We start from the raw sequence: 72,089 nt of genomic DNA on the forward strand, positions 1-72,089 counted from the left end.
GAGAAGAGAGGATGGAGTTGCTTCCTTAAAGTCCCAGTGCTCTTGGCAGTCTGTTTGGTCCCAATAGTTTCCTGCAGGTGGCGTGTATAAATTGACATGACATAGCAGATGGCCTGGGAGTCTGTAGGACTTAGGTGGATGTGGTTAGTTTTCTCCTAGAAAATGGCTAGTTTCAAGTCCTCTCCTGTTAGTTTCGCCTAGAAACAGGCACTCAGGATTCCAGACATCTGGCAAATTCAACAACCCTGCCTTAACAAAAACTGAGTATTATGAGGAAGGTATGATGCTAAATCCAACCTTTACGAATAGAGATAGGGTTGGAGGGGAGAGACGCAGGTGTGGCCTTAGAGTCCCATATGGGGCGGGGCGGGAGTAGGCAGACTGACGGAGGGCCTGGCCGCTCCAGTCTCTAGATGCTGCAGAGTGCTTGCGCTGAGGGTCGAGAAGCAGTGAGATGTCCCAGGAACAGGGATTCTGCAGCGATGTGCATCCCAGGCCATAGGCGGTTAGAAAACCTTCACAACAGTTATTACCACCTTTTCTTAGGTGGTCAAGCCCTACCCACCTGAGGTCAGGTTCCCAGGTAGGCTGGCACGAGCAAGGTATAACTGCGGCCCTTTCCTGGCTCCAGTCTCCAGGGCAGAGAAATCAGGAGCCAGGCAAAACCTGGTTAACATTTTGTGACCAGAGTGAGCAAAACTAATCCCAAAGTTCCACTTTTCCTCCCATTCCTCCACTTGACCTTAACTTCCCTACTTTGGCAGAGCCCTGGGTAAAAGGTCCAGTTATATTTCTTCCCCATGGATGTACCTCCTATGACCATTTATAATTCACTCTCAATCAAGTCAAGAGGCAGATGTCTATATAATGTGTAATCTTTTCTGGAGATGTACTCAGGGGTGATCCAACCTTGATGGAGATTCCCAATCACAAATCTGACTCACTGTTATACTCAATCATCTGTTTTATTTTAAAACATGTCTACACTGCATTGAGCACAACACAGATGTGACCAGGAAATCCATAGCCCTGTCCCAGCAGGTGATGGGTCCAGTGTATGACTTGGGGTTGACTATTATTTTTCACAGTGAGAAAAAAAAAGAGAATAAGAAAGAGGAAATTAACATTATTCCCAACTCCTGTTCAGAAATCTGAGTGATGAAATGGAAGGGTATTTAAGAGATTCATAAAGCATTTCCAAAGCCCATTTTCTCTATCAGTTGATGTTCAAATATTGAACCTGGGATATTGGACTAGCTGGACTTGCGTGACACAAGGGCATACCGTTTAAAATTACATCCACCCATTACTGCAAAAGGTAGGGGAACAGGCCAGGCTTTCTGACTGATGGTCTACTTTTTCCTGTTTTATGAACCTGATGAATTCAGAGGCTATCAGAAATGTATAACCACAGCTGTGACACAGCTCAGCGTAAAACCTTTTTGTGTAGGGGAGTGGCCTATGGGAAATGTCCTGAGCTGCATGGTGCCAATACAGAATTGTCAATCATGACCCCACTGAAATATGTGGGATCTCGTGAAAATCAGAAACAGCTTCCATTTTAAGATAAAGTCTCTAAATCCAGTTGCTTTTTAAAAATTAGCATTCCCATTTCTTTCCTCTGAAGCAGAAAGTAAATGCTAGGAAGCTGACAGGTTTTGTTTGTCACAAGCACACGCAGGGTTTGGGGACCACTGCGGCTCTCAGTTCCTGGAACACCGGAGCCTCTGGCATCACTGGGCCTCCACAGCCTTTTTTGCACCCAGGGCTGAGGTCCTCATATTCCAGAACAAAGACGCCAATATGGAGGACTTGGGTGATGGGGAAGTGAGAAGGCCACCCGTCAGGTCTGGATCTCTATCATCTGAGGAAAATGGAAGCAAAAAATTTATACTTGTATACAAACAAACCTTTGACTCATCAAGTCATCGATGGAGAAGACAGCAGAGTACACCGAGACCCTTGGTGTGAGAAACAAAATGCCTTCCCCAAAGTAAGACTTCTATTTATGATCTAAAATAGATGTCTTTGAAATGCTTTATCTGGACCAGTGAAAGCCAGTTGCTAATTACATATTATACAAGTATAAATTTTCTACTTCACTATCCATACCAAATCAGGCTCTAAAAACGGACCCCACTGGACTGGAATGTGTATGTTTAACAGATCAGAAACTGCAAAGGACTTATGCCACTAACCGACATAGCTCTACTCCCAAGGATGCCATTGGTATAAATATTTTCAGATTCTTTTGCATTTTAACAATAACAGAGGAGAGTCAAAACAAAGGCTAATTACAAAGACAAAAACAAAGACAATTACAGCTTCTGACATTCACTGAATGATTGTGTTGGCCATAAAGTTTGTTCAGATTTTTCTGTAAGATCTTACGGTAAAAACCTTAACAAACTTTTTGGCCAACCCAATCTATTGTCTGTTTAGTTACAAATCAGGTTTAACACAGCTTTGCTCCATTTTCTATGCATTTTGCCTTTCAAATCACACGCAAAATTTATATTATAACATTATTTTTTTTTTTTTCAAAAGACAAAGGCTTATAGGAGCACGTCTTATGAATACTCTTTCCTTAGGTTAGTTTTAGCGAGTGGAGGGATCACCGTGGATTTTGAGTGTGGTGGTGAAGCAATTCCACGGGTCATCTTCTCCATGTGCTCAGGGACGAGGCGGCGGGCGGGTCGGGGGGATGTCGGAAACTCTTTTTTAAAATGTATTGCAGGACAGCACGATTCTTCAGCACTTTAGGGCCTGTGAAGACAAAGAGAAAGGTGACTGTCACTTCATCTACTGGCATTGTGACTACTAACCTGGTGAGTCACTGTTCTGATGGTCCTTTTTCTACATCTTCCAGTTCTGGGTCCTGGAGCTCTTTTCTCCCTGCTCATCCCTCCTCCAGGCCTGATTCTCAGGATAAAATTCAGGCCTGACCTAGGGTCAGGTTCCCGGGCATTTCCAGACCCATAAATCTGCAACTGTATTTCGGCTTGTGTCCCGTGACCACCCCCTCCCCCAGTCATATAACATTCATCCTCTCCCCATTTAATCATATATTATCTCCCCAACAGAAATAAGAAAATGTTTTCCTCTGGCTATGAATTTGAAATGCTCTGAATTCCTAGGAAATTTTAATGGAGAAATAACTCCTTTCCTTGGGTGCATGAATGCCTGCGGGTCAGGAGTGGAGGGAGGGGCCCCAGCACCAGTGGAACTCCTCATTGGAATAGGGTCCTTGCTCTGCCACTAATGTTCTTCTGAGAACCACCTACCTCTGATGACTGGTAGTAGGGTGATTGGGTGTCATTAAAACTTGGTTTGGGTTTTCCTTCAAGTTCACTGAGTCGGAAAATTAAGAGGTCAAATTGGGTCAGATTGAATGGAAATCAATCAATGGCTGAAGAGCCATCTGGGGTGCTCTCTTGGAAACCTACAAGAGGACGCTTCAGATGCAGTGCTTAGGGAGGTTGGTGGCTTCTGCACATGATCTTTATTTAGAGTGTGTATTAGCTCAAAGGTTGGAAACCACTCGCTTCATTTACCTATCACAAGAGCCTAAGGTTTATACTTACGAGTATCGTCCCGACATTTTCCGAACAATCACAGAGATGATTCCACCAATGACTGCGATGCCTAGTAAGACCCCAACAATGATTCCAACCAGGGTCCCCACTGAAAAGCCACCTGAATGAGACAGAAAAAAAAAAAGCATAGTCCCCAGATGAACAATACAGCAGCAATAAGCAATGTCATAGGCCCACTGTAGATAACAAATGATGCTCTATGTTTGTCCTCTATCTATCTAGTAGGAGGTGACTTAGAAGGGGAGAAAAGCTGGGGTTAATCTAATCACAGAAAGATTTCTGGATCTCAAGATATATCAAGCAGCATATCACTCTGACTAAGTGGCTTCACTGTTAATTAATGGGTAGCTTTTGTGTACACATGGCTATTAAATTAGCCCCTATTTCCATTCTTAGGAACCATAAACTGTGATATGACACCATTCTCCACAGCTGTTGTGAAGACTCACTTGTGATTTGCTTATTTTCAAATACAGGCAATTCCCTTTTCTCTCTTAAGAGATTTGAAACATTTTCAAAAGGTTTTCTGCTCCCAGTTGATTACAATCCAGGAAAGAATGTTAATTCATCACAAAGATTAAAGTTCAAAGAAACCTTCTTAAAAACTCCTGTAAGAAAGTTTTGATAACAAAATCAACCCACCTTTCTGAGTGCTTTTTGGTTTTTCTCCATCTGTTTTCCCTATAAAGAGAGAGTTGCAATGATATAGAATTATTAGGAGTTAGTAACTATAATTTAACAATTGGCAGAAGATGGATTTACTCTAAGTGGAAGGTAGTAAAACACAAGCAAAGAGGATAATTTCTTAAGTAAATTGGATCAGGGGACTTTTAAGCAGGCTCTGATGTGATCCTGTCTTTAAAACTATTATTTATTGAATTTATGAATGCTTCTTCACACCTATGAGTCCATAGTTTTTTGGTAAATGTTACTTTTTTCACCACCCACTGTAGAGAGCAGAATCAAGGTAACTCGCCCAGAGAGATCTTAAATAAATGGCCAAAGATTTCAGAAGTTAGGGTAACAAAAGAATCCAAGGCTGTTGATTTTTGGTACAAAGTCAAGATCATGAAAAACTCACCCATTGGGAGGAGGTTTATTTTGAAGAAACATCATTTTGAGAGCAAAATGTTTTGGAAGTTGTGGTCAAGACTGTGATATCACCCATCTTGTGATATCAATTTCCTTTTCTTTCATAGAAAATCCAGATCTTACAGGGCACTTAAGCTTAATGAGACTATACCCTTTGTATTTTCAGTTCATTCAGTTTAGTTGCTGTCATGTCTAACTCTTTGTGACCCCATGGACTGCAGCACACCAGACTTCCCTGTCCATCACCAACTCCCGGAGCTTGCGCAAACTTGTGTCCATTGAGTTGGTGATGCCATCCAACCATCTCATCCTCTGTTGTCCCTTTCTCCTCCTAGCTTCAATCTCTCCCCGCATCAGGGTCTTTTCTAATAAGTCACTTTTTCCCATCAGGTGGTCAAAGTATTGGGGTTTCAGCTTCAGCATCAGTCCTTCCACTGAGTATTCAGGACTGATTTCCTTTAGGATTGACAGGTTTGATCTCCTTTTAGTCCGAGGGACTCTCAAGAGTCTTCTCTGACACCACAGCTCAAAAGCATCAATTCTTCAGTGCTCAGCTTTCTTTATACTCCAATTCTCACATCCATACATGACTACTGGAAAAACCATAGCTATGACTAGACAGACTTTTGTTGGCAAAGTAATATCTCTGCTTTTTAGTATGCTATTTAGGTTGGTCATAGCTTTTCTTCCAAGGAGCAAGTATCTTTTAATTTCATGGCTGCAGTCATCATTTGCAGTGATTTGGGAGCCCCCCAAAAATAGAGTCGGAGAAGGCGATGGCACCCCACTCCAGGACTCTTGCCAGGAAAATCCCATGGGCCGAGGAGCCTGGTGGGCTGCAGTCCATGGGGTCGAGAAGAGTCGGACACGACTAAGCGATTTCACTTTCACTTTTCACTTTCATGCATTGGAGAAGGAAATGGCAGCCCACTCCAGTGTTCTTGCCTGGAAAATCCCACGGACGGGAGAACCTGGTGGGCTGCTGTCTCTGGGGTCGCACAGAGTCGGACACAACTGAAGTGACTTAGCAGCAGCAGCAGCAGCAAAAATAAACTCTCTCATTATTTCCGTTTGTTTCCCCATCTATTTGCCATGAAATGATGGGACCAGATGCCATGATCTTAGTCTTCTGAATGTTGAGTTTTAAGCCAACTTTTTCACCCTCTTCTTTCACTTTCATCAAGAGGCTGTTTAGTTCTTTTCTACTTTCTGCCATAAGGGTGGTGTCATCTGCATATGTGAGGTTATTGGTATTTCTCCCGGCAGTCTTGATTCCAGCTTGTGCTTCATCCAGCCTGGCATTTCTCATGAGGTACTTTGCATATAACTTTAATAAGCAGGGTGACAATATACAGCCTTGATGTACTCCTTTCCCTATTTGGAACCAGTCTGTTGTTTCATGTCCAGTTCTAACTGTTGCTTCTTGACCTGCATACAGATTTTCAGGTGGTAGGTAGGGTGGTCTGGTATTCCCATCTCTAAGAGTTTTCCGCAGTTTGTTGTAATCCACACAGTCAAAGGCTTTGGCGTAGTCAATAAAGCAGAAGTAGATGTTTTTCTGGAATTCCCTTTGTATTTATGGCGCTATTATTATAGGATTTCTATCTGCAGCTAACTCTAATTTAGTGGTTCAAATGTGAATATTCTTATTTACCTAGCATGTGGATATAAGTTGCTTAACTATGAATACCTCTCTGGAAGTAAGAAATAACAATTTTTTCTTTAGATAATTTTTACACAATTCTATTAAAAAATAAAAGGCCTTTTGTTTCTCCCATCAACTTCTTGGTATACTGAGCCCTTCACTCTTCTGGGTGGTAGTTGTTTATGAAGAAAAAGTCGCGAGGCCTTAATTTAATGAGACAACAGAGAGATGTGATTTAATCAGGCTCAGCCCTAGAATCTTAGCTCACGATTTGAAAAATATCAGATATCCAATACTCTCCTAATCAAAAGTGGAACCAGCCAACCATCAACTATAAGACGGTTACTTTTTCTAATGGTTGATTTGGAAAGAAAAGAAGTTATCCACTCTGTATCAGGTCCATCTTCCAAAAAAAAAAAAAAGACATCCTTTCAAGATGGCCCCAGAGCTGTCATTGTTCAATAGCTAAGTTGTGTCTGATTCTTTAAGACCCCATGGACTGCGGCCTGCCAGTCTCCTCTGTCCTCCACTATCTCCAGGAATTTGCTCAAACTAATGTCCACTGAGTCAAGTGATGCCATCCAATCATCTCATCCTCTGTCGTCCCCTTCTCCTCCTGCCCTCAATCTTTCCTAGCATCATGGTCTGTACCAAAGAGTCAACTGTTTGCATCAGGTGGTCAAAATACTGAAGCTTCAGCAATAGTCCTTCCAATGAATATTCAGGGTTGATATCCTTTAGGATTGACTAGTTTGATCTCTGTGCAGTCCAAGGGACTCTCAAAGTCTTCTCTAACACCACAGTTTGAAAGCATCAGTTCTTCAGTTCTCAGCCCTCTTTGTGGTCCAACTCTCACATCCATACATGACTACTGGAAAGACCATAACTTTCACTACATGGATGTTTTTTAGCAAAGTGATGTCTCTGCTCTTTAATGTAATGTCTAGGTTTGTTATAGCTTTCCTTCCAAGTAGCAAGTGTCTTTTAACTTCATGGCCCCAGAGTACAGGTCCTTGAACCCATCTCTTCCTGCATGAGCTGACCCCATGGCTCTAGAACATTTACATGGAACTCAAGCTAATCATGCCAACTCACATAAAAAAACAGCTGGGAGACTTCTGGGTTTGAGGCCTGCCCAGAAGAAAGGTGTCATCCTATCAACTCCCTAAATGTTATACCTGGCTGACAACTACCAGTAGAGACGGGTCAAACATTTGCTTTTCATGTCTTAACATGGTGGCTCATGACACAACATACTGGGCTCATAACATAACATTACCACCATCATGACACCATTTTCCAGAAAATATATTACTAAAATAAAGTTTGTGGATGACTCATCACTAAATTAAAGTTTACTAGCCTTATACTCCCCAAGCCTCTTCCCAATTACACCGACTGTGATCACTTGAATGTATCATGCACATGAATATCATCAAACTTGGGCATTTGATGGTAAAGGCATTTGCAGTCCTAATAAAATTACCTCTTAAAAAGTCAAGTGTTTATAATTACATTTTAACTCACATGTGAAAATTTCTTGGAACATTGATGCATGAAGTAGGAATGTGCCATAAGTCACAGTATTTGTGACAGGGTGGGGAAGAGGACAGACAAGAAAGTAATCATGAATATTTTCCAGGAAATTGAGACATTTTCTTTTTAAGGAATAGGAGAAATATTCTGGTATGATATTAAAAAAAACACTCAACTTGGAATGCTCCATTTTCGGCTTGCCATGAATAAGCTGTCAGCTCTTATTACAAATGATCAATGCTTCTCCAAAATTTTGAAATGTTTCCAATGATTAATTATATTGATTCTTTCCTTGTTTAACCCTATTTAGTTTGCTCTGGTGTTTAATGCCAACCATTTCTTTAGTATCTTAGAGTAACCCATAGGCATCATTTTCTAAGCATATGATGAAACTTTTCTATCTTTGTAGTAGAATACGCATAATATAAACATTACTATCTTCACCAGTTTAAAGTATACTCTGATGGTATCATGTACATTCACCTGGTGTGCAACCATCAGCCCCATCCATCTCCATAACTCTTCACCTTGCAAAACTGATACTCTCTACCCATCTCCATTCCCTCCCCTCCCCAACCCCTGGCAACCACCATTCTGCTTTCTTTGATTTTGACTACTCTATGTACCTCATCTAAGTGGAATCACAGAGTATTTGTCTTTTGGTGACTGGTTTATTCCATTTAGTCCTCAAGGTTCATCCATGTTATAGCATGTGTGAGAATTTTCTTCCTATTAAAGGCTAAATAATATTCCATTGCATGTATATGACACATTTTGTTTACCCAATCATCTTTTCATGGACAGTTGGGTTGCTTCCATATTTCAACTATGGTGTATAATGCTGCTGTGACCATAGGTATACAAATACAAAGCATTTAAAAAATCTGCAAAAGTGCTTTAGAGTTTTAAAAAACAGATTGGTGATTGGGAATTGTATATCCAACAATAAGGAATAACTTTCTGGGTGTTCAGCTGTGCAACTGGCTTTAGGAATCATGGGTTCAGGAGAGGTCCTTATGTTTACTTTCATTTAAAGATGAAAACACCTAACTAGGTACCTATGATAGGAAATTGCTCAGGTTAGCAAAGCATTCATTGCAGTTACTAGAAGATTAGTCCCTTTTCTCTTCCACCCTTATCTACTACAAAATAAGTCATATTTAAAAAATAGCCCAAACACCTGAATTTCTTTCAAGAAAGCTCTGGAAATAGGAAGCTCTTCTTCTTACTAGGTTGTAATGGCAATCGTCTTTCCTCACAACCATTAGTGATGGTCTAAACCTCATAATAGTGATGTAGACTCAAAGCTGTCCTTCAGGATTTCTCCCCAAGGCGCGCCTCCATTCACATTGCTGCATATACCAGCTGTAAAGTATAACCCCAAAGCCTGGTAAGACAGGCTTAGAATAGATTCTTGCATCATGTGTACAGATATGAACTCAAGGTACAGTAAGATGGTAAATGTTAGCAATGTTATTGCTGTTCAGTCACTAAGTTGTGTCCAACTCTTTGTGACCCCATGGACTCCAGCACACCAGGCTCCTTGGTCTTCCACTATCTCCTGGAGTTTGCTCAAATTCATGTCCACTGAGTTGGTGATCCTATCGAACCATATCATCCTCTCCTGCTCCCTTCTCCTTTTGCCTTCAATCTTTCCCAGCATCAGGGTCTCTTCCAATGAGTTAGCTCCCTGCATCAGATATTGGGAACTTCAGCTTCAGCATCAATCTTTCCAATGAATACTCAGGTTTTATTTAGTGTTGAGTGGCATGATCTCCTTGCAGTCCAAGGGAGTCTTCTCAAGGACCTCCGTTCAAAAGCATCAATTCTTTGGCATTCAGCCTTCTTTATGGTCTAACTCTCATATCCATGCATGACTACTGGAAAACCCATAGCTTTGACTATACAGGCTTTTGTTTAATATGCTATCTAGGTTTGGCATAACTTTCTTTCCAAGGAGCAAGTGTCTTTTAATTTCACTGCAGTCACCATTCATAGTGATTTTGGAGCCTAAGAAAACAAAATCTGTTATTGCTTCCACTTTTCCCCCTTCTATTTGCCAGGAACTGATAGGACTGGATACCATGATCATAGTTTTTTGAATGTCGAGTTTCAATGTTAGGACAGAATCTACTAAGATATACATAGGTTGGCTAACTGTTACCCTCTTGGGTGTCAACACAAAGTTTTTTTGTGTAGCATTATATCAGCTTAGGGTCAGCAATATGACACTAGTAGCTATCTCACTTACTTTTGTGGGGGCATTATCACTAGGTGTCATTTGAAGTAGAGAGCAGAATTCAACAACCCAATAAATATGAACTCTGAACCTACCACACAAAGCTTGGTTCAAAATTCGTGCTTACATTTCAACACGTGCCATATTGATGATTATATTTGCCCCTGGATTTTGGGGAATGCATTGATGGTGCAAAAGAAGATCAACCCATACTGGGGTGACTGTTTTTCTTACCCTGGGAGTGACTAGTCGCTGGTACATGGGTGTGGACTGTGCTCTTGGCAGGTGTGCTCTTGGCAGGTGTGCTCTTGGCTGTTGTGCTTTCGGCAGTTGGTAGATCTTCTCTGCGACCGTGTGTTACATTCTCTGTTCCTGTTGGCATCTATTGGAGATGTAAAAGGCAAAACAGAAATAAGACTTAATACTGTAAAATATATACTTTATCTTATGTCAGAAATGGACTTGAAGTAGCATAAATATATAAGCTATATGATGACATAAATTTAAAGTGGAAACAAGATAACAAGCACAAGAAACAAGAGTGGAGACAGGAATAAAATCATGTCTACTCCAGAAATAAATCCCAAATGTTGAGCATGCTGACTTCCTGAGGTGTAACTTTTTAGAAAATACTGGGTCACCAGGCATTAATTCTTTTCCTCCCTTGAACTTGAAGGGTACTTTTTTTCCCTGTAACGTTTATTCAGCACATATTATGTTGTATTATTTTTAATGCCCTTTCTCCCCCAGAGCTTACCATTTGCTATGCCCTCTAAATACCTCTGCATTAACACCACAAAAAACCCTAAGAAGTAAGTTCTATTTTTTTTTTTAGTTATTTTTGGCTGCTTTGGGTCTTTCTTGCTGGGTGTGGGCTTCTCTAGTTGTGACTCGAGGGCTCCAGAGTGTGCAAGCTCAGTAGTTGCAGCACATGGGCTTAGCTGCCCCACAGCATGTGGGATCTTAGTTCCACAACCAGGGATTGAACCCATATCCCTGCACTGGAAAGCAGATTCTTAACCATTGGACCACCAGGGAAGTTTCAAGTAGTAAATTCTATTATTAGCCCTATAATATGAACAAGGCTTAGAGAGATGAGATAATATGCCCAAGCTCACATAGTCAACAAGCAACAGAATAAGAATTGGAAATGGTTCTGTTCAACTCCAAAGTTCATGTCAATATAGCATTCAACAAGCTAATGAGTACAGGCAAAAAAACAAACAAACATAGATCAGTGGAATTATATCAAGCTTAAAAACTTTGTGCATCAAAGGACACAATCAACAGAATGAAAAGGTGACCTATGGAATGGGAGAAAATACTCACAAATCATATTATCTGATAAAAGTATACAGAACTCCTATAAATCAATAACAAAAAAATCTAATAACTTGATTTTAAAAATGGGAAAAAAGACTTGAGTAAATCAATCTCCAAATAAAGTACAGAACTGTCAACAAACATGCAAAAGATACTCAATCGCACTAATTATCAGAGAAAAACAAATCAAAAGCACAATGAGATTATCACCTCATACCAGGTAGGATGGCTACTATCAAAAGAACAGAAAATAAATTGGAACTATTGTGCACTGTTGATGGGGTTGCAGAATGGTTGCAACGCTAGGGAAAAACAGAATGGATGTCCTCAGAAAAATCGAAAATAGAACTAGCATATGATCCAGCAATGCTACTTCTGAGTATAAACCCAAAAGAATTAAAAGCAGGGTTTGGAAGCTATTTGCACGTCCATGTTCATAGCAGCATTATTCACAATAGCCAAGAGCTGGAAGCAATCCAAATGCATGAAGAAAATGTAATATTTACTTACATACAGTGGAATATTATTCAACCTCCAAAGGGAAAATATTCTTACACATGCTACAACATGGATTAACACTGGGGGCATTATGCTCAAGTATACTGAAATAAGCCAGTCTCAAAATATCCTTGCATGTGATCACATGCCTATGAAGCAACTTCCTCTCTTCCTGCTACACTCACCGGAGTTGCCAAGGATTCTTTACTGGCAGCTGGGGTTGTCATGTAATCTTCCACACCCAGGGTCGTCTGCTCATTTTTCACACCTGTAGTCACATCATCTTCTGGCCGGACCGTGCTGGCTGAAAAGGGGAGACTGAGTCAGACCTCCAGGTGAAATCATATGGGCAGGCCTAACTGGTCAGCTACAATCAGATTTTATTTTTTCATTTCTTTTGGGTATTTTTTCCTTTTTAGGGAGTTTTCATTCTGGCTTAACACAAACCATTCTACATATATAGAACAACCTGGTCATCTCCATTGTAAAATAAAGGAAGATGGGACTCCAAAAAGGTGAAGCAGCCAGACCCTCCCTGGTTCCCACTGAGGCGTGCTGGACAGTGGGGTGTGTGTGTGTGTGTGTGTGTTTACACCTTGACTTTTCTTTCAATAATGAACCTGATTCTTTCTGGTGCCATTTCATATTAAGAATTAATGCATTTAGGTTAATAGAATTTCATATAGACCCAGAAAAATTCTCAATTAGAGTCTGGAAAGTTTTCTGAACATATTGATTAGTAGGCTCTCTGTTATAAAGAGTGAAGTAAGTTGGAAAGAGGAAAATAAATATCATATATTAATGCATATACATGGAATCCAGAAAAACGGTACTAATGAACCTATTTGTAGGGCAACAGTAAAGACACAGACATAGAGAACAAACTTGTGGACGCGGTGAAGGAAGGAGAGGATGGGGCGAATTGAAGAGAGTAGCATTAACATATATACATTGCCATGCAACTGTCAAACTGTTGGTCACTCAGTGTCCAACTCTGACACGCCACCGACTAGCCTGTCAGGCTCCTCTGTCCGTGGAATTCTCCAAGCAATACTGGAGTGGGTTGCCATTCCCTTCTCCAGGGGATCTTCCCAACCCGGGGCTCAAACCCAGGTCTCCTGCATTGCAGGCACGGTCTTTACCATTCTGAATCACCCGGGAAGCCCCATCCATTACCATATGTATTAATAAAATAGATACCCAGTGGAAATTTGCCGTATGCCTCAGGGAGCTCAACCCAGTGCTCTGTGATAACCCAGAGAGGTAGGATGGGGTGGTAGTTGAAGGTTCAAGTGCAAAGGGACATATGTATACCTATGGCTGATTGATTTTGATGTGTGGCAGAAACCAACACAACATTGTAAAGCAATTATCCTCCAATTAAAAATAAATACATTAAAAAAAAGAAGTAAAATAAAGCTAGATAGTAAACTTAAAAAAAAAAAAAGTTGATTAGCAGGCTCTATCCCAAACCTACTAAATCAGAATGTCCAAAAGCAGGTGTTCCTTCTTGTTAAAACCGACCTCGTGCTCCATTTGATTTTGAGACTGCTGTCTGCTTGAATGATTAAGCCCACTGGCTCTAACTACAGACCTTATACAGATAGACATAGAGTTCAAACTCTTCTTTTACAGTTGGGATCATCATCTACAAGGGAGGATCAGTAATATACTTGTAAGAGTGCTGAGATAACTAACAGAACTTTTAGTGCACCCAGAGCTAAACTAAAGAGAGACCTCACAGCCCCTGGCCATGGCTTTTCTGCATCACCACGGGACGAATGGCCCTGTTGTGCCAATGAGAAGGGTTTCCAGAGGGGCAGGGAGTCGGTGGGGTGGGACCGCAAGTTGATTTCCAGGACGCAGGGGGGACAGGGATGCAGGGAGGACAACTTGAAGTGGCCTTTTCTTCACACTCTACTGCAATGATTGGAGTTTATCCTGACCGAGTAGGAATGCCATCTCAATTCATCAGTAACCCTTTTCACAAGTTAAAACAAATCTGACTCATTGGTCACGGGTTCCCTCCCCAGACTCAGAGTGGCTCTGGAAGAAATTTCGTGACTAAGTACAGTTGCAAAATAAGCAAGCACATACAGCTCAGGAGCAAGAGGGAGGGGGTGGTTGGAGACTTACGTGCTTAATTAAAGAGCAGATGTCCGGCCCTTGCCTTAAAATTCCTTCTTTCTCTTGTGCTTAGATAGCTCAGCCAAAGGCACAGCTGATAAATATTTGATCACAGCTTCTTTGCTGATGCACAGAAGAAGGAAGCCTCTAGAGTAAATTCTCTTGTTTCATGAGCCTTCTCTTTGCATTGAGTACTACTGATCTGGTGCTGCCAATCAGTGCTTCCCAAGCGTATGCATTTTTTTCTCATCTCGGGTGGGGAAAGGCTTTCATTAGTTAGCAACTAACTGATACCTCAGTGCCAGCAAATAGATTGCTCCCTTTCTGGCTGGTTGCTGGGGTGGGAGTAGGGGTAGTGATCAGCTCTCAATAAGGATTTAAGATTATGATCACAGCAAATGTTAAATGTATTTATCAACTTCAAGGGGAAATATCCCTTTGCCAAGCAAGCAGTCTTTATTAAAAAACTTAGCATTCTATTTTCTTTTCTTCTATTCCAGGTTCAAATACACTTAACAAACCATCCATTTAAAAACATTTTCTGGTGTGTTCAGCAACATCACTTACCATATGGCATCCTCTAGCTTTAAAAAGCAAAAAACCACCCTTGCTTAAAAAAAAAAAAATAAGTACAGGATTAAGTTAGTTAAAGTTGAATTCTTTCGTAGAAAGTTCAGTTCATTGAAAGCCTAACGATAAAAATTCCTTCTTGCTCTTTTCTACCCTTGGCCCACAGAGCCAAGGACTAAAATTGCTCTGAATAGACAAAAGGGCATTTTATGAATGACACTCATGATGAAGAGGCATGTCTTTTGTCTTGCTGCCCTGGCATTCTTTTTGCTCCCTGGGAAAGTTGATCTTTAACAAGAGATGTTCACTTGTCCCTCTCATTATTTCGGCTGAAGGCTTTGTGGATGAACTGCTGAGTGTCCAGCCAGCATTTGACATCCTTTTCTCTTGAATGGTGAAATTCAGATCACGTGTTGCTGTCTTTCCTCTCCAATCATTTTCTTCTTCCTAAGACACGTGTGCGCATAGTCAACACACACATCTGTTTATGTAAATGCAGTGACAAACCCGCAATAACAGTCTGTTCTAGAGTGATGTCCCCTTGTGCTCATATGAACACCTTCCTGCCACTCCCAGCCTCCCCTAGCCTGTGGGTCAGAACCAATGGAAATTTTCAACTCTGTCTGTAAGCCATCCACATGCTTTGGAATTGGTGTGTACATGTTATTCTTTTAAAAACTACTATTTCCAAGAAGATGATGTGATAAATTGATTTGACCGTAAGGTGTTTGAGAGCCAATAAGCACTGAAGAGATGTTTATCGGGGATCAAAGTACTAGTTATGAATAATTTTTTGTTTGTTTTTTAATTATGAAAGTATGACAACACATTTACAGGAGATATGGAAAATACAGAACAAAGTTACATTGTTCTGCATTTTCATATGTATTAAAATTACATATTACAATTACTTTTTAAGTAGATAAATTAAGATTTTTAGTTGGAGCTTCAATATCAAACTCTCAAAACTTAACAGAATGAATAGACAGAAAAGCCAATGAACCAATTCAACATAATTAAGATTTATACAATTTTCACACAACAGCAGGATACAAATTCTTTTCAAGTTCCCATAGACTGTAAACCAGGAGACACTGGAAAATATCCAGGTGCATAAAACAAGATGCAAAAATTTCATGGCCTAAAGGTATTGGAATCGTTCAGAGTCTGTTCTGTTATCACTGTGGAATTGTGTTAGAAATCAGTATCAAAAGATATTTGAAAATAGCCCGGATATTTTCAAATGCAATGTGTCATTTACCAAGAGAGATCTTTGATTTAGCCATTGAAAGCCTCAATAAAGTTAAAACACTGAAAATACACAGGGTGATTACAGAGAAGGAACCATTAAATGGTAACTATCAAACTGAGAAATTAATATCAAAGATTCTTTAAAAACTTTATGAATTTGGAAATGAAATGTCCACTTTTAAATGATAGGTATATCTAAGAAGCCATAACAAGGAAAATTAGAGAATATTTGTAACAGAATAAAAATGAAATGAGACTTTATCAGAATTTGCTGCATGCAGCTGAAGCTGCTGGATATAACTAAATATTAACACAAGGGAATCATTTTAATCTTTGCATCAAAATTTAATAGCCCAAAGAAATCATTCTTGTTTTCATATATTTATGGGATGGCATTTCATTTACAATATTTAGAATTTGATGGAACATTAATTACACTGTCACTGTGATTGTCTTACAACAGTCCCAAATTCTTGATTAAGCCTTTGAGTAAGTGTTTTCAACCTTTTGATTTTATTTACATTTCTCTGATTTGTGGTGCTGAGTTGTTCGCTATGTTTGCTGGTTGATGGCAGTGTCTTCTCTTGTGACCATTTTTCTTTTACGGTATTCATCTTTAAATAATTTTAAAATCTTCTTATGCCTTAAGAATATATTCTTGGATTTCCTTCCCATTTAGGTCACCACAGAGCATTGACTAGGGTTCCCTGTGCTATGCTTTAGGTTCTCATTAGTTATCTATTTTATACATAGTATTGTATATACGTCAGTCCCCATCTTCCAATTCATTCCCCTTTCCACCTGGTGTCCATACATTTGTTCTACATCTGTGTCTCTATTTCTGCTTTGCAAATAGGTTCACCTGTACCATTTTCTAGATTTCACATTTACGTGTTAATCATATTTGTCTTCTCTTTCTGACTTACTTCACTCTGTATGACAGGGAACTAATATATAACCTTTTCTGGCATCTAATGAATATATTACATGGCTAATTGGTTCATAGCACTCATCTGGCACCATTAAATGAATCCAGAGGGGACTTTCCTGGTGGTCTAGTGGTTAAGAATCTACCTGCCAATGCAGAGGACTTTTGATCCCTGGTCTGGGAAGATTCCACACACCACAGAGCAACTAAGCCTGAGTGCCACAACTACTGAGCCTGTGCTGCAGAACAAGAGAAGCCACCACAATAAGAAGCACACACATGGCAAAGTCAGTGTAGAGTAGCCCCTACTTGCTGCAGCTAGAGAAAACCTCCACACACCAATGAAGACTCAGTCCAGTCCAAAGTAAATAAAAATAAATTAATCCAGAGAACTGAAATAGCAATAGGAAAAAGGAAATGAAGCAAATGCAACCTAAGCTCAAGTCGCATTTAACAAAATCAGGAAATAAAGCATATTTCTTTAAGTTTTCTGGGATAGAATAAAGTGATAAAACAGAAAAATATATATTCTTTGGAATAGATGCTGCAATAATTTTTTAAATTAATTGGCATTTGCATATATCTTGTAAGTGGCAAGGTCTGCCATTAGTCAAACTTATTAAGCTTGTTTTATCTGAATAACATACTTACAAACTCTTTCTCAAGATTATGTAAATATTCATCTACATTTTTCTATAAGTTTTTGTTTTTACACTGAATCTTTCTATTTGTCCTGTGTTTATCTTGAAGCACAATGTAAAATAGGAATATAAATTTGATTTTCATCCAAAAATTAAGCTGGTGTGTTTGTCCCCACTTACCAGATGAGCAAAGTGAGGCTGACAAAGACCTTCCTTGACCAACCTTTGTTGAAACTCCTCTGAGCCCTCCTCTCAGTGAGGCCATGTCCTCAGGCTTCAGTGTTTATCATTAGAGTCTAGTTTCAGCAAGAACCCTGCTAAGTCAGTTTATAGAGAATCACTTGATTCTCTCTAATCAAGTTCTCCATCTCCCACCTTTGATTTCTAAATCCCTGGCCTGCCTTTAGCAAGAATCCCCCTACCTTTGAGGTCTCTTCTTCACAATTTTCCATCCACTGCCCCTCTCTCTGCTTCTTGGCTATGAATCCTCAGCTGTCCCGGTTGTACTCAGAGTTGAGCCCCATCTCTCTTCCCTGAGGCAACAGTCTTGAATAAAATCTTCCAACTGTTTGAACAAGTGCCAGAATAACTTTCTTTAACAAGGTCAGAAGTAGTTGGCCTGGTCAGTGAGCAGATGCAAAGCCAAGTGTTTTGGACTGCTCGTTGGCCCCTCAAACCCTTTTTTTTTGTGCCTCTGGGGTAGCTGTTTCCTGGAAAATGCCCTTCCTTGGGTTCTGACATCCTTCCTTTTCACTCCCATCCTCACTCTCCCTTAAATTATAATCCTGGTTACAGAAAGCAGTTGCTTCCTTGAGCATCTCACCTCCTCTTATGAGACACCATCTGTTAGAATCCCTCAGTCTAATTATGTAGTGACCACAATCTCTATTTTCCTCAAATGAGTTCCCTTTCTAGGACTGGGGTTCCAGAAGTGGCAGGTTAGAAGACAGGCGTGGTCTGCCTTACAAAGGCTGTACTTCTCAGAGCCGAGGTACTCTTGGCTCTACAAAAAAAGGCAGCAGCAATGATGGGATGGAGATTGGAGCCTTTCTGAGTTCACCTCTATTTTCCAGAATATTTATTTCACACCTACTACATGCTGGGAGTTGGTGATGGACAGGGAGGCTTGGCGTGCTGCGATTCATGGGGTCACAAAGAGTCGGACACGACTGAGTGACTGAACTGAACTGAACTGAACTGAACTGACATGCCGGGGGCTTCCCTGATAGCTCAAGTGTAAAGAATCTGCCTGCTAGTGTAGGTGAGGCGAGTTCAATCACTGGGTCAGAAAGATCCCCTGGAATCTGGAGGAGGAAATGACAACCCACTCCAGTAATCTTTTCTGGGAAATCCCATGGATGAAGGAGCCTGGTGGGCTAGAGTCCACAGTGTTGCAGAGTGGGACTTGACTGAGTGACTAAACAATGATACCTGCATGCTGGGCCCCATTCTCGGCACTGGAAACAGAAAAGTGAACCAGGTGAGGTCTCCATTCTCATGGATTTGGATGCTGATGGGGTGGGAGAGGAGGAGGGGCTCTCAACAGGCAGACAAGGAGAATCTCAAGCTGGTGTTCCTGCACCCGCTTCAGATCTCTGCTTAAAGGGCATTTTCTCAGGAGGCTTCTTGACCACCCACTGAAATCATAACATACCAATTAGTGAATCAGTATATTCACTGACTATCCCTCTAGAACATAAGCTCAGTAAAGGCTGTTTCATCTTGATGTCCCCATCGTCTATGATACTGGCACAGAGTAGACACTCAGTATTTGTCGAATGACTGAGTGATCGCCAGGTAAGTGAAAAGCTGGTCTCACTAACCCTGAGGCCTAGACTGCAGCACCACACACTTAAGAAACAGGCTGATCAATGTGGCTGGACAGTGAGAGACAAGACCGGGGAGGGGTAGAGGGCCAGACTGGTGGAATTCTGTACACAGGGGTTTTGATTTGAACTTAATTTTACAGCCAGAAGATGCTCTGAGTGTGGGAGGGACCTAACTCCAGCCCCAGAAGCCACTCTAGTGCCACAGAATAGATGTAGGTGTTGGAAGATGCCAGCGTCAGACTGAAGCTGAGCATCACTTAGACTGTTGTCCAGGCAGAAGTGGGCAGTGCTTACACCAGGGCAGAGCAGCAGGAAGGGAAAGAACTGGACAGGTAATAACTGGAAAGCATCTAAAGTCCCTATCCCAACAATCGGAAATAAGCATGAAACCTCAGAGGTGAGACTTTTACCGTCTGTTGCCATTCTGTGGATAACAACATTTAGAATATGAATGGATGAACCGAGTAAAGCAGGATGTTCCCATATGGTGCTGAGTCCTTTACTAGATTTTACCTCATGCTTTTTTGGGGGAGTGATAAGCACTCAATTCTAAAGGAAATCAACCCTAAGTATTCATCAGGACTAGTGCTGAAGCTGAAACTCCAATACTTTGGCCACGACGCAAGGAGCTGACTCATTGAAAAAGACCCTGATGCTGGGAAAAGATTGAAGGCAGGGTGAGAAGGGGATGACAGAGGATAAGATGGTTGGATAATATCACTGACTCAAGGGATGTGAATTTGAGCAAACTCTGGGAGATGGTGAAGGACAAGGAAATGTAGCATGCTGCAGTCCATGGGGTCTCAAAGAGTCGGGCATGACTTAGCAACTGAACAACAATAACCAATTAACAATGTTGTGATAGTTTTGGGTGAACACCAAAGCAATTCAGCTATATATATATATCTTCACTCTCCTCCAAACTTCCTTCCTATCCAGGCTGCCACATAACTTTGAGCAAATTTCCTTATGCTACACAGTAGGTCCTTGTGATTATCCATTTTAAATAGAGCAGTGTGTACCTGTCCATCCCAAATTCCCTAATTATCCCTTCCTGCCATCTTTCCCTCCAGCAACCACAAGTTCATTCTCTAAGTCTGGGATTCCACTGTGTCTTATGAGGACAGCCTCCTAAGTCTCCTTTGTAAGTTTTGGCAAAGAGCCTCTGTCCACTTTCCATCTCCACGTGAGGGAGAAGTTCTCTGTGGTCCTTTTTCTATTGACCTGAAGCTTCAGAATTGAACGGCTGGAGATTAAAGTGGGAAAGTTGATTTTAAAAGAAGTCAAGCTGAGTTACCCTCAGGCTTTCAAAGAAAACTGGTAGATTAAGACATCTTTCATGCTGTCTGGATTTTCTAGCATCTTGAGCTGCTCTGGCATCTAAATGCAATCCTTTGAAGATGGATGACTGCATGGCCTTGGAATGACTTTTGTGGCCATCGAGAAGTAGAATGCTCCTTTTCTTTTCTTGCAATATCCTAGGAAGTTCTGGATTTTCCCTGTAGGAAAAACTGTAAGATAACTTACAAACAAATAATTCCAGTGAAACTTGGGAGATGTAATGTTTTTAGAGGGAGGTCAAAACATCTATGTAGAAAACAAAACCAAAAAGGTCTGCTTCTGATCCTTTGCCCAGGCTTTTACATATTATTTTTCTATCATGTTTCAAAACTGTGCTCAGAAGCCTGAAAATAAACACACCCCAAACTGCAGGGAGGTGCCAATCTCCAATGTTTTCCAACTTTCTGTAGACCACCCACCGTGATCTCCAAGATAACTCAGATCTTTATACTATCTTTCATCTTCATTCAGAACGTCCCAAATAGCTGTTTGATAGTGCTCCCTTAAGTTACCATGAATTGGGTTTCTGCAACCGGAATAAAAGGTGTTTGGACTTTGCTTTTATTTATCACATCTTTTGAGTGACCCCTCTGGTCTCACAAGCTGGCCCACATCCAGAACTTGTACAGCCTTTCTTGGGAATATTGAAAGCCATTTGCTAATCCAGAGCCCTACATCTGACTGTCAACTCCTGGCAGACCCAGGGTTGTGGTCAGTACAATCACTGATGTGGTCGATGGGTTTCCCACCCACCTCCACCCCTTCCAAGGATCCTGGTAAATTGCTTAGCAGATCAAAGTTTGGACCACGGAAAATCTAGGCAACTCCGAGAGGGCTTAGCCCCACCACTCAGCATCCCACAGGGATGAACGCACTCTTAATTTTCCTCCAGGCAGTACAGTACTACTCATAGCACATACCATCCCATATTCCCCATGTCTGGCACCATAGGTAAGTATTTAGTAGGCATTTGTTAAGTGACTGACTGAACGAGTACAATTCTAACCAAACAGGAGATTTCTTTTGAGTTATCCCTTATAACATTCCTGCCACTCTCCGCTGTGCTTCACCCATGAGTTGTCAAGCACCTTCTCCTGATGAAAGGACAGCAGGGCTGAAAATAGGATACTTCTCCTATAAGGATGAACTCTGCTGCTCTGCTCTTTGATTTTTAATGAGCAGCAGCCTGCCTACTAACTGTGTCCGGTCCTGTCAGTCCCTCCAACACAGGGGTGAGACTGCTCAGTTGGCATCGGCAACGTGTTCCTCTCCCATAAAAATCAAGAGAAACACGTCAAGGCTGCAGAGATCAGACAAGTGTCACTAGTTCCTCTAGAGAAATCAGAAGAAATGCTACACATTAATATTTGGAGCAGTGACCATCCCCTGACTTCAGAGAAGGGGCTGTTATGCTCAGTGGCCCAAGGACGCCTTTTGGTGGGGAGCAGTTTTCTTTGGGCTCTGGATGGGGTGGCCCCTGTGGGTCACCTCCGAAAGTTGAAGGCAGTGTTCTGAAAGTCTCTGCAGCTGAGCACAGCAATCGAGAAAGGGGAGGGGCTGGCGATGGCTGGGGACTCCTGTTTCATTTCAGAAGGAAGGACTCATGCCAAGTCATTGGCAGGTGGAAGGTGCAGACTCATAGGCCATAATATACGTCTCCAACCACATCCACTCTTTCCCCTTCGATGGAGGGAAAGGAATTGAGACATACTGCGTCAACTTTACCAATCTTCCCAGTTAATTCCCATGGTCACCTATGAGGAAATTAGTTTAATTTTTGTTTAGTCACTCAGTTGTGTCTGACTCTTCGTAAACCACCAGGCTCCTCTGTCCATGGGGTTTCCCAGGCAAGAATACTGGAGTGGGTTGCCATTCCATTCACCTGCCTTGGCAGGTGGATCCTTTACCAGTGAGCCACCAGGGAAGCCCCAGATATTTTAATAATGGTGACCAAACATTTGTGCCAAGCACTCTCTCTTGATCTTCACAAAAGCCTTGAAAACTAACATCATCCCTGTTTTGTAAATGAGGATGGTAGGGCTGAAAGTAAGCCACCCACCCCACGTAGTCAGCAAGGGGTGATGCAGGGGTTACACATCAGGATCTGTCAGACTCCAGAGAAATCCCCGGCTCTAACCACTGTGTAACACAGCCCTCATGTGTATTGGTCACTCTCCCACAGCTCCCACTCATTTTCCTCCCCAACTCAATTCCATCACTGCCCATCCAGACCCTGCCTATGGTCCAGGTGAAACATTTCTTTCCTCAGAGACCACTCCCCCCACCCACAACACCCCCCCACCCACAACACCCCCCACCCACAACACCCCCCACCAAGGTGTCAGGAGGAAGTACCCTCCTCTAAACTGGGGTTGCTGTTGTTCAGTCACTAAAAGTCATGTCTAACTCTTTGCAAGCTTAATTCATGTAAACTCAGCTCATGAGCTCCCTGTGTTACACAGCAACTTCCCACTAGCTATTTTTATTTTCTCCACAGACTGCAGCACGCCAGGCTCCTTTGTCCTTCACTGTCTCCTGGAGTTTGCTCAAACACGTCCATTGAGTTGGTGATGCTATTCAACCATCTCATCCTCTGCTGCCCTCTTCTCCTTTTGTCTTCAATCTTTCTTAGCACCAGGGTCTTGATAACTCTGCATTCAAGACTTTCTCCCTGCTAGCAGTCTGTGATAGCTGAATGAATGAGTATTTACACTTTTTTAGGACTGAGGAGAATGAATCCACTTACCCACTCACTCTAACTGCAAACAGGGCTCAGGACCCCTCTTCAAATGTTAAAACTTGAGGTTGTTGGTTACAACCTCAATCAAGATTACTCAACCTGAGGGAAGGTCTCTCTCTTGGCCAAAAGCAGAACGTTCTCAGTAAAGGAGGAAATGAGTCCATAGTGCTGTAGACTGGAATCAACACCGTTGTATAACTTTTCTGGAACCTGGCGAGGAGGCCACCTCTTAGGGAGAATCGCTTAGTTATTAATACTTGAATAATCAAATGACTAAGGCCGGCTTTAGAAGTGCTGGCCTGGAACACAGCATCTCAACTGTGTTGGGAAACCCTCACCATCTGCTCGGAAACCGAGCTTCTGATTCATGCAGGGCTGTCAGCTGAGCGGGCCCTGATTTCGCAAGAGTGAAAAGAGAAGCCCCTTTGGCTCTGACCTCACCATCCACCCATACAGCTTGCAGACAGCTCAGCTGTGAGCCCAGGAGGATGAGGCCCTCCAGGAATGTACAGGATGTGGCTGTGTTTGCACTGACTGCCCTTGGCCTTGGTCTGAAGCCTGGTTTGGGAGTTTGAAGTGTGCTTTGGTAAAATTTTTTAAAAATAATACTCTTAGTTAGAGGGGATCTCATCTGACCCTCTTTGCCATCTTTTTCCCCTTGTTCAGATGAATGGGGAATTCAGGCAGCAAAGTGAGGCTTATTATTTCTGTGCCATTTTAGCTGAGTTTCTCTCCAGGAACCCATCAGACTAGATGTCTTACCAGTACCTCAAACTCACTGTGTCTATAAGACTTTGCATAACTTAATGTTCTTTCTCATCAAATTGGTTCCTTATCTCTCATCCCTCCAATCTGATTTCTATCACCTGCCTTCTTGTCATTCCTGCCAAAAGGCTGGGTTTCTTCCCTTTTCCTCCTGCCAAACGTTTTTACCAACCATATGTTCTTTTAAGTGCAGAATAAGATGGGTCCTCCTCTCTTCTCTAAGGAGTGAGAGATATATATCAGACAATTAAAGTACAGTGATAAGAACAGCCAGAGTGATATGAAAAAGAATAAAGAGGAGGACTAGCACTTCTCAATTTCAAAACTTACTACAAAGAGTAAGTACTATTACTGTAGTATGTAGTACTGCTGTACTGCTACAGAGTCAGCACCATGTGGTACTGGCACAAAGACAGATGTATAAGCCAATAGAATCAAATTGAGAGTCCAGAAATAAACCCACATATTTCTGGGAAAGTGATTTTTTAAATTTATTTTTAACTGAAGGATAATTGATTTACAATGTTGTGTTGGCTTCAGCCATAGGACAATGTGAATCAGTCGTAAGCATAGATATGTCCCGACCTTCTTGATCTTCCCTCCCACCAATCCCCCATCCCAACCCTCTGGGTTGTCAAAGAGCATTGGGTTAAGCCCCCCATGTTATACAGCTACTTCCCACTAGCTATCTATTTTACATACGGCAATTACGTGTTTCACTGCTACTCTCTCAATTTGTCCCATCCTCTCTTTCTCCCATTGTGTTTACAAGTCTATTTTCTATGTCTGCGTCTCCATGCCTGCCCTGCAAATAGGTTCATCAGTACCATTTCTCTAGATTTCATACATATGCATTAATACATGATATTTGTTTTTCTCTGACTTATTTCAATCTGAATAATACGATCTAGGTTTATCCACCTCACTAGAACTGACTCAAATTCATTCCTTTTTTGGCTGAGTAATATTGCATCATATACATATATATATACACTGCTGCTGCTGCTACGTTGCTTCAGTCGTGTCTGACTCTGTGCGACCCCATAGATGGCCGCCCATCAGGCTCCCCAGTCCCTGGGATTCTCCAGGCAAGAACACTGGAGTGGGTTGCCATTTCCTTCTCCAATGCATGCAAGTGAAAAGTGAAAGTGAAGTCGCTCACTACAACTTCTTTATCCATTCATCTGTCGATGGACATGTAGGTTGCTTCCACATCCTGGCTATTGTAGATAGTTCTGCAATGAACATCGGGGTACACGTGTCATGGGCAAACATTCTGACAAAGGTATCAAGTTAATTCAGTGAAAAGAATCATCTTTTCAACCAGATGGTATTGGGACAACTGGCCTTCTTCATGCAAAAGAATGGAGTTGGACCTCTATTTCACACCACGATTAATTCATTAAAATTAATTTCAAATGAATCATACACCTCAATGTAAGAGCTACAACTATACAATTGTTGGAAGGATATATAAGATTAAATCTTTGTGACCTTGGATTAGGAAATGGCTTCCTAGATAAAACACCAAAAGTAGAGGCAACAAAATAAAAAATAGATAAATTGGACTTCATCAGTTTTTAAAATTTGTGCTTTAGTGAATGCTATCAAGAGATTGAAAAGCCAACTCACAAAGTGGGAGAAATGCTCACAATTCTTATGTCCGATAAAGGTTTAGTACCCAAAATATTAATACATACAGAATTAAACAATAAAAAATGACTATTCATTTTAAAACTAGGAAACAAGATTAGATACTTCTTCAAAGATATATAAATGGTCTTTAAGCACATGAAAAGCTGTACAATGTCACTGGACATTAGGGCCATGCAAATCAAAATTATAATTAGATACCACTTCATACCCATTAGGATATCTACAATTTTAAAAAAACAAACAAACCACTCAACCAAATGGGAAATAACAAGATTTGGCAAGGATGTAGAGAAATTGGAACTTTCTGTACTGTTGGTAGGAGTGTAAAATGGAACCACTTTGGAAAACAGTTTGGCAGTTCCTCAAAAAGATAATTGGTAACTGAAGAATTGATGCCTTAGAACTGTGGTGCTGAAGAAGACTCTTGGGAGTCCCTTGGCCAGCAAGGAGAGCAAACCAGTCAATCCTAAAGGAAATCAGGCCTGAATATTCATCGGAAGGACTGAAACTGAAGCTGAAGCTCCAATATTTTGGCCACTTGATGTGAAGAGCCAACTCATTAGAAAAGATGATGCTGGGAAAGATTGAAGGCAGAAGAGGACAACAGAGGATGAGATGGCTGGATGGCATCACTGACTCAATGGACACAAGTTTGAGCAAGCTCCGGGAGACGGTGAAGGACAGAGGAGCCTGGGGTGCTGCAGTCCATGGGGTTGCAAAGAGTCAGACGTGACTGAGTGACTGAACAACAACAAAACGTTAAACAAAGAGCTACAGTGTGTGTGTGTGTGTGTGAGTGTGTGTGAGAGTGTGAGAGTGTGTGTGTGTGTGTGTGTGTGTGTGTGCGCGCGCATAGTCACTCAGTCATGTCTGGTTCTTTGCAACCATTTGCGCTATAGCCTGTCAGGCTCCTCTGTCCATGGGATTTCCCAGGCAAGAATACTGGAGTGGGTTGCCATTTCCTCCTCCAGGGGATCTTCCAGATCCAGGGATCGAACCAATGTTTCCCAAACTGCAGGACTCTTTTACCACTGAGCCACCTGGAAAGCCCAGCGCTACCATGTAAAAGTGAAAGTTGCTCAGTCATGTCCTACTCTTTGTGTCCCCATGGACTGTAGCCAGTCAGGCTCATCTGTCCATGGAATTCTCCAGCCAAGAATACTGGAGTGGGTAGCCTCTCTGTTCTCCAGGGAATCTTTCTGACCCAGGAATAAAACTGGGGTCTCTGGCATTGCAGGTGGATTCTTTACTAGTTGAGCTATCAGCCATCTGAACTACCAGGGAAGTCCCTGAGCTACCATATGACCCAGCAATTCTATTCCTAGGTGTATCCTTGAGAGAAATGAAAACATATGTCCATATAAAGACTTGTACATGAATGTTTATAGCAGCATTATTCATAATAACCCCAAAGTGGAAACAACCCAAATGTCTATCCATGGATGAATGGATAAGCAAAATGCAGTATTAGCCACACCATGGAGTATTATTCAGCTATAAAAAGGAATGAAATTCAGACTCATGCTACAAATGCATAATCCCTGAAACACCATGCTAAGTAAAAGAAACCAGACACAAAGTACCACATACTATATGATGACATTTATATGAAATATCTAAAATAAGCAAACTCATAAAGACAGAGAGGTGATTAGTGGTTGCTGGGGGAAATGGGGGGGACATGGGAACAACTGCTAATGGTTTGGGGTTTTGGAGGAAGGGGTAAAAAAAATATTTTAAAAGTGACAGTGGTGATGGCTGTACAACTCTGAATATACTAAAACCCACTGGACTGTCTATTCTAAAGGGGTTAATTTTATAACATGAGAATTACATATCAATAAAAATTTTAATATAGTGATGAATGTTATAAGATGTGAATAAGAAATCAGGAAATGAGGAAAGAATAATAAGAAACCTGGAGGATGCTTGGTGGCAGAGAATAAGAATCCGCCTACCAGTGCGGGAGACATGGGTTTGATCCCTGGTCTAGGAAGATCCCACATGTTGCCCGCAATGAGAAGCCCATGCACTGCAACAGAGTTGCCCCCGCTAGACACAATTATAGGAAGCCTGCGTGCAGCAAAGCCAACAAAAAAAGAAACCTGGGGAAATACTGTGCTCTAAGTCTTGCTGGCTCTTATTCCCCCAAATCTGCTCTCATTCTCCCGTGTGTTGTCATTACACTTAGTCTCTTTACCTCCTGATTCTCCCTTTCCCCCCAGACTAGTCCCCCCCATAAACTAGATTCAATCCCATGTGGTGCCCTTATCATTACATGACCCCCGACAGCCACTATTCATGGCCCACTCTGCTCCCATTTGACTATTACCTACAGAAAAAGGTTTAACTTACACTCACCTTGGATTCAGCCTTCTCTCAACAGATTTCCTGCAATCCCCCAACTCGACAGCCTTGACTCCAGCCAGCCTCCATGGCTTTTCCCAGCCCTGGATGCCCATACCTTTTCCCACACAAACTCCAGATCGTTCTAATTTCTGTGCATTTGCTTGAGCATTCCTTCCTGCCTAGAATGCCCTTCCCTACCACCCTGTCCAACCAACCCCACTATTTTTTACAGCCAAGATCAAGTCCCATCCTCCTCCGAAGGGTTTTTCCAGTTCCCAAGGCCCACAAGAATCTCATCTCCAAACCTGCATCTGATAATGCTGTGTGTCACACAGGACATGCCATTTTACACCACCTTTTCTGTTCTTATTCATATACGTCACACACATCTGCCTTGCCTCTCTGTGTGAACTGCAATCCCATGTATGACTCCTTTCTAACTCTTATTAAGATATGTGCTCTATAAACGCTTACGGGGACAGGGATTATGTCCTTTAACTAGGTACCCCAATATCAGTCTAGTTATTCAATCTGAATCACGTATCTAACAAATAACTGATGTTATTGCTATAAAAGTTGCTTGAAGAAATCAACTGGCTGGCGACTCTGAGAGTCCTTGGCAGCTTAAATCTAAGAATAGCTGGCTGTTGTGCTGAATGTTTAGCAATGTGGGTTCTGGGGTTGGACCGCCTGGAATCAAGTCTCACCACTGTTATTTACTAGCTCTGTGTCTGTGTGTAAGTTACTGAACCTCTCTGATTCTCTTTACCTATCTATAAAATACAAATAATTCCTATCTTCAAGTTGTGTTGGATGGATTAAATGAAGTAGGGCTTGCAAAGTGCTTGACACTAAGCATTCACTTCCTAGGTGAGGCAGGGATAAAGAATCTGCCTGCCAAGCATGAGACTCAAGAGAAGCGGGTTTGATCCCTGGGTCAGGAAGAACCCCTGGAGGAGGAAATGGCAACCCACACCAATATTCTTGCCTGGAAAATTCCATGAACAGAGAAGCCTGGCAGACTATAGTCCATGGAGTCCCAAAGAGTGGGACACAACTGAGCACAGGACACACACACACACACACACAAAATGTTATTATATAGTTATATAATATATATATTATATATAACTATCCATATAGTTAGAACCCTGTATGCAACAACTGATTGGTTCAAGATTGAGAAAGAAATGCGACAGGGCTATCTGCTGTCACCCTGTTTGTTTAACCTATACGCTGAACACATCATGAGAAACGCTGGGCTGGATGAGTTACAAGCTGGAATTAAGAGAGGAGGGAGAAACATCAACAACCTCAGATATGCAGGTAATACCACTCTAATGGCACAAAGTGAGGAGGAACTAAAGAGCTTCTTGAAGAGGGTGAAGGAGGAGAATGAAAGAGCAGGCTTAAGACTAAATATATTAAAAAAAAAAAACACAACACTAAGATCATGGCATCTGGCCCCATTATTGCATACGAAATAGAAGCGGGGAAAAGGTGGAAGTAGTGACAGATTTCCTCTTCTTGGGCTCCAAAATCACTGCAGACGGTGACTGTAGCCATGAAATCAGAAGACGGTTACTTTGGGGCAGGAAAGTGATGATCAACCTAGATGGTGTGTTGAAAAGCAGAGACGCTACTCTGCCAACAAAGATCTGTATAGTCAGGCTATAGTCTTCCCAGTGGTCACATAGGGTTGTGAGAACTGGTCGGTAAAGAAGGCAGAACACCAAAGAACTGATATCTTCGAACTGTGTGTTGGAGAAGATTCCTGATAGTCTCTTGGACAGCAAGGACATCAAACCAGTCAATCTTAAGGGATATCAACCCTGAATACTCACTGGAAGGACTGATGCTGAAGCTGAAGCTCCAGTATTTTGGTCATCTGATACAAACAGCTGACTCATTGGAAAAGTCCCTGATGCTGGGAAAGATCGAGGGCAGAAGGAGAAAAGGGTATCAGAGGATGAGATGGCTGGACAGTGTCACCAATGCAATGCATACGGACTTGGGCAAACTCCTGAGATGTTGAGGGACAGGGAGGCCTGGTATGCTACAGTCCACGGGGTCGCAAAGAGTCAGACACAACTGGGCAACTGAACAAAAATAACATCCAGTTACTGGGTTTCCCTGATGGCTCAGATGGTAAAGAATCTGCCTGCAATGCAGGGTTTGATCTCTGAGTTTGATCTCTGGGTTGGAAAGATTCCCCTGGAGAAGGGAATGGCTACCCAATCCAGTATTTTTGCCTGGGAAATCCCATGGACAGAGGAGCCTACTGGGCTCCAGTCCATGGGGTCACAAAGAGCCAGACATTACTGAGCAACTAACACTTTCACATTTCAGTGCTAATATATAGTTAATGCTGTGAACATCACACATCCAGAATCTAGTTCCTTTAGTTATACAGATTCAGAAATTTAATTTTATTATAGGGTGATCTAGAGCAGATGAAATCCTTTCTCCCTCAGTTCAGTTCAGTTGCTCAGTCGTGTCCGACTCTTTTCGACCCCATGAATCACAGCACGCCAGGCCTCCCTGTCCATCACCAACTCCCGGAATTTATTCAAACTCATGTCCATCAAGTCAGTGATGCCATCCAGCCATCTCATCCTCTGTCGTCCCCTTCTCCTCCTGCCCCCAATCCCTCCCAGCATCAGAGTCTTTTCCAATGAGTCAGTTCTTTGCATCAGGTGGCCAAAGTACTGGAGTTTCAGCTTCAGCATCAATGCTTCCAATGAACACCCAGGACTGATCTCCCTAGTCACGCTCTTATGAGTCCAGGAATTCAAATAGCTTACCTAGATAGGGAAATAGTTCTTCAATGGTCTCTACCCACATTTGTTACCCGAGGCATGCCCTTCTCAAGAGTGAAATACCTGACATGCTGTCTGGGGCACACAGAACAAAGACTAAGGGCACGTGGGGGAAATACATTTCCAGGCTGTGACAGAACAGCCCGAGGGGCACTTGGACTGAGACCGGAAGCCCTTCAGCCACCAGACAGGATACCTTACAGTAGCCATTAGCAAGGACTCCGTTTACCTTGCCTGACTCAGAGCGAAGTTACTCGGTGAATATTTAACTAAACGCATTCCTCAGGCAGGACAAGTTTCACATCATCTAGTCCTTACTCCTTTCCCCTCCCCATCTAGATTCTAGGCAGACAAACTCCTCCAGGCAGGATACCATTCATTGGATCACAATTTTGCTTAAGTAAGTCATGTTTCAACACCCAGATGAAGACAGTGTGATGAATTACGGAAATACTCTCATTAGTAATGTTGACGCATCTTCTAGAGGCCCTTCCCTATCTGCTACAAATGTAACAGTGACAATTATTTCCATTCCCCCAGGGCTCAGTGACATTCTCTCTTTACTGTCTGGAACCCTGACCCTCTGGACAGAGGTCACCTTCCAGAAAGGTGATTATGCTATTGCTAAATTTGTTGTTTTTGTGTTTTGTGGGGTTCCCCACCCCCATATAAAATTTAGTGTTGCCCTAACAATTTCAGTGTGCAGCTCCTCAGACAAGTAGGTATATGAGGTGGCCAGATCTACAAACTTCCCTCAGAGGATTAAACCCATCTCCTCCGAGCAGTTCCTGAGGCAAAGGCACTGGGCCAGGTGAAAAATCGGGAAAACCCATCTGTCCCCACCCATTGGAGCTCCAGGGAACGCTTGCCCTGGACTGGCCGCCAGGAGTAGGCGGGCTGGTGGGCACTGGGGTGAGTCTCGAGGGAAGGAAAACAGTCACCTTGGTTTCCTGCCTTGGATGAAGGTGGCAGAATTCCAGTTGCTCCCTAACCTGGCTCCATCTCATAACCCTCAGATAAAATGCCCTATCACTTCCCTTTCCCCCAGGGCTTTAAGAAATCAGTAGGGAAAGGATTCAGAACTCCAGTCAAAAGGTGCTTTTAGGGCTTTCCTGGCGGCATGGTGGTAATGAATCAGCTTGCTAATGCAGTTCGATCCCTGATCTGGGAGGGTCCCACATGCCGCAGAGCAACTAGGCCCGTGCGCCACAACTATGGAGCACGGGGGCTGCCACTACTGAGCCCACGTGTCGCAACTGCTGCAGCCTGCTCACCGTACAGCCCGTGCTCCGCAACAAGAGAAGCCATTGCAGTGAGAAGCCTGTGCACCGTAACTAGGGAGTGGCCCTCAGCTCACCTCAACTAGAGGAAAGCCTAGTCCAGCAATTAGGGACCAGCAACGGACCCAGCGCAGCCAAAAAATAAATATTTAATTTTTTGAAAAGGTGTTTTATCTCTTTTGCTCACCCCTGTGGGAATCCCAAAATTTATCTCTGTAGCCCACCCGATGACCCCACTTATTTGATTCTCTCCCAACAAAACACTCTCACTGAGTATTTCTTTGGAATGCCCAAGGAGTGGGAGGGTCCTTGGAGAGCCTTACAGGAGTTGATTTAACTTCTTCAAGTCTCACAAGGGTATATGAGCCTCTCCTCTCTCAACATCCTCCCCCGTAATATTTCCACAAGCTGTAACCTGGCACGCCTGTTCTTGGAAGCCAGAAATATGACAAATATTCAGATAAGCCAGTGGAATTTAAAGCACACGTTCATCATTTTGCTGGTAAGGACTGAAGTGCTATGCTTTATGTTAGGTGTGCCTTCCTCAAAAGTGCTTAGAGTTTCATATCCAGCATATCAGGAGGCGCTGAGTTTCTATCTGGGGAAGGCATGAAAAAATCCTATTGTAATGCACTGCGACATCTTCATTCTAAAAGGAATATTACGGTAGGTATTACATGTAAAGAACTTTATATACCTCGAAATTTTTTTGTTTTCATGTTTAAGGAGTTTAAAGCAAGGTTAACCTTTAATTTCAAGTTCAACCTTTTTTCCCCCCCAATATGTAATGCAGGTTTAAAAAAAAGAAAGCATGAGGTTTGGAGTTAAGCCTGTTTTTGGAATCTGGCATATTTTGAAGATAATAATGTATAATTTAAGGATGCATGATGATTTAATGAGGGAACCGTGACATTCCTGGCATGTGGTGGGAGATAGGCATGGGAGAGAGGTGGTGTCCCTCCCGCTCGGTCACACCATCCACCTTCATGCCAAGGTTGGGGGTCCTTGTAATTCTTGGTATAGACTTACTCCCTGGTTACTCATTTCAGAGGCCAGAGGAAGGCGGGGGGGGGGGGGGGGGGGGGGCGGCGGGCAGGCCACCGCCTACTTCTGATCAGCCTGGGTTCCTCCCTCTTGCCATGTCCCAGTTTAGCCTTCTCACGCGAGGATACTTTTTAGAAATGTGCTTTTCTATATTAAATGCTATCTTGGATCTCACATGCCAGTGTCATCAGAGCCTCCCTCGAGAAGGCTCTAACAGACCTGAGATACCTTAAGCGCAACAACACTCTTAGCAACTCCAAGCCTCCGAAACTGGCAAGAGTTTTGGGGAAAGCACAGGGAAATTTGTTCATAGCATGATTAATCCTGGGTGGACTGCTCCGGGAAAAAGCACATGTGGGTTTTCAGGAAGCAGCAGCCTGCAGAATTTCACGAAATAAACGATCTCATGGAGCGGCCTGTGTATGTGTCTTAGATGAAAGTTCAGAGTGAAGGTGGGGCCTGACAGTGGAGGAATATGCCAGATGTGTGGACCACTGAGCTCCTTTAAATCCACTAACCTCTCAAGAGACCCAGAGGACATCTCAACCCAGAGGACGAGATTGTACAACTGAACCAGATTATAACTTTAGAAGAGGGAAGCCCAGTAGGGAGTAGACTCCTAAGAGAAGGATAATAAAATTCATCACCATAATTACCCCTAGCTTAGCTCCCCGACAAGAGCCCACAATGGCTCAGCTCAAAGAAGTTATTCATCCATATTCAAGTTGCCTCGCTCATTATCCTCAGACAAAACCCCTCCTGGGCCTCAACTCTTCACCAGCAGCCTAGTAACTCTGCATTGACACACAGCTCCGGGGGACAGGGCCAGGGTGCTTCAGTCTTTCCCAAACGAGTTGCTATTACTAGAAGTGGCTGGTTTTTCAGCCACAACTATTATTTTTAATTATTATTACTTCTTTTTAGGAGTACCTTTGATATTCAGAATTGGCTTAAAGATAATTACAGCTAAACTCTCCCTGGGGCAAGAGGGTTGCAGGGGAGAGGGGGAGGCTGGGGGAGGGGAGAGGATGCCACCCAGTGGCCCTTTTTCCTGAGCAGAGCTGGGACAAGGCTCAGTTTGGGGGGCCTCCCACATCTTGCCCTGCCGAGCACAAAATGGTGTCATTTGCACAGTCTGGCCAAAAAGGAAATGTAACTGAAATGCAGAGCCATGTATGTCGCTCTGGAGAGAGAAGTTCCAAAGATAGGACCGCCATGAATAGCTCACCACCCAGCAAAAAGAGGGCTTCCCACCCAGATGGCACAGGGGTAAAGAACCCGCCTGCCAATGCAAGAGATACAGGAGACTCGGGTTCAATCCCTGAGTCTGGAAGATCCCCTGAGGAGGAAATGGCAACCTGCTCCAGTATTCTTGCCTAGGAAATCCCACGGACAGAGGAGCCTGCTGGCTTACAGTCCATGGGCTGACAAAACAGTTGGACACAACTGCACACACACACACAGCACAGAGAGCACCTCAATCTCCACGAAGCAGACAGCGCCACACAGGGAAACACACCCTGAACCACTCACTGGCCTGGAGCTGGGTATTATTGTCTTTGTGCGGAGGCCTCCTTCAAGCCCCTCCCTTCAAGCGGGATTCCTCTGGCTCCAAGCCTAACTCCATCCTCAATTTGGAAAATGTAAAACAGTTTCATTTCCTCAATCTTCAACTCCAAAGATCCCTAGTTAGCTTACAATGACTTCAACTAATATTCAATGAGCAACTACTAAGGGCCGGATATTGTTTGGCCCTGGAGATCAAGGTGAAGACACAGCTGTGGCCACAGGAGCTTATGTTCTACAGTGGAAACAGATCAAAATAAAGACCCAAGAAAAAGAAAACACTGACCAATGTGACTGGAGGTTACCAACACAGCAGCAACGGGCAAGAGGAAGAGAGGTAAGAAGAGGGAAGAAGGAGAAGATAATGAGAGTGATGGGCAAGCAGTGTCCTCATTCTCAGATCTAGAGAAGTGAAGGTCTAAGGAGTCACCTACACGCGGTCATTGACACAGTTGGCCAAGTTCCACACGTGGCCCCAAAGGAAATTAAACTGGTGCACTCAGGACCCTCCAGTTCAGTCCTTACCCCCACACACTATCCTCTCCACAGAGGATAACGAATCCCCACTGATCCGGCCCTGAGTGTGTCCGACGTGCTGTCTTACAGACTGGCAGCCCCCAGAGGGAGGCCGTCGCTGCACAGGGATATTCCACTCTCATCCCCGACCCTCACAATTCTATGGAGCCAGTACTTCTGAGGCCATGAGCATGTCTCCAATACACAGCCCTGGAGAAAATCCCAGCGCCGCCGGTGGAAGGCGCCTGGCTGCTAGCCTTCTATCTGTCTCTCGGGAGCCAGCAAGGGTTGGCAGGAAGGTGGGTCGCCCTCAAGGGACCCTCTGCTCCCCACCTGCTACCTGTGGATTCGGGATCTTTCCCTGGCACCCCGCTCAGCTCTTTGCCTGGGACCTGTCCCCGGCTAAGCCGCCGTCTCTCCTCCCGGGGCCTCCAGACTCCGGCGCGCGCACTGCTCCCCCGGGCAACCTCACATTCCAGGGCCCGGCAACCCGCAAGTCCCGGCTCGCTCGTCCCCACCAGCTAGCTGCTCGGGGAGCTCCGCCCGCTGGCCTTACCTCCTTCTGCCAGGACCCAGAACGGTGCGCTTCCCAAAATGAAGAACAGAACTGGCACCTTCCACATTTTTCTTAGCTGACTTGTTCTTTGGGGTGGGGGGCCGAGGAGCTAGTTTCTGGGCTGGAGAAAGATGAAAAAGCTCCGTAGCCAGGGGCCTTCCCTTGATGGAGCGCGAGAGTGGGGCCTGGAAAGCGGGGAGCAAAAGTCCCAGGACGGGAGGGGTCCCCAAGTTCCTTCGCTCGCAACAGCCGCAGAAGAAGCAAACTTTGCAGTTGGTAACTTTCGGATCGGAGTCAGCATTTATCTCTCCCGAGGAGGGCGGGGAGAGTCCGCGCGCTAAGGTGGTCCCAGTCTCGGGTTCGCTAGGACCGCCCCCTGCCTGTGTTTGGCCAGCGCGAAAACGATGACCTCAGGCCAGGTTTAAAGTTACAAGGCCACAGCTGCGGGGGCTGCTAGGACCCGCAGATGGGTCCCGGCAAAGTTGGCTTCTATTTGTCCCCCGACAAGAGGGAAGGGGGCGCGTGCAATAATTGATTTTGGGGGGTAATTTTAAAACTGTATTTATTATTCTCTCTCTCTCTTTTTAAAAGTAAGGCACAAGCTTGGGTTTTTCTTCTTATAAGAAGTAAACTCTTTCTTGTGTGGCCAGTCATTTTAGCACCAAGCATGGGATTGATCTTGTAAATATTGAATTTGATGGCATTAAAAAAAAAAAACAACCTGCCGTCCTCCTGTCGGTGGGCCAGAGGCGGTTCCCGCTGCTAAACTGCGCCCTTGTCTAGGGGCTGGGAGCGGGCGGGCTCTGGCTGGCGTAGGGGGTCGGGGGTGCATCCCTAGAGAGCTGGGAGCTTGGCAGGCTCCTGGGATTCGGCAGTTGTGGGGAAAATGCTGAGCGCGCGATCCAACCTCTCCCTACTTTGGTTTCAGCGCTGCGGGGCGCGGGCCCACCCGCGCAGTCAGTCGGTGGGGCGCCACAGCCCAAGGGTGTCAACGGGACCCCTCCCCAGGTCACCAACCTGTGGGCACTTCCCGCTGGGGCTCGTCCCTTCTAATCCCGGACCTTGGCCCCCTAATCCCCATTTTACTGGTTCTGATCTCAGGTACTGGATGTTAGCAACAAGAAGAGAATTTGTTTTATTTCCTTTCCAACTCTTGGAATTAAATATTTTTCTCTTAAGGGGAGGCGTTGGAAAGGTGGTCCACTCCCAAATGCCATAAGTTCCATTCAACAAAAAGAGCCAGAAGATAAATGCCCAAAGCTCCATCCTGGAGTGAAAATTGGTTTTTTTCCGATCCTTAGGAGAAGGCCAACCCCTAGATTCCAAATTTACTTTGTCATAAGAATTAGACGGGGAGATTATAATCACATCCTTAGGGAATTCCTAAGGCAGAAACCCCAAGAATGTTTAGTAAACAGAGCCCCAGGCAGCCCTTCTCAAACACCCGTGACCCAGTCAATCACTGTTAGAATGCTGTAAAGCTTCCTGGGGAAATTCTGAATTTCTAACAATCTCCCAGGTGAAGTCTTGTCCTGGGGCTCTCAGGTAGGTGCTGACACCTGAAATAAGGAGAAGAGACCTAGGAGAGTGCAGGGGTTGGAAACATAAAGAGAAAACTGTAGATAGGGTAATCTGAACTAACTTCCCCATCATGTTCATTCATTTATTTGTGTCATTGCATTCATTTCAGTTCAGTCACTCAGTCGTGTCCGACCCCACGACCCCATAGACTGCAGCACTCCAGGCTTTCCTGTCCATCACCACCTCTCGGAGCTTGCTCAAACTTGTGGCCATCATGTCGGTGATGCCATCCAACCATCTCATCCTCTGTCCTCCCCTTCTGCCTTCACTCTCTCCCAGCATCAAGGTCTTTTCCAGTGAGTTGGCTCTTTGAATCAGGTGGCCAGAGTATTGGAGTTTCAGCTTCAGCATCAGTCCTTCCAATGAATATTCATATTCAGGACTGATTTCCGTTAGGATTGACTGATTTGATCTCCTTACAGTCAAGGGACTCAAGCGTCTTCTCCAACACCACAGTTCGAAAGCATTGATTCTTCAGCACTCAGCTTTCTTTATAGTCCAACTCTCACATCCATACATGACTACTGGAGAAAACAAAGCTTTGACTGGATAGACCTTTGTCAGCAAAGTAATATCTCTGCTTTTAATATGCTGTCTAGGTTGGTCATAGCTTTTCTTCCAAGGAGCAAGCATCTTTTAATTTCATGGCTGCAATCACCATCTGCAGTGATTTTGGAGCCCCCCAAAATAAAATCTGTCACTGTTTCCATTGTTTCCCCATCTATTTGCCGTGAAGTGATGGGACCGTATGCCATGATCTTAGTTTTTTGAATGTTGAGTTTTAAGCCAGCTTTTTCACTCTCTTCATTCACTTTCATCAAGAGGCTCTTTAGTTCTTTGCTTTCTGCCATAGTGTGGTGTCATCTGCATATCTGAGGTTATTAATAGTTCTCCCAGCGATCTTGATTCCAGCTTGTGCTTCATCCAGCCTGGCATTTCACATGATGTGCTCTGCATAGAACCTAAATAAGCAGAGTGACAATATACAGCCTTGATGTTCTTTTTGAACAAATTTTGAACCAGCCTGCCTGGATCTTCCTGGATTAGGGATCAAATCCATGTCTCCTGCATTGCCAGGCAGATTCTTTACCACTGAGCCACCAGGAAAACCCCAGATTCCTACATTCTTGTGAAAGAGCTTGAGCTCTTAGAGTAACTGGCGAGATAACAGTGACATTTAACCAGGAACTCTGGGACCTGAGGAATTATCTCTTTTAACCTCAAGATATCCTTTGCACTAAAAACACTGATAATACCCATTTTACATCCAAGGAAACAGATTTTCAAAGTAGTATGGTTTCCCAAGGGGCTTCCAAAGCCAGTATGCATCAGATTTGCATGGTTAAGATTAAGATGCTGGGAAAAAAATTAAGACCCTGAGAGCTGGACCCCACTCTAAGAGTTTCTGACACACAGGTTGGGGTTGTACCTGAGAATTTGCCTTTCTAACAAGTTCTCAGGCCCCACTCGGAGATTCATTGATTTAGAGACCACACAGATTGTCCTGCTCTCCTGGAAGGATGGGTGGAGCCACAATCCCTCTGTTGCAGGACTTGAACCTGTTGGCTAGTGTGCTCTCTTGCTTAAGGATCTGGAAAGAGAGGTCTGTAAGTCACTTCTAAAAGTGGGATCCTCCCCTGCACCCTCAGGTGGGGGCCAAGATGTAGAAGGAGCAGAGCCAGAGCCCTCAGCCTGGGACCCTCCTCCCTGAAGGATGCTGGAGAACGAGCGTTAGGGTCACTGCTGTGCCCTGTGTTCCCTGAGGCCTCTGCACAATCTCAGGGCAGCAGGCAGAGCTTCCCCGGGAAGACTTCTCAGCATCTTCTCTGGCTTCTCAACACATACGGCTCCAGAGCTGAGATATAAATGATATTAAAGGCACCTCTGTGACTCAGGGATAAATGCTGGGCTTAGGTGATTGAGTTGGGTTCAAAATGTATCTAGCAGGAATGTGGGATGAAGCTGATAGTAGGGATGGTGGGGGGTGGGGGTGGGGGGTGGGGAGTAGTTCTGGGGCTGAAGGAACCCACTTTACTAGAAAGAGCCTCAGTGTTTAGGAATCACAATTCAGCTCCACAGTGGCCTCAGTCAACCTGAGCCTCAGTTTCTGCTTCTTTGAAATGGTGTGCTATTCCCACTTTGGAGGGTTCTATGCACAGTTCAGAGTAGAACTGCTATGGTTGCAGTTGATTGCTGTGGTTGCAGTTTGCTGCTTTGTTGGTCTTTTTGCCAGGCCTAACCTGGTTCTCAGCCTCTCATGTCTTCCAGTGACCATCTGTGTCCTTGAACCCTCAGCCAGGCCTAGCCTCCAGGGAGGACGTTCTTTTTTTATGTGGACCATTCTCGAAGTCTTTACTGAATGTGCCACAACATTGCTTCTGTTCCATGTTTTGGCTTTTTGGCTGTGAGGCACGTGTGATCCTAGCTCCCCAACCAGGAATAGACCTTGTACCTCCTGCATTGGAAGGTGAAGTTCCAACCGCTGGACTACTGGGGAGGTCCCCAGGGATGTCCATTGACATGGACTCTATGGAACTGGTTTCTTTTGGCCTAAGGAAGCCCAGATGAACAGGAACTCAGCATGAACTCATCCCCTGATATCCAGCCCTCACTGAGTCTGCTTCCTGAGTCTCTTGGATCCCTGTCTGGCTCCCTGAGCCCAGGGTCCCTTCTGGAAACCTGATTATCTCCCAGTTCTACTCAGGAACCAGTGTTCCACATTGAGACCCCACCAGGTGGCTGGTTCCTGCCATCCCACTATTGGGGAACTGGCATGGCTTTCTGAGCCACTGGGTTACCTCTGTTTGCCAAAGCACCCCATTTCTCTCCAGGAGTCGTCTCAATGCTGAGTACCCCTCCTACCATCAGAGTCAAATTGTCACACGCCCTGTTTCAATGGGCAGCACACAATTCTTCTTGACTCCCTAAAACTTTTTTGAAAAACCAGGTACCAACTCTTTTTTCATGATAGAGTTAAATAAGTATATTTTTAATGGGAAGTAGGGCTACCCAGGTGGCTCAGTGGTAAAGAATCCTCCTACCAGTTCAGAAGATTCAGGGGACACAAATTCAATCCTTGGGTCAGGAAGATGCCCTGGAGGAGGAAATGGCAACCCACTCCAGTATTCTTGCTTGGGAAATCCCATGGACAGAGGAGCCAGGCAGGCTACAGTCCATGGGGTCACAAAGAGTTGGACATGACTGAGATAGTTAGCTTAGAAACCCCGTGAGGGAATTGCAGATAGAGAGGGAACTTTAGCGGATTTGGGGAGACTGCAATAAGATTAATGATCACTCAAGAAAGCAATGGGAAAATTCTGAAACAATGTGGGCCTGCTTGACTTGTGCGTGTGTACTGCTCAGTCACATCAGTCCGACTGTTCACGACCCCGGGGACTATAGTCCACCAGGCTCCTCTTCCAAGGGATTCTCCAGTCAAGAATACTGGAAGTGAGTTGCTAAGCCTTCCTCCAGGGAATCTTCCAGACCCAGGGATCCAATCCATGTCTCTTACATCTCCTGCACTGGCAAGCAAGTTCACCTGGGAAGCCCTTGCTTGACTCATAAAGCAGAACAAATCATTTGCATCAAAGCCAGATTGGCTTAACAGTAGAATCAAGCTACCTTGCTTAGCAACTAAATTACCATGCAACAGAAGCACAGGACATGCCCCCAAACAATAAAACAATGGTAGCTTGAGACCCACATCCTGCCCAGTGAGCTCAGTGAGTTAGTGAGCCCCAAGCATGCTGTTTGGCTCGTAAGACATGTTCTTTGCACAATACTCACCGCCACCACCCCCCCCCCCCCCAAACAATAAAACAATAGTAGAGAATAAGGCTTACAATCTGCCCATTGGTGTCATCAAGTTAATTATCCCTAGGACATACTCTCTGCACACAGAAAAAGCAATAATTTGTGGACCTAATTTGGCCACATAAGGACAAGAAGATGTCCCTGCTCAACCTGGAGGAGGAGCTAACACAGAAGCATGATATCTACTCAAGAAAGACAAAGAAGTTCTTCCCCTGCTCCCAACTTTTCCATTGACTATAGAACTGTAGTTGAATAAGTTCTTGGGGTGTGGCAAGCCCTCACCCACCCACAGGTAAACCTAACAAGTGTTCTGTTCTAACAAATCACTTCTTATCTATCACTTTTGTCTCTCGCTGAGTTCTGCTCTGTACTGAGACATGAAGGACTATTTATCAGAATCCTTGGAGCCCCCCTAATGACACCCAAACTGTTTCAGTAGAACATAACAAACACATCATAAAGAGAAATAAGATGAAGTCTGACTGTAATTGGAAAAAAAATCATGTTGCAATTTGATGGCATAATGAATAAGTGCACTGATCATGAAAAAATTAAATAAAAATTTTACCTATGAAATTTTAACCATACATCTTGATGTTTTTTTGATACAAGACCTGGAAAATTGTCCAGTAGAAGGCAATGGCACCCCACTCCAGTACTCTTGCCTGGAAAATCCCATGGGCCGAGGAGCCTGGTAGGCTGCAGTCCATGGGGTTGCTAAGAGTCAGACACGACTGAGCGACTTCACTTTCACTTTCATGCTTTGGTGAAGGAAATGGCAACCCACTCCAGTATTCTTGCCTGGAGAATCCCAGGGATGGGGGAGCCTGGTGGGCTGCTGTCTGTGGGGTCACACAAAGTCAGACACGACTGAAGCGACTTAGCAGTAGCACACTTCAAAATGTCAGCATCACTCACGTATTTTTAAATGGTGTGCATGTATTAATTTTTATTATGAAAATATACATTCATAAAAGAAATATACAAAACAGGAATATAGAAAAATCATCATATGCTCAGATTTCCTTGTATGTTTGTTTGCAACTTTTTCTTTTGACATAATTTCAAATTTACAGTAAAGCTGGAACAGTTCAAGAACTCCCATATACCCTTGACCTAGATTCATGAATTTGTCTTTTACTCCATTTGCACCATCAGTTATCTCTGTATTTACAAATATTTGCATATTGGCTTCATTATCAAGTCCTCTAGCCCTAAATGTTTGGGAGTGGATGTCCTAAGGACAAAAATCTCTGTTGTAAACACAGTAGGATTAGCAAACTCATAAAATTTAATAGTGAAACAGCACTAAGGTCTAATCCACAGTCCATACTCAAATGTTGACAATTGTACCAATAATGTCCTTTATGGATTTTTTTTTTCAGGATCTAATACAGGACCTCATATTGCACTCGTCTTCGGATCTCAGAACTCGGATTCAGCCTGTTTATCTTTCCTGACACTTCTTGAAGATGACAGGCTGCTTACCTCGTAGACTGTCCTTCAGTCGGGGTTTGTCTGATCTGTCCTCATGCTTGGATTCAGGTGTGCATTTTTGGCTGGATGAACAGAGACCATTGCATTTTCTCAGTGTATCTCCAGAGGAGCCCCTGATGTCATCTCACAATGTCAACACATGAGTGTTAACTCGTTCCTTGTTAAGGACCCCGATCCTAAATTCAGAACACCCCAACCTGAGCCAAACCCCGCTCTTAACAGCAGGTACACAAACCAGGCAAGACATTGGTTGTTGTTGTTTACTCACTCAGTAGTGTCTGACTCTTTGGTGACCCCATGGACTGTAGCCCGCCAGGTTCCTCTATCCATAGGATTTCCCAGGCAAGAATACTGGAGTAGGTTGTCACTTCCTCCTCCAGGGGATCTTCCTAACCCAGGGACTGAACCTGCATCTCTTGCATTGGCAGGCAGATACCTTACCACTGAGCCACCTGGAAAGTCCAGTTCAGTCAATTATTAGTACTAATTATATAACTTTATCAAAATTTCTTTTCAAAAATTCCTCATAAAAGATGTTTCTTTAAAGTGAAAGTTTATTTGCCATTAAAATACTACACAGGTTTTTGACAATTTTTGAATATTTAATAAAGAGCATATGTTTTCACTAAGGATTCAGAGCAGAAAGAATATTAATCCAAGAGTGCACGTGTGCTCATTTGTGTCTGACTCTTTGCAATCCCATGGACTGTAGCCCACCAGGGTCCTTTGTCCATGGAATTTTCCAAGCAAGAATACTGGAGTGGGTTGCCATTTCCTACTCCAGGGGATCTTCCTGATCCAAATATCAAACCCATGTCTCCTGTGTCTCCTACAATGGGAGGCAGAATTCTTTACCACTGAATCACCTGGGAAGCTCCTAATATAAGAGTAATGCCTGCCTAGTGAAGTTTCATTGTAATTTTTAAAGTCCATTAATACCACACCCAAAGGGCATTATAATGATGACCAAAAACTTCCTTTTGCTAAGCATAGGATTAAGACTATGTTCAAACATGTGCTAAATTTTAATGTTTTGTTTAAGAATTATTTCCCTCATAAGAGGTTTATTAATTTATAAATAGTATCTGTCAGACTAGAAACTAGTGATTAACATTGTTGCATAAGTTAAAAGAAAGAAAACAGGTCCCCATAAAAATTGATCTTTTTCATAGTTTATAGTTAAAATTATGAAAGAGTGAAAGAAAAATGCCCAGTAAGGATTGATTAAGTATAGAACCAGTTGAATTCACTTCTAAGTGAGAAAATACAAAAAAAAAACAAGAAAAGACAGTTTATCACATTGGTGATAGAGATTTTTTTCATCCCAGAAAAATGCTCCATAAATAAAATTCAGGATGGGTAGGGAGCTGCCTTTCTTTTGCAAGTGGCGAAAGGGTTATCACAATGGCATCCCTCTTCCCCAGGAGTTTTAGAGGAAAACTTACGAACCTTGAGAATTTGAGGACTCCATCCCTTGCTGGCATGCCCCCGAGGAAAGCTGTGTGCATCCACAATTTGAAGACCCTACCTTGTCCCCCTGCCTGGCTGGATCTCCTCCCAGCATTAGGGTCACCTCATCCCACTCAGGGCTTCCCTTGTGGCTCAGCAATGAAGAATCCACCTGCCAATGCAGGAGATGTGGGTTCCATCCCTGGCTTGGGACGATACCCTTGAGAAGGAAATGGCAATGCACTCCAGTATGCTTGCCTAGGAAATCCCATGGACAGAGGAGCCTGGCAGGCTATGGTCCATGGGGTCGCTGCAAAGAGTTGGGCATGCCTTAGTGACTAAACTGCAGCAGAGGATATCCTGAGCTCCCTGCAGTCAGGAGCTTGCTGATATATTCATCTTCCTCTGGCATGTTCTCCACCAGTATTTGTGAAAGGAGATTTGGGGTTTTGTTGGGCCTGCTAGAAGATCCTCACCATTGAGGAATCCCAGCCCAACGCAGCCAGGAGGGTGAGTCAACAGCACATGATAGACCTCCAGTCAGCCTGATGATATAAAGACAAAATGATCAGGTGATTTGTAAGGTTTCTGGGATGCTGGAAAAGCCCTGGGGGCACCTCTCCAAATCTCAGTGCATACCTCTGTCTCCTTGCAAACTGCCTGAGAGCTGAAAGTTCCATAAATAGTATTCACTTCTTAGCTTACATTCCGTTTAGAAACCTGATTCCTTTGAAAATGCAAGTATACGTACGAAGATGGCACATAGCACTATCAGTTTGGCAGAGTTTGCTGTGAATGGCTTTCTCTCCTTTTCCCAAGAGCAGGTTTTGATAAGATGTCAAGGAGACTATAGGGCTTCCTGCGTTGGCTCAGTGGTAAATTACCTGCATGCCTGTGCAGGAGATACAGGTTTGATTCCTGGGTTGGGACGATCCCCTGAAGAAGGAAACGGCAATCCACTCCAGTATGCTTGCCTGGCCTGGAGAAGGAAATGGCAACCCACTCCAATATTCTTGCCTGGAGAATCCCATGGACAGACGAGCCTAGCAGGCTTCAGTCCATGGGTCACAAAAAGTCGGACATGACTGTGTGACTACCACTTTCCCTTTTTCACCAGTGCTAAAATGCCTCATAGCCCCAGTGGTTCTGTGAACAGGGGTTTCATCTCACTGTTTCACTGGGTGAGAAAACAGAGCATTTCGCTTATCTTTCAGATACTCTGTTTTATACTTAGCACAGTTCAATGACTACCCAGTATCTTCACACACCCTTTTTGCATTCTCTTTACATCATAATCCCTGTTTCTGTTCTGGCTTTTTAAACTAATTCATTGGTACTCTTTAAATAGCCACCAAATCTCATTGTATAGTCACAACACATCTCTGTTGCTTCCAAGGTTGGGTGTCTCTAGTGGCTCAGCAGTAAAGAATCCACCTGCAATGTGGGAAATGCAAGTTTGATCCCTGGGTAGGGAAGATCCCCTAGAGAAGGGAATGGCAACCCACTTCAGTATTCTTACCTGGAGAATCCCATGCACAGAGGAGCCTGGCGGGCTACAGGGACAAAGAGTTGGATACAACTTAGCGACGAAACCACCACCGTCTTCAAGGTATTAGTCATTTTTACATTCACCTATTCATTGACTTCACTTTCACTTTTCACTTTCATGCACTGGAGAAGGAAATGGCAACCCACTCCAGTGTTCTTGGCCTGGAGAATCCCAGGGACGGGGGAGCCTGGTGGACTGCCCTCTATTGGGTCGCACAGAGTCGGACACAACTGAAGTGACTCAGCAGCAGCCTGCTTGCCTGGGAAATCCCATGGACAGAGGAGCCTGGAGGGCTACAGTCCACGGGGTTGCAAGAGTCAGATACAACTGAGCGACTAACAGTGAGACTAGTTTCTTGGATATTGCCAAGAAGAAGAAGGCGCACAAAAATAAAAAGCTCTGGGATGCCAAAGACACGTTATAGCCATTTCATAATTTCATTTGGTCTTGCAGTGGCTCAGGATTTATGCTGTCATTCATTCACTGTTGTAACTCATTAATTGGCTCATTCAGGACATACTGCTTGCCCAACAGCGAAGATGTGAGGTTTGCCTGGACCTGGCTGTCCCCTAGCTGTCCTTACCATTAATCTCACCTCACATACCATCAACCTCTCCACTTTTATCCCTCATCTTGGTAGAGAAAAGTTGAGTCTTCGTCATTCATGCAGGGCCCTGCAGCTGTCTTGGGCCGAGAAACGATGTTCAGTTTTTCCCTAGTCTGAGGCTTCCTTAGTGGCTCAGATGGTAAAGAATCTGCCTGCAGTGTAGGAGACCAGGGTTTGATCCCTGAGTTGGGAAGATCTCCTGGAGGAGGAATTGGGGAAAAAAAAAACACTCCAGCTTTCTTGCCTGGAAAATCCCAAGGACAGAAGAGCCTGGAGGGCTACAGGTCCTGGGGTCACAATGAGTTGGACACAACTAAATGACTTTCACTTCACTTCCCTTCACTTCACAGTTTCCCCCTAGTTTATTAAAAGCATGGTGCTTTTGCTTGAAGCAGTAAGGAAAACATTCAGCTCTGTGGATCAATAGGCTCCTGTGAATTTTGTTGTCCTATAGGGGAGGTGGAGTGGGGGCGGCCTTGGGCTTCTCTGCTAGACACGGAGAGGGATCCACACACTCCAGGAGAACAGAGAGCTCTGACCAGGCCTGGCCTGGGTGTGAACATCCCTTTCCCCCGGGAGATGAAATGCCCCATTTGACATACTCAGAATCTGATGTTGGCTCCACACTGCACCAAAGAAATGCAAAAACAACTTACACAGGCCCCTGGAAACTTTTTCTTTTCACAACAACAAATTGCTTATTTATGTACAACCCTTCCTCTATCCTCCACCCCAAAGAAAAAGCTGACTGACTCCACCAATGGATTTGAATTCAGGTATGTTGGATGGTTGGGAGACAAGGGTTGCTGATTCCTTTAATGGGTTGAGAGCAGAGAGTCCGTTTTTTGTTCGTTTTGTTTTTTGTTTTGTTTTGTTGGCTTGTTCTTTTTTTTTTTTTTTTTCCTGATCAATATTGAGTTTTTAATGGACAGACAAGCATTGGGGCAGAAGGACGTTTTTACAATTCAGACCAATATACACAGAAAGCTCCTTTCATTGGTGTGTTCAGAGGGCTCTTCATTATGGAGACTCAGCACTGCTTGGCAAACAATCTGAATGAATGCATCTCAGTGTGGGAGGCTGGGAAGTCGAATTGGGACAGGACTGGAGGCTGGTGTTTATCTTACTGCTCTCTTGAAGGGCGGTGGCCTTGAAGACATCAATCCTGGTCTTTCTCTCTCTCAGCTTCCCTGAATGGAAAGTGGGTTTGTGAAAATGCTGGTGGGCAAGGCTGCTGTGAGTCAGTGAAAAAAACAGCAACTTCACCCATTTTTCTGCCAGCTCCTGCACACACGCCTGGTAATGACAGCAGCCCCACCGCAGACCTCTGTCTATGCCAGCCTGAAATCCCCTGCCCAGAGGAGATGGTGCGGTCGCTGGAGATGAGGCCAAGAGACGCACAGGACGAGACCCCCACCCCACCTCCTCCATGGGGCACAGTTTCTTTGGAATAGTCTGGATACTGTTGATAGTTTGAAATTTCTTTTGCTGAGGTCCCAAATCTGTTTTAATCACTGTTCAGGAATCTAATTCAAAAATTTGGATTTTAGTGTCTGCCAAGAGTTGGGTTTTGCCATGATGGGAAAACAGGAAAAGGCTTAGAAGTTAATAAAGCTGGAAGCAAACAGCTTTTATGTTAGCAGTGCAATAGTCAGAGCCTCTGAGCCCCCAGTCATGTCCCCAGCTGCCTTCAGACAGGGCAAGGACTAGCCTTACATTGGAGCAGCATGTTCACAGCATTTGGGAGTCGGGTAAGTGGCACAGGGGAGTTTCTAGGAGGTGAGGGATTTAACTGTTTTCTTTGGAAGAGGTAGGGAGTCTGGTCACCTTTTTATTACTAGTGCTGACAGCAGGGAGCTATAAGATACATGATTTATTCTTTCATTCGGTAAGATCTGTTGAACATCCAAGTGTGTACCAGGCAGTGTTCCAGGCTCCAGGGACATGGCAGGGAGCAAGGCATCCAGATGGATGTTTCTGACCTCTTCCATGCTTTAGTGTTATTCGCTCAGTCATGTCTGACTCTTTGCCACTCCATGGACTGTAGCCCACCAGGCTCCTCTCTCCATGGAATTTCCCAGGCAAGAATTCTGCAGTGGGTTGCCATTCCCCTCTCCAGGGGATCTTCCCAACTCAGGGATTGAACCTGGGTCTCCTATATTGCAGGTGGATTCTTTACAGTCTGAGCCACCAGAGGAGCAGAGGAGAAACAGATAATAGACAAGGAAATAAATAAGGTATGCAAAGGTTGTGCTGAGGGTTATGAAAGAAAAAAAAAAAATCCACGGAGCAGAGTAGCAGCCTTCCAAGTGGGGAAGGACAACGCCGGGGCAACAGTGACCAACGGGACACACTCAGACAAGAAAGTTTAGAGGGTGTCAGCTTCCAGCTTCCCAATTAACGTGTGTTCCGTTTGCTAACATGCATCTACTCCTCTTCCACAACTGTTTTTCTTCTCTTTTGCTGTGGGAAGACAAGCCTCTTAATGCTCCTTCATCCTTCAATGATGCATTGCCTAAGCGATGTAAAAACCCCCTAAGGGCTTCCCAGGTGGCTCAGTGGTAAAGAATTCACCTGCGAATGCAGTAAACACGGGTTAGATCCCTGAGTTGGGAAGATCCCCTGGAGAAGGAAATGGCAACCCACTCCAGTATTCATGCTGGGAAATTTCACAGACAGAGGAGACCAGGGTGGGGGTGGGGGTGCTGCAGTCCATGGGGTCATGAAGAGACTGAGCGACTAAACAACAGCAAACAAGGACAAGTGAGGGACAGCTTGAGATGGTGTCTGGATAACCTCCTATGAGCTAAACACCATAAACCCAGGTGCTCGCTTTGGCAGCACGTATACTAAAACACAATAAACCCACCGAAGAGTTTATGGTTTTTCTTGTTGTAGGGATATTTCTATGAAGGGTGAAATCTAGCTTTAGAATTGGGGTATTTTGACCCCAGTTAGGTTATTCTGAATTTGTATTTGGGCAGTGTTAAGTGTTAGTGTCGGATGGTTGGATGGCATCACCAACTTGATAGATGTGAGTTTGAGCAAGCTCTGGGAATTGGTGATGGACAGGGAAGCCTGGCATGCTGCAGTCCATGGAGTGGCAAAGAGTCGGACACAGCTGGTCAGCTGAACTGAACTGAAGCATTAGTGTTAGTCACTCAGTCATGGCTGACTCTTTGCAACCCCACGGACTGTAGCCTGCCAGCTCCTCTGTCCATGAAATTGTCCAGGCAAGAATACTGGAGTGGGCTGCCATACCCTTTTCCAGGGAACCTTCCCGACCCAGGGACTGAACCCGGGTCTCCTGGCTAGAGTGACGACTGAGTCAATTCTATGACCTGGTCTCTTCTATGCTCTGGCTCTTGGCCCGGATTCATGGCTCTGAAGGAGAGCCCTGAGAGACATAAGAGAAGGGAGGATGAAGAGAAGCAAGGACTCCTAGTTTCAAACAGGAGCCCAAGTCATGGGCAAGACTCCCGCCAGATCCATAAACCCATGTCAAAATTAGAATTCAGAAGCATCAGAATTCTCACGAAGATGTGTAATAATTCATCATTTTGAACTGAAAGAAAGTTAGACTCCTGACAGAAGAAAAGTCTGCTTTGATAAAGAGCTGGTATTAACAATTAAGTTTCCTGGCAGAGATTTCCCATTAATTCAATGAACATAATTCACAGCACTGTGGGGTTTTGTGAAAATATATGAAAAGTGTGTGATCAGATAAAATCAATTTATTTAACTACATTGGCAAAGGTGTCTTGAAATAAGAAATATTTTTATTTTCCAAATTGTTTTTTGAGTACATCCAACCTGGTAGCTTAGATGGTAAAGAATCTGCCTGTAATGCAGGAGACTCGGCTCTGATCCCAGGGTTGGGAAGATCCCCTGAAGAAGAGAATGGCAACCCACTCCAATATTCTTGCCTGGAGAATTCCATGGACAGAGGAGCCTGGCATGTTATAGTCCATGGGTCACAAAGAATTGGACATGACTGAGCGACTAACACTTTCACTAGCAACTAAACAAACTGAAAGAATAACGGGCGAATTAGTAGTTGTTTAATAAGAATGTTCAAACTACAGTACAGTTGCACTCATTTCCCATGCTAGTAAGGTTATGCTCAAAATCCTTCAAGCTAGGCTTTAGCAGTGTGTGAGTGTACAAGCTGGGTTTTTAAGAGGCAGAGGAATCAGAGATCAAATTGCTAACATTTGTTGGATCATGGAGAAAGCCAGGGAATTCCAGAAAAACATCTACTTCTGATTCATTGACTACACAAAAGACTTTTACTATGTGGATCACAACAAACTGTGGAAAATTCTCGAAGAGACTGGACTAGCAGACCATCTTACTTGTCTCCTGAGAAACCTGTGTTGACTAAAAAAAAAAAAGATGTACAACTTAAGAGTTGTGAATTGAGTTAAAATTTTGCCCCAAATAAAAACTTAACTCACAACTATCAACCGAGGAAGCGACCCAGAGTGGACTTCCTTCCCTTGACAGGACTCCACGAGGAACCGGAGCTTTGGTACCAGCAGCAGCCCCTTGCACCCATCAGTCTCCTCAGGGAGTGCAGACGAATTTGGGTAAGTCTTTCCTAGTTCTTGAATCTCCTGTATTGGTTGAGATTCTGAGTTTTATCTGGCAGCGGAGCAGGTTACCTTCCTCCTACTGGTAGGAAAGATACTGGCAGCGGGGTGGTGTGGGGGCGGGGCGGGGCGGCGGGGCGGGCGGGTGAAACATCCGGGGCATACCCACTCATGGTCTAGACACTGAGTGGGACTTGGTTGAAAGATACTGAGAAATTCCCACCTGGTCAAAAGATACTGGGTGGGGGCTGGCTAAAAGATGCCAGGAGAATTGCCCCCCCAGTGGAAAGTTACTGGGTTGGGGGGAGCTCAACTGGAAAAAAATCGAGGAATACCCAGGACTCAGCTGAAAGATGCTGAGATAGCTCCATTGTAGGGGACTGAATGGTCTTGGCTGAGTGGGTAAGTAAAAGGCTGATCTGACACTTTTCCTCAATTTGACTGCCATTATAGAATTTGTCAGGATAAAAGTGAGGAAAATAAATGAGAGCTTTGCTCTAAAGAAAAGGGACAAGACTCCTCCCGGCCAGTTTCAGTATTCTCAGGTGACTGAGAAATTTACCAGAGTGTTGGAGGCCTAGTCCTCACACCATGCAGTGGTCCCATAGGAAAACCCACTCATTAATTAAAATACTTGCTCGTCCAGGGGTTGCACATAAGAATCGGCCATTCAGCGACCTGAGCAGCCATGGTGGTCTTACATTGCCGGAGGCAGAGTCTGAGACACGTAAGACGAGCTGAAATGACTCTGGGGTGACTCCTGGAGGAGTTAAGCACACAAGGAGCACATGGGCCCACTACCTAAGTACATTAGTGACTTTTATTCCTGACACATTCAGCTTAAAATGGGAAACAGAATCTCTCAAAAAGAGAGACAAAGCGGTGTCAGAAAGCCAGCCTCTGACTAACACTAGCCAGATTCATGTACAATAGGTACGGAGCTCATAGTTGCAAGTACCTGGTTAATTGGAGAAATTATACTAAAAGAGATCTCAACCCAAAATGGCCAAATTGGGGTTCTTTTGATATTCCAAACTTGATATTTTTTTTTTTGTGCGCACAATTAGAAAAGGCCGGCCATGGTTACTTTGCCTGGTATCTAGAAGCTTCTAAAACAGGAAATGATAGAGTAACTTCTTCACAGAAAATCAACAAGAAATTGCTTAAAACTATATCAAAATTTTAAAAAGGCTGCTAGCATTGACTTTGCCAGGTCACAGGTCTAGCTGAACTGGGAAGTCGCATTTGACATTTATGCCATTTGGTTTTTGAGTTCTGGGCATCACTTTCCCATTTTGGGGGGCACTCTTGCCACTTGGTTTTTGATTTCTGGTCATCTCTTTGCCTTTGGTTTCATTTGGAGTGTGACTTCTGGCTGAGGAAGTTCTGGTTCGGTTTGGTTTGTTGGTTTGGTTTGAGTGCACAGACATCTGGTACAAACTGTTTAAGCTAATGTGGAAATTACTCACTGTAAGGTTCCACACTCCACCTGGGAAACCCTTGGGGAAAAAAAAAATTTTTTTTGGATTGGTCAATCTATAGCTATGATCCAGCGACAAGAAAAATGGCCTAAAAATATTAGATCTTTATTGAAATAGGATAGGAAAATGAACTGAAGTTCCCTTATGTCCAGGACTTCTTCCTGTAATCAACAGCCTGGGGCTGATCAGACTAAGATCCCTACTTCCCCAGAGGGGCAATCCTTGCTGGGACCAATCTGCCCTTGTTATCAGGGCCAAGTAGAGCACTATCAGGTCTAAATTTTGGCTATAAAACTATGGTCACACACACCAAAAAATACAATTTTTGACAATGTGGTCGCAATATCCTTTAGGCTCCAGAGGAAGCTTGAAGAAAAAATTATCTCCTTAAGAATTCTTGGGGCATAGACTTGGATAACTGTGATATTGAATGGTTTGCCTTGGAGACGAACAGAGATCATTCTGTCGTTTTTGAGATTGCATCCAAGTACTGCATTTCGGACTCTTTTGTTGACCATGATGGCTACTCCATTTCTTCTGAGGGATTCCTGCCCACAGTAGTAGATATAATGGTCATCTGAGTTAAATTCACCCATTCCAGTCCATTTTAGTTTGCTGATTCCTAGAATGTCGATGTTCACCCTTGCCATCTCTTGTTTGACCACTTCCAATTTGCCTTGATTCATGGACCTGACATTCCAGGTTCCTATGCAATATTGCTCTTTACAGCATCGGATCTTGCTTCTATCACCAGTCACATCCACAACTGGGTACTGTTTTTGCTTTGGCTCCATCCCTTCATTCTTTCTGGAGTTATTTCTCCACTGATCTCCAGTAGCATATTGGGCACCTAATGACCTGGGGAGTTCCTCTTTTGGTATCCTATCATTTTGCCTTTTCCTACTGTTCATGGGGTTCTCAAGGCAAGAATACTGAAGTGGCTTGCCATTCCCTTCTCCAGTGGACCACGCTCTGTCAGACCTCCCCACCATGACCCGCCCGTCTTGGGTTGCCCCGCAGGCATGGCTTGGTTTCATCGAGTTAGACAAGGCTGTGGTCCTAGTGTGATTAGATGACTAGTTTTCTGTGAGTATGGTTTCAGTGTGTCTGCCCTCTGATGCCCTCTTGCAGCACCTACCATCTTACTTGGGTTTCTCTACCTTGGGCGTGAGGTATCTCTTCATGGCTGCTCCAGCAAAGCACAGCTGCTGCTCCTTACCTTGGACGAGGGGTATCTCCTTACCGCCGCCCTTCCTGACCTTCAACGTTGGACAGCTCCTCTAGGCCCTCCTGCGCCTGCGCAGCCACCGCTTCTCCGGATGCTCCTCCTGGTCGCCGGCCCTGGCCTCGGCCCCAACCAGTAACGCTGAAGAAGCTGAAGTTGAACGGTTCTATGAAGACAAACAAGACCTTTTAGAACTAACACCCAAAAAAGATGTCCTTTTCATTATAGGGGACTGGAATGCAAAAGTAGGAAGTCAAGAAACACCTGGAGTAACAGGCAAATTTGGCCTTGGAATGTGGAATGAAGCAGGGCAAAGACTAATAGAGTTTTGCCAGGAAAATGCACTGGTCATAGCAAACACCCTCTTCCAACAACACAAGAGAAGACTCTACACATGGACATCACCAGATGGTCAACAACGAAATCAGACTGATCATATTCTTTGCAGCCAAAGATGGAGAAGCTCTATACAGTCAACAAAAACAAGACTGGAAGCTGTCTGTGGCTCAGATCATGAACTCCTTATTACCAAATTCAGACTCAAATTGAAGAAAGTCGGGAAAACCGCTAGACCATTCAGGTATGACCTAAATCAAATCCCTTATGATTATACAGTGGAAGTGAGAAATAGATTTAAGGGACTAGATCTGATAGATAGAGTGCCTGATGAACTATGGAATGAGGTTCGTGACATTGTACAGGAGATCAAGACCATCCCCATGGAAAAGAAATGCAAAAAAGCAAAATGGCTGTCTGGGGAGGCCTTACAAATAGCTGTGAAAAGAAGAGAGGTGAAAAGCAAAGGAGAAAAGAAAAGATATAAGCATCCGAATGCAGAGTTCCAAAGAATAGCAAGAAGAGATAAGAAAGCCTTCTTCAGCGATCAATGCAAAGAAATAGAGGAAAAGAACAGAATGGGAAAGACTAGAGATCTCTTCAAGAAAATTAGAGATACCAAGGGAACATTTCATGCAAAGATGGGCTCGATAAAGGACAGAAGTGGTATGGACCTAACAGAAGCAGAAGATATTAAGAAGAGGTGGCAAGAATACACGGAAGAACTGTACAAAAAAGATCTTCAAGACCCAGATAATCATGATGATGTGATCACTAATCTAGAGCCAGACATCTTAGAAAGTGAAGTCAAGTGGGCCTTAGAAAAAATCACTACGAACAAAGCTAGTGGAGGTCATGGAGTTCCAGTTGAGCTGTTTCAAATCCTGAAAGGTGATGCTGTGAAAATGCTGCATTCAATATGCCAGCAAATTTGGATAACTCAGCAGTGGCCACAGGACTGGAAAAGGTCAGTTTTCATTCCAATTCCAAAGAAAGGCAATGCAAAAGAATGCGCAAACTACCGCACAATTGCACTCATCTCACGTGCTAGTAAAGTAATGCTCAAAATTCTCCAAGCCAGGCTTTAGCAATATGTGAACTATGAACTCCCTGATGTTCAAGCTGATTTTAGAAAAGGCAGAGGAACCAGAGAGCAAATTGGCAACATCCACTGGATCATGGAAAAAGCAAGAGAGTTCCAGAAAAACACCTATTTCTGCTTTATTGACTATGCCAAAGCCTTTGACTGTGTGGATCACAATAAACTGTGGAAAATTCTGAAAGAGATGGGAATACCAGACCACCTGACCTGCCTCTTGAGAAATCTGTATGCAGGTCAAGAAGCAACAGTTAGAACTGGACATGGAACAACAGACTGGTTCCAAATAGGAAAAGGAGTACGTCAAGGCTGTATATTGTCACCCTGCTTATTTAACTTATATGCAGAGTACATCATGAGAAACGCTGGACTGGAGGAAACACAAGCTGGAATCAAGATTGCTGGGAGAAATATCAACAACCTCAGATATGCAGATGACACCACCCTTATGGCAGAAAGTGAAGAGGAGAGTGAAAAAGTTGGCTTAAAGCTCAACATTTAGGAAACAAAGATCATGGCATCCGGTCCCATCACTTCATGGGAAACAGATGGGCAAACAGTGGAAACAGTGTCAGACTTTATTTTTTGGGCTCCAAAATCACTGCAGATGGTGATTGCAGCCATGAAATTAAAAGACACTTACTCCTTGGAAGAAAAGTTATGACCAACCTAGATAGCATATTCAAAAGCAGAGACATTACTTTGCTGACTAAGGTCCATCTAGTCAAGGCTATGGTTTTTCCTGTGATCATGTATGGATGTGAGAGTTGGACTGTGAAGAAGGCTGAGCACCGAAGAATTGATGCTTTTGAACTGTGGTGTTGGAGAAGACTCTTGAGAGTCCCTTGGACTGCAAGGAGATCCAACCAGCATTTTGAAAGAGGTCAACCCTGGGATTTCTTTGGAAGATGAAACTCCAGTACTTTGGCCACCTCATGAGAAGAGTTGACTCATTGGAAAAGACTCTGATGCTGGGAACGATTGGGGGCAGGAGGAGAAGGGGACGACCGAGGATGAGATGGCTGGATGGCATCACGGACTCGATGGACGTGAGTCTGAGTGAACTCCGGGAGTTGGTGATGGACAGGGAGGCCTGGTGTGCTGTGATACATGGGGTCGCAAAGAGTCGGACACGACTGAGCGACTGAACTGTACTGAACTGAAGAATTCTTGCCCTGAGGCAATAACTCCTCCTATAGGTGATGGACAGGGAGGCCTGGTGTGCTGTTGTCCATGGGGTAACAAAGAGTCAGACACTGAGCGACTGAACTAAACTGATACCTTTAGACCAGAGCTCTCTGGATCACTTATCTAGACCATATCTAATTCCTGAAGCCAAAAGCAAAAAAAAGAAAGGGGAACAAAGCCTTTTAAAATCTTATTCCAACCATTTTTATTCATAACTAAGTTTGGAAAACGAAGCTACAGGATCTCCTGTGTCTATTTGGATGTATGTATGTCTCAGTGTGTGTCTTTTTTTTTTTTTTTGGATAATATTGCTGATTGCTGAGATCAGTTTGTAAATGAGCTCTAATCTGATTGGCCTTAAAAAAAAGGTAAGCACTTACAAATCAAATAATTCTAAATATAAGAGAAATTAACCTAAATGAATTTCAGGTTCATGTGAGCTGAGAAATATTCAGTGTTAAATACCTGATGTTAATGTTTATTTGTTGATTTAAATAAGGTAGACATGTCTAAGAGTAATTAACATTAAGCAGAATATTTTCATTGTACCTAGTTTTAATATAAGTTAAATATTATTATATCCGCTACAATTTTGTCAGCAAGGAAATTTCTTCACCTCGAGTGAAGAAACTTCTCAAAAATGTAAATGAGATATGAGCGTTTAGATAAACTCAACCCACTCCAGTATTCTTGCCTGGAGAATCCCATGGACGGAGGAGCTTGGTGGGCTACAGTCCACGGGTCGCAAAGAGTCGGACACGACTGAGTGACTTCACTTTCACTATTAAGAATAACTATGCATTAAGACTGTCTTTCTAAAATAGTCTGTCCAGATTGGGGTAACTTGAACTTCTAAGGATTGTGCTAAACTAAGTGTTGAAAGTGTATTGAATAGCTAAGTCATTTCCAAATAAAATAAGATTTTGAAACATTTGCTACTAAATAGTAATTACCTCTTACAAAGAGATTAAAGAGATTTGGGATTAAAAATAAATAATGTTTGGTTCCATCCTAAAATGTTCTCTCTAAGAAAACAAATGTTTTTAGAAATTATTCACTGGTATTTAAGCTCACCAATCTATAAAATGTTAATATAAAAGTCAGTTCTTTGTTGCTTAAGGGAAGTAGAAAGTGCGTTTTCCATAAAGAAGGTATGATGAATGGAATTGCATTTTGTTAAGGGAAAAGGAAGTAAGCCTGACTTACAGGTGGCTTTTTAGAATGGAAGAACACAGTAATGGGTACAGAAAGTGATAAGGTTTGTGAAAAGTGAACCATGAGGAAAGAGTTTTATATATGGTTAGGTCTAAGTTTCAGTTCAGTTCAGTTGCTCAGTCGTGTCCGACTCTTTGAGACCCCATGAATCGCAGCACGCCAGGCCTCCCTGTCCATCACCAACTCCTGGAGTTCACGCAAACTCACATCCATCGAGTCCATGATGCCATCCAGCCATCTCATCCTCGGTCGTCCCCTTCTCCTCCTGCTCCCAATCCCTCCCAGCATCAGAGTCTTTTCCAATGAGTCAACTCTTCGCATGAGGTGGACAAAGTATTGGAGGGTCATTTAAACTCAATTGGAGTGATGAGTTAAGTCTCTGAAAAATTAACTTCTCATCTATTAAAAGGAAAACTCCCACAATTATGGGGAGGATCTACATGATTAACACCAGGCTATGGTCATTTGTTAAATCATACTAAAAATGACCAACCTGGTCATTATGAGACAAGGTTGGGTGCTTTTATGAACTATGCCTATTATTACCCTTAGAGAGAGTGATTGATTATGGAACTCAGTGGATTTGTGGCACTCATTTATGGTCTCGACATCTACAGGGATGGATATGAAGCTTTAGCCTGGGACTCCCATGAATTTAAGGTCATACATGTTAACAAATTAGAAGTAACCCCAGCCAATTTACCATTGGTATGATCCCAATGGGTCAAAGATCTATACTCTACTGGTATGACCATTTAGCAGCTTGTGTGTGTGTGTGTGTGTGTGCCTCAGTGGGGTTGGAGGATGAAATTGACCATATCTAAGTGTTAACAACTTTCATAAACTTTAAATGATAAGGGTCGCACAGAGTCAGACACGACTGAAGCGACTGAGCAGCAGCAGCAACCAGGGTATTAGCTTATTGAATTCTGAGATCTCTATGTTGAGAATGGCAGTGCTACACAACTGCAAGGCCCTTGACACCTTACAGCATCTCAGGAGATATCTGTGCTGTAATCCAAACTGAATGCTATATTTTCCTATCTGATAAATCCTTTAATGTAATACATTTGAACCACATGAAGAATCAGATTTCTGCTTTAAGTGACTCATTCTCTAGTCTTGACAATCTTTAAAAAAAACCAACAAACTGGTGTGGGAGGCTCATGGGTGAAATATTTTCTTTTAATTCCACTAATGTTGCAATACGTGAACCGTGAACTTGCAGATGTTCAAGCTGGTTTTAGAAAAGGCAGAGGAACCAGAGATCAAATTGCCAACATCCGCTGGATCATGGAAAAAGCAAGAGAGTTCCAGAAAAACATCTATTTCTGTTTTATTGACTATACCAAAGCCTTTGACTGTGTGGATCACAATAAACTGTGGAAAATTCTGAAAGAGATGGGAATACCAGACCCCCTAACCTGCCTCTTGAGAAATCTGTATGCAGGTCAGGAAGCAACAGTTAGAACTGGACATGGACCAACAGACTGGTTCCAAATAGGAAAAGGAGTACATCAAGGCTGTATATTGTCAGCTTATTTAACTTATAACCAGAGTACATCATGATAAATGCTGGGCTGGATGAAGCACAAGCTGGAATCAAGATTGCCGAGAGAAATATCAATAACCTCAGATACACAGATGACACCACCCTTATGGCAGAAATTGAAGAAGAACTGAAGAGCCTCTTGTTGAAAGTGAAAGAGGAAAGTACAAAAGTTGGCTTAAAGCTCAACATTCAGAAAACTAAGATCATGGCATCCGGTCCCATCACTTCATAGCAAATAGATGGGGAAACGGTGGAAACAGTGGCAGACTTTAATTTTGGGGGCTCCAAAATCACTGCAGATGGTGACTGCAGCCAAGAAATAAAAAGACACTTACTCCTTGAAAGAAAAGTTATGACCACCCTAGACAGTATGTTAAAAAGCAGAGACATTACTTTGTCAACAAAGGTCTGTCTAGTCAAGGCTATGGTTTTTCCAGTAGTCATGTATGGATGTGAGAGTTGGACTATAAAGAAAGCTGAGTGCCAAAGAATTGATGCTTTTGAACTGTGGTGTTGGAGAAGACTCTTGAGAGTTCCTTGGACTGCAAGGAGATCCAACCAGTCCATCCTAAAGGAACTCAGTCCCGAATGTTCTTTGGAAGGACTGATGTTGAACCTGAAACTCCAATACTTTGGCCACCTGATGTGAAGAACTGACTCACTGGAAAAGACCCTGATGCTTTGGAAAGATTGAAGGCAGGAGAAGAAGGGGACAACAGAGGATCTGATGGTTGGATGGCATCATGGACTAAATGGACATGAATTTCAGTAAACTCTGGGAGTTGGTGATGGACAGGGAGGCCTAGCGTGCTGTAGTCCAGGGGGTCGCAAAGAGCTGGACTTGACTGAGCAACTGAACTGAATTGAACTGAACTCTACAGAGGCTGAACACCATGCTGCTGTACCTGTTGACCTTCAACAACCCCTGAGGGAGTTCAGGGTGGAATGAGGATCTCTGTGCCCCAGGGAATCTGGCGGGACAGGTCTTTAGATAGTTGGATGTTTTTAGGAACATATATTATCCTCGCATCTCCTCACATCTAGAGAAGCACTAAATCCCTTCATGGTGACATCAGGTCCTCATGACTGACAAAAAACCTTTTGTAAAATGAGTGCCTCATGGTATTGAACTCCCCCTTCACCAAAACCTTTATATTGACTTTCCCTCACTGCTGCTTTGGAGCAGTCTCTCAGAGCTATCTGAGATGCTGCCTCCCAGGCTGCAGTCCCCATTTTGCCCCAAATAAAACAACTCACAACTCTGAAGCTGTATATCTTTTTTTTTTTAGTCAACACCTATATGCTGGTCATGAAACAATGGATTGGTTCAAAACTGGGAAAGGAGTACGACAAGGCTGTGTATTGTCACCCTGTTTATTTAAATTATATACAGAGTGTATCATAAGAAAAGGTCAGTTTTCATACCAATTGCAAAGAAAGGCAATGCGAAAGAATGCCCAAACTACCGCACAATTGCACTCACCTCATACAAAATCCCATGGATGGAGGAGCCTGGTAGGCTGCAGTCCATGGGGTCACTAAGGGTTGCACACTACTGAGCAACTTCACTTTCACTTTTCACTTTCATGCGTTGGAGAAGGAAATGGCAACCCACTCCAGTATTCTTGCCTGGAGAATCCCAGGGACGGGGAAGCCTGGTGGGCTGCTGTCTATGGGGTCACACAGAGTTGGACACGACTGAAACTACTTAGCAGCAGCAGCATACGTGAATAAAGTCATGCTCAAAATTCTCCAAGCCAGGCTTTAACAATACACAAACTGTGAACTTGCAGATGTTCAAGCTGGTTTTAGAAAAGGCAGTGGAACCAGTGATCAAATTGCCAACATCTGCTGGACTGTAGAAAAAGCGAGAGAGTTCTAGAAAAACATTTACTTCTACTTTATTGACTATGTCGAAGCCTTTGACTGTGTGGATCACCCCTAACTGTGGAAAATTCTGAAAGAGATGGGAATACCAGACCACCTGACCTGCCTCTTGAGAAATCTGTATGCAGGTCAGGAAGCAACAGTTAGAACTGGACATGGAACAACAGACTAGATTCAAATAGGAAAAGGAGTGCGTCAAGGCTGTATGTTGTCACCCTGATTATTTACCTGATATGCAGAGTGCATCATGATAAATACTGGGCTGGATGAAGCACAAGCTAGAATCAAGATTGCCGAGAGAAATATCAATAACCTCAGATACACAGATGACACCACCCTTATGGCAGAAAGTGAAGAGGAGCTAAAAAGCCTCTTGATGAAAGTGAAAGAGGAGAGTGCAAGAGTTGGCTTAAAGCTCAATATTCAGAAAACTAAGATGGTGGCATCTGGTCTGATCACTTCATGGGAAATAGATGGAGAAACAGTGGAAACAGTGGCAGACTTTATTTTTTGGGCTCCAAAATCACTGCAGATGGTGATTGCAGCCATGAAATTAAAAGATGCTTACTCCTTGGCAGGAAAGTTATGACCAATCTAGACAGCATATTAAAAAGCAGAGACATTACTTTGCTAACAAAGGTCTGTCTTGTCAAGGCTATGGTTTTTCCAGTAGTCATATATGGATGTGAGAGTTGGACTATAAAGAAAGCTGATCACTGAAAAATTGATGCTTTTGAACTGTGATGTTGGAGAAGACTCTTGAGAGTCCCTTGGACTGCAAGGAGATCCAACCAGTCCATCCTAAAGAAGATCAGTCCTGGGTGTTCATTGGAAGGACTGATGTTGAGGCTGAAACTCCAGTACTTTGGCCACCTGATGCAAAGAGCTGACTCATTGGAAAAGACCCTGATGCTGGGAAAGATTGAGGGCAGGAGGAGAAGGGAAAGACAGAGGATGAGATGGCTGGATGGCATCACCAACTCAATGGACATGAATTCAAGCAAACTCTGGGAGACAGTGGAGGACAGAGGAGCCTGCCATGCTCCTCCCACGTCCATCCATGGGGTAGCAAAGAATCAGACACGACTTGTCTACTGGACTACAACATCAATAAGCATTGGTAATATCTTTTTGATGTACTTTCCAGATACTAAAAAATGCCTCAAATGATCCAGTGGTATATATTTTTGCAAACTCTTCTTATCAAAATTATTATGATTTTTCAGTGCTGATGGTTCTCAAATGCATGTTTCCCGCCAGATCTTTACTAGAGATCCAGGCTCGTGTGCCCAGCTGCTGTTGAACTGCTCTCAACTAGGAAGTGAGAAAAAGAGTAAAGAATACACCCCAAAGGGAGGAGATAGAGAGAGCTGATGCTACCTGGGTCTCTCGGGGCTCTGCCCAAGGTCACGGGTGATGAGAAGAAAACAGAAACTCCAGACAGTTTGAGGGCACATCCTGAGAATACATGGGCTGATGGAAATATCCAACATGGCGAGGAAGAAGAAATACGGTGGAGGGAGCTGTCTGGAGAGGTTCTAGGTAAGTGGTCCTGATATGGCACAGCTGGCTCCCCACAAAGAGAAGACCTTCATGTCCGCTCCAAGGAAAGAGATGCTGAGAGGACCAGTGGTCTTGATAGAAGCCCGAGTCAGGCTCTGAAGACCTCAGACAACAGTGACCCTTTGACCAGAGTAAATGGCAGAGCTGAGAATCAATAGCAATAGCAGATGCCAGCTTGTGGTTTAAGAGCAGGAAGGACCAATGACATCACCAGTTTATGCAGCAAGAATTGAGGCTACTGCCCAGAGGCAAGGAGGATGCCTCAAAAGACAAAGCCAAAGCATTCACATCGTATTTCATAGCCAGACATTGTCCTCATGAGATGTGAAAACTTCCCCTGCATCCGGATATCATCCAGCAATAGAAATCCTGAGAAAATGAGCATTTCCCTAAAAGAGCATGGATAGATGTTAGGGGCCTGTTCCAAACAAGAAGAGACTGAGTTAGTGATAACTAGAGTGTTTCAGTCCCTCTGATCCCAGTATCTGGTGCTTCCCTGGTGGCTCGGTAGTAAAGAACCTGCCTACTATTGGGTTTGATCCTTGGGTCGGGAAGATCTCCTTGAGAAGGAAAAGGTAACCCACTCCAGTATTCTTGCCTGGATAATTCCATGGACCAAAGAGTGTGGTGAGTTGGTTGCAAAGAGTTCGACAGAGCTTAGTGACTGAGCATAATCCCAAAGTCTAGATAAAAGTGAGGCTTCTGTGGTTCCGTCATTAAGTCATGTCCAACTCTTTTGACCCCATGGACTCTAGCCCACCAGTCTCCTCTGTCCTTCTCTATCTCCTGGAGTTTGCTCAAATTCATGTCCATTGAGTCAGTGGTGCTCTCTAACCATCTCATCCTCTGCTGCCCCCTTCTCCTTTTGCTTAACTTGCTTCTTTTTTTCTTTTTTCATTCAAAATTACAGTATTCATATTCATCCCTGTGGTTGCATGTAACATTGTTCACCCATTTTCACTGCTATGTAATATTCCATTCTGTGGGCCTCTCAGTTTATTTTTTAGCTCCTATTGATGGACATCGGGTTGGGTTTTTCTTTTTTTTTGCAGTTACGAACAGTGCTGCTATGAACATTAGTGCACATGTATTTTGGTACCCACAACTGAGAATTTCCCTAAACTGATTCATCTCAGAGTGTGGTCCCTGGACCATCAGCACCATCACCTGGGAACTTGCTTGAAATGCAAATTCCCCAACCAGACCTATTGAACTGAAAACTCTGAGCTGGGGGGCTGATAAACTGGTTTTAACAAGTCCTCCAGGGAGATCTGATACTCACTGAAGTCTGAAAAACACTGGTATAAATTTAAGAATGGAATTACTAGATTATAGGGAATGTGCATTTTCATGTGCAGGGTTTAAAAATATATATATATATATATATATAAATTTATTCATTTATTTGGCTACCCTGGGTATTTTAGTTGTCACATGTGGAATCTTTGGTGTGGCATGCTTGATGAACTCTTATTTACAGCATGTGGGATCTAGTTCCCAACCAGGGATTGAACTCAGGTCCCCTGCATTGGGAGTGTGGATTCTTAGCCACTGGACCAGCAGGGAAGTCACTGAATATGCATATTTAACTGCCATGGACGAAATGTTTGTGTCTCTGCAAAATTCATGTGGTGAAACCTATTTCCCCAAGTAATGGTGTTTGGAGGTGGGGTCTTTGGGAGGTGACTAGGTCATGAATGGGATTACTACCCAAATAACAGAGAGGACATAACAAAAGAGCCATTTCACCAGACCCTGAATCTGCCCACACCTTGATCTTGGATATCACTGCCTCTAGAATTGTGGGGGGAGAAAAGATTTCTGTTGTTTATAAGCCCCCCAACCTATGGTAGTTTATTATACAGCCAGGATGAATGAAAACACTAACTTGGTGAGATAATGCTAAATTGTTCCACAGAGTGATTCCTCATTCTAGTTGACACCCTTCCCTGACCCTAAGCAACAGCTGAGTTTCTGTTACTCTCCATTCATACAAACCTAGCAATTATATGTAATATTGCTGGAGTCTAGTTATAGTGTGATGGGCAGGGCCTTCAGAGGAGCTGATTTGCCAAACTCCTGCAAGAGGAATCCAGTTAATTTCCAATCTTTGGATTATGTCAGGGAGAAAGTGTGAATTAAGTGTTCTTGTGTTACCTCTGTAACACCTGTTAAGAGTCAGAGACTTTGCCAACAACAGTATCTGACTAGAATTTAATACTGTTGTTTAATTTTCATGATCTTTATCTTACAGGCACATTCTACCATGGAAAGTGTCACTGGATTTCCATTTGCTGTGTGGCATAAAGTTTCCTTTAAAGAGGAATCAATTTATATGCTAAAAAATGATTCAGTTTAATGGAAGTTTTAAGTCAATAGTAGTACACAGACTGTAGTTAAATATTGCAAAAATCATGTGAGAATGAGGGTTGGGAAACCCTGGAGAGTATCTTCTCGGTTCCTCAGATCTCATGTTCCCACTATAAGTTTCTCTCCTCAACCCAGCCTCCTGGGCTTCCTCCTTCCTCTGAAGAACAAACACCTTGTGGCCAGTGCCTCTTAGCTTGTCTCCTGCAAGTCACCCTAACCTTCTGTGCCATGACAGCTGAATCGCCCCAAGACTGAAGCAAGCACATTGAGGACAAATGAAAACCCCACACCAACTTCCCACAGGGTAGGTGTTCCCTTACACCTCTTTGTGTCCCCATGAGATATTTTTTTTAAAGTCTTTGTTGAATTTATTACAATATTGCTTCTGCTTTAAGTCTTGGTTTTTCGGCTGCTAGGCCTGTGGGATCTTACTTAGCTCCTGGATCAGGGATTGAACCCTCACACCTTGCATTGGCAGGCAGCTGTGCTCACTACTAAACCAGTGCACTCTGCACCCCTTGCATTGGAAAGCAGAGTTTTCACCACTGGACCACCCTGGACGTCTCTCCCCATGAGATTTTACCTCCCTTTTATCTCTCCTTCAGACCTTGCCTCTCCTGTCTTCCATGTCTCTCCACAAGCCCTGCCCTGGGTCTGATGCATAATTGGTGCTCTTGCAGCTGTTAGTCTCTAGTTTGGATTGGACGTTGAGATGAGTTGATGTAGCCAGAGGGCCACAGCTGTTGGGCAGTGGGGGTGGCCTCAGAGGCAGGGAGACACCAGCAAGTGGGCCCTTGCTCCCAGGCAGCCCACAGTTTGAATGGAAGTACTAAGTCTCTAAGCATCTTGTCTCTTGGCCTTTCATTTGTTTGTTTCAGAAGCAAACAAACTCTGCGTCTGGGAAGTACAGTATGAACCCAACCCCACTTCCTGGAGCTGACAGCCAACAAGCCATCTGCACTGACCACTGTGCCAGCCTCCAGTGTTGGACATTTAGGGGAGCAAAGTTCTCAACTTGCTCCTGCTTTGCTCAGATCTCATGCACAGCCCTTGTTTTAGCCACAGAAGCAGCAATTACAGAAGTGAATGGGAGTGAGAAGCAGCCTTATGCTGAAATGGAAGCCATGTCCTGGCCCAAGCTTCTGCCTCCTGGAAACCAGTTATTTATTTTGCAAGATGCTGTTCCTTTCTTCAACCCTAAGTTTATTCTTAAGACCCAGAAAAAACACTGTGGGAATTGCATACGAGCTCAGTCATGTCTGAATCTTTTGCAACCCCATGGACTGTGGCCCACCAGGCTCCTCTGTCCATGGGGTTTCCCAGGCGAGAATACTGGAGTGCGTGTCATTTCCTCCTCCAGGGGATCTTCCTGACCTAGGTATCAAAGCTGCATCTCTTGCATCTCCTGCATTGGCAGGTGGGTTCTTTACCACTACGCCACCTGGGAAACCCCATTCTACTACTTACCCTCTAATTACTGTGGGGATTACATTTTTTCTAAAACTGGCTATGATCCAACAACTTTACTTATCCAGGCTTTCTTTCCTTTATATAAATCAGAAGTTACTTTTGAATTCATCTCTTTCAACAAATATTAACTGAATGGCCTTTGGCATGGGGTTTAAGAGCGAGGCTGTTGAGTCAGACTAGCTTGCTCCAGTTTCCCATGTCTGCCACCTGTTAACTATGTGACTGCTGGCTTCTCTAAAGCCGACCTGCTTTTTCCATTAAATGGAGGTAGTTATGGTACCTATAGCAGAGTGTTGTGATGGAATAGGGGTCATTCCTGTGAATGAACCAGTACACTGCCTGGCACATGCTAGATACCCAATCACAGATGATGATAATGGTGATGACGGTGATGATGGCACAGGTCACATTAGGTTTTGGGGACATCGAAGTCGAGGAGAGGCAGAATTCCCTGGATGTCCAGTGGTTAAGGCTCCACACTTCCACTGCTGGGGCCAGGGCTTCATCAGGGAACTAAGATCCTGCAAGCTGCATGGACAAGAAACAAACAAACAAAAACAACAAGGAAAAACATTCTTTGCCTACAGGCATCCATGAAACATCCATGAGATGTACAGGCAGTGGTGGAATGGAGAGCTTATTGCACCAGTGATGGTATGAGTGACAAAGGCATTCTCTGAGCATGTGTTCATGTGAGGAGAAGTCTACTAGAATATCATTCCCAGCCTCCTGGGTGAGGAGAAATGCCCTGGTTGGGCAGTGGGGAGATGTTGCTAAGCCTGCCCAGCTCAGCCCATTCTCTTTGCAGGGTGTCTTGTTCTCAGCATGCATGCTCTGCTCCTTCACATGTTAAGCCTCCCTACTATAGAGATCAAATTGCCAACATTCGCTGGATCATCAAAAAAGCAAGAGAGTTCCAGAAAAACATCTATTTCTGCTTTATTGACTATGCCAAAGCCTTTGACTGTGTGGATCACAATAAGCTGTGGAAAATTCTGAAAGAGATGGGAATACCAGACCACCTGACCTGCCTCTTGAGAAATCTGTATGCAGGTCAGGAAGTAACAGTTAGAACTGGACATGGAACAACAGACTGGTTCCAAATAGGAAAAGGAGTACGTCAAGGCTGTATATTGTCACCCTGCTTATTTAACTTCTATGCAGAGTACATCATGAGAAACGCTGGGCTGGATGAAGCACAAGCTGGAATCAAGATTGCTGGGAGAAATATCAATAACCTCAGATACACAGATGACACCACCCTTATGGCAGAAAGTGAAGAGGAACTAAAAAGCCTCTTGATGAAAGTGAAAGAGGAAAGTGAAAGAGTTGGCTTAAAGCTCAACATTCAGAAAACGAAGATCATGGCATCTGGTCCCATCACTTCATGGCAGTTAGATGGGGAAACAGTGGAAACAGTGTCAGACTTTATTTTTTGGGCTCCAAAATCACTGCAGATGGTGATTGCAGCCATGAAATTAAAAGACGCTTACTCCTTGGAAAGAAAGTTATGACCAACCTAGACAGCATATTAAAAAGCAGAGACATTACTTTGTCCAAAAGGTCTGTCTAGTCAAGGCTGTGGTTTTTCCAGTAGTCATGTATGGATGTGAGAGTTGGACTATAAAGAAAGCTGACTATAAAGAAAGAAGAATTGATGCTTTTGAACTGTGGTGTTGGACTCTTGAGAGTCCCTTGGACTGCAAGGAGATCCAACTAGTCCATCCTAAAGGAAATCAGTATTGGGTGTTCATTGGAAGGACTGATGCTGAAGCTGAAACTCCAATATTTTGCCCACCTAATGCTAAGAGCTGACTTATTTGAAAAGTGGATGAGATGGTTGGATGGCATCACCGACTCAATGGACATGAGTTTGGGTAAACTCCAGGAGCTGGTGATGGACAGGGAGGCCTGGCGTGCTGCGGTTCATGGAGTCGCAGAGTCAGATACGACTGAGCAACTGAACTGACTGACTGTACTTGTGTAGGGGGACTGTGGTTCCTGTCACAGCTGTGACCAGGTGGCTATGTTTGTTTATTTTAGAGATGAAATATTAAGAAGTCCCTCATGCTGCATCCTTTGATGCAGCTTTTCCAGTTTTAAAGCCATCATTTTGTTCTCCATCTTTCCAGCTTCTCTGGTGACGTGATAGGCAGCGTCTAAGATGGTGCCCAATAATCCATACCTCTTGGCATTTGTGCCCTAGAATAGTGCTGTATTGTACTAGGGTAGTCTCTGTGATCACAAGAATATGGCAAAAATAATACTATGCCACTTCTGAGCCCCCTGGTCCCTCACCACTTCCTCTATGGTGGGGAAGCCACCATTCATATCATGAGTGGCCCCCTAGGGAGAAACCCACATGGCAAGGAATGGGACCTCCTGCTAACACCCAGCAAGTAAAATTGGGTGCAAATCTTCTAGCCTCAACTGAACTTTGAGCTGACTACGGCTCTGGCTGACCTCTTGACTGCGACCTCATGAGAAGCTCTGCCTTGCAGTGACTCAGTTCATCCAGTCCCAGATAGCTGACCCTCAGAAACTGTGAGGCACTGAATGTTCATTGTTGCTTAAAGCTGCTACATTTGGGCATAGCTTTGGTGCTGGTGGTAAAGAACCCACCTGCCAGGGCAGGAGACATAAGAGACTCGGGTTTGAGCCCTGGGTCAGAAAGATCCCCTGGAGGAGGACATGGCAACTGACTCCAGTGTTCATGCCTGGAGAATTCCACGGACAGAGGAGCCTGGCAGGCTACAGTCCATGGGGTTGCAAAGAGGCAGACACAGCTGAAGTGACTTAGCACATGTTATACAGCAACAGATTACAGATGCAATCTACTTCTCACTAGTTTGCACACTGCTGCTGCTGCTGCTGCTAAGTCGCTTCAGTCATGTCGGACTCTGTGTGATCCCATAGACGGCAGCCCACCAAGCTCCCCCATCGCTGGGATTCTCCAGGCAAGAACACTGGAGTGGGTTGCCATTTCCTTCTCCAATGCATGAAAGTGAAAAGTGAAAGTGAAGTTGCTCAGTTGTGTCCCACTCTTCGCGACCCCATGGACTGCAGCCTACCAGGCTCCTCTGACCATGGGATCTTCCAGGCAAGAGTACTGGAATGGGTTGCCATTGCCTTCTCCTCTTCCTCCCTTGAAAAGTGAAAGTGAAGTCACTCAGTCCTGTCTGACTCTTTGCGAAAGGGCAATAAAAGATGTGATTGACCGGCTCCCTGCAGTTCCATCAGAGAGCAGGATCTGAGGTGTAATACCTGGTGAATTCCACTCTGTGCTGTGCTTAGTTGCTCAGTCATGTCTGACTCTTTGTGACCTCACAGACTATAGTCCACCAGGCTCCTCTGTCCGTGAAATTCTCCAGGGAAGAATACTGGAGTGGGTTGCCATGCCCTCCTCCAGGGGATCTGCCCAACCCAGGGATTGAACCCAGGTCTCCGGCATTGCAGGTGGATTCTTTACCGTCTGAGCCTCCAGGAAAGCCCAAGAATACTGGAGTGAGTAGCCTATCCCTTCTCCAGGGGATCTTCCCAATCCAGGAATTGAACCCGGGTCTCCTGCATTGTAGGTGAATTCTTTACCATCTGAGCTCCCAGTGAAGACAGATTCCACTCTACTCTGGGATAAAATAGTGCAGGATGCTAGTGCATCCATTCTGCAGACCTGAATTTGAAGCCAGGTTCTGCAGTTATTCCTCCTGCATGATCATGGTCATGTGACCTAACCAGGCTCAGCCTCAGCCTCTTCATTAAGTGGAGATAATAAGTGGAGATAATAAGATCTGCCTCATTAAGTTGTAGGAAGTAAATGAAAAAATGCAAATAAAGAGCACAAGACTAAGCATTCCCTAATATTCTAGGCATTTTTATGTGTGTGGCTGTGCTAGGTCTTCATTACAGCATGCAGATTTCTCTAGTTGTGGCTCAAGTGCTCCACACCAGCTGTCCTCAACCTTTGTGACACCAGGGACTGGTTTCATGGAACAAAGTTTTTCTACAGACTGGGGCGGGTGTGGGGTGGGAGATGATTTTGAGAGGATTCAAGCACGTGACATTTATTGTGCTCTTTATTTCTATTACTACTGCATTGTGATTATTTGGTAATGTGAACAATGGGGAGTGTCTGTAAATACAGATGAAACTTCACCTGCTTGATCCACTTACCTCCTGCTGTGTAGCCTGGGGGTTAGGGACCCCTGCTCTAGAGCTCATGGGCTCAGTAGTTGTGGTACAAGGGCTTATTTGCCCCACAGCTGGTAAAGAATCTGCCTGCATTGCAGGAGACCCTGGTTTGATCTCTGGGTTGGGAAGATCCACTGGAGAAGGGATAGGCTACCCACTCCAGTATTCTTGGGCTTCCCTTGTGGCTCAGCTGGTAAAGAATCCCCCTACAGTGTGGAAGATCTGGGTTTGATCCCTGGGTTGGGAAGATCCCCTGGAGAAGGGAAAGGCTACCCACTCTCGTATTCTGGCCTAGAGAATTCCATGGACTGTATAGTCCTTGGGGTTGCAAAGAGTCAGACACGACTGAGCGACTTTCACTTTCACGTGCAGCGTATGGGATCTCTGCTCCCCAGTCAAGTGTCTTAGAACCCCAATCTGAGTTGCTGCATTGGAAGGGGGATTCTTTACCACTGGACCACCAGGGAAGTCCCCATATGCCAGCTTCTAATGTGAACTGATATCATCTCTTTTCCTACCATGAACTTGGAGGAGGTGCCATGAGTCAAGCCTCTTCATTGCCCCACTCCATCTATCACCTCCCTTACCAGAGCACAGGGGAGAGCTTCAGTTTTGAAAGCTGAGTGGGATGTGTTTATAAAACAGCAAATAGATATTTGTTTTTTGGAAATCACCCCAAACCTCACTTTAATTTGTGCAAACCACAAAATAATCTCACATGGACAACCAACTCTACTTATTGCTTTGGTTGAAGGACATTTGGGACAATTGCCCCCCTTTAGAGTGAGTCCTTGTTTTTAATTTCTAGGGAGGATAGAGTCTGATTATTCTATCAAGAGTCCTTCCCTAGTGAGGCCTCCCTAACAGACATCCAGGCGCTTGAAAGCAAGCATAATGCCCCGGTATTAAGTTTACTTGGCTAATTTTAAATCTCTGGGCATCCATCATGTACTTAGCTTCAAATTATATGGTGGATCTGGGTTTTTCCTAGACCTCATCCATGCAGCAAGGAAATAAAACAGCTCTGTGAAGAGAGCAGAAGAAACCACTTAAAGATTCAGTGTGTTTGTCTTCCTTCAGCAAGGGCTGTTATTCCCTGCCCAGGAGAGCTATCCTCCGACCTCTGTACAGTTGGGCAGCCCTGAGATTGGGGGATGACAGTTGGACAGTAAAAATGATTGAGTGCCGAAGAACTGATGCTTTAGAACTGTGGTGCTGAAGTGGACTTGAGAGTTCTTTGGATAGCAAGGAGATTAAACCAGTCAATCCTAAGGGAAATCAATCCTGAATATTCATTGCAAAGAATGATGCTTAAGCTGAAGCTCCAATACTGTGGCTATCTGATGCGCAGAGCTGACTCATTGGAAAAGACCCTGATGTTGGGACAAATTGAAGGAAAAAGGAGGAGGAGCGGCAGAGGATGAGATGGTTAGATAGCATCACTGACTCAATGGACATAAATTTGAGCAAACTCTGGGATATAGTGAAGAACAGAGGAGCCTGGCGTGCTGTGGGTT

At 43.9% G+C, this 72,089-nt stretch overlaps 1 protein-coding gene across 1 annotated transcript; it reads right to left on the bottom strand.

The window, feature by feature from the left end:
• Positions 1 to 936: 936 nt before the first annotated feature.
• Positions 937 to 36,247, bottom strand: PDPN (podoplanin). Its single transcript, XM_052653768.1, has 6 exons — positions 35,908 to 36,247; positions 12,115 to 12,233; positions 10,343 to 10,490; positions 4,239 to 4,277; positions 3,585 to 3,696; positions 937 to 2,766 (listed from the first exon to the last, which is right to left on the bottom strand). The coding sequence occupies exons 1-6, from the start codon at positions 35,972 to 35,974 to the stop codon at positions 2,760 to 2,762; spliced, it is 492 nt and encodes a 163-aa protein (XP_052509728.1). The 5' UTR covers positions 35,975 to 36,247; the 3' UTR covers positions 937 to 2,759.
• Positions 36,248 to 72,089: the final 35,842 nt, after the last annotated feature.

Source organism: Budorcas taxicolor, chromosome 16 (genome assembly GCF_023091745.1).
Source record: "Budorcas taxicolor isolate Tak-1 chromosome 16, Takin1.1, whole genome shotgun sequence".
NCBI classification, from domain to species: Eukaryota; Metazoa; Chordata; class Mammalia; order Artiodactyla; family Bovidae; genus Budorcas; species Budorcas taxicolor.

Excerpts from the sequence above, each read along its gene's own strand:
- PDPN (XM_052653768.1), bottom strand. The coding sequence starts at position 35,974 with ATGTGGAAGGTGCCAGTTCTGTTCTTCATTTTGGGAAGCGCACCGTTC. Across the intron at positions 10,491-12,114 it reads AAGAATCCTTGGCAACTCCG|ATGCCAACAGGAACAGAGAA; the intron begins GTGAGTGTAGCA and ends CATCTCCAATAG. Across the intron at positions 4,278-10,342 it reads AGCGACTAGTCACTCCCAGG|GGAAAACAGATGGAGAAAAA; the intron begins GTAAGAAAAACA and ends CTCTCTTTATAG.